We start from the raw sequence: 67320 nt of genomic DNA on the forward strand, positions 1-67320 counted from the left end.
ATCTCAGAGACTCTTGAGTGTTCTTAAATGTGTGGCTTGGTGTTTTACCAAATAGCAATCATTCTCTTGCAGTGAATGTGGTCGTGCACACCTGTAATCCCTGCGTTTGGTAGGAGAGGCTGGAGAATCAGGCATTCAAAGGCTGTTTCTTCTACAGACAGATAGAGTTCAAGACCAGCCTGCTTATACGAGTTCTTGACTGGGAAAAAAAAGACTAAACTAAAAGGTAAAACAAAGCCCCCTCCCCCCATTCTTCTCAAACATTCTTTTCTATCCAGTTCTTGCTTCCTCTTCCAGAGCTCAAGCACAGGTTCCCTGACATCTGACATGGCCTCCGGCTGCTTCCATACTTCCCTTGTCTGTCCATTTGCTCACTTATTTTGCAATGAACTGCTTTCAAGTGAATTACTCCTGTATGTTTTCCCTCTGCAGTTGGCTGGGAAGAAGCTCAACTGATATGTTCCCTGTGCTCGTAGAAGAAAAATCACAATCAGTTCTTGCTTCCCATTTGCTTGCTTTGTAGCGTTTCTATTTCTCCCTCAGGTAGCATGTATCTTAACCTACAGTACCCACGTTGGTTCACATGGCCGTAGCAGCTCTCTGTCAAACCCCTCATCAGAGTCTAGTAGCAAGGTCTGTCTCAAAGGCCACTTTTACTGCCTACGTTTGCTCTTCCATGAGGGCGTCCTTTCTACATATTTAAAAAAATTTAATTTAGACATTGCCTAAAAAGCAACATTAAAGATAAAGAGTAATTTTGTTTTGTCTCCTCCTCGAATTATTCCTAAAGAGTGAGGTTCTTTTTCTTTCCTTTAAAGTGACTGCAATTATTCCAGTTCTCCCCCACGCCTGCTGAACAGAGATAAGCCGCATTTCTTTAGGCTTTAACTCACTGGGAATTTGCCTAATATTCAAAAGATTCCTGTGTCCTTGGGGTGTTTGGCGTCCCCCCCCCCCCCCCCCCCCGTTTGCTTTGATTTACACTTCAGAGGAGGGTGTTACAGTTGCTGATAGCTCTGACTCACTGCCTTTAGCCATTGGGTCTAAGAACCCAAGTGCTACGAGGATTTGAAAGAACGGGAATCTCATCCACTTCCCAACCTTTCCTGCACTCTTGCTTCCTTGGCCATGCTGTGTGGGGAAAGTGTTTTATTTCCTAATCAGCAGAGTAATCTGCTTATCTAACACAACATCGCACAGGACTCCAGATTTAGTAGGTCTAAAATCTGAAAGTAGAGACTTTGAACTAGAATAAAACAGGAATATTTGAAATAAGAACAAATGTTTGCCTACACTCTGGGATTTCATCAATCACACTGGCTATGACCCCACACCAAGGACCAGGGATCTTCTAGAGGCAGCTCTGATCACAAGGGTGCTGACTGGTGCCATTGACAGAAGTGACCCGAAATGCTTTCCTAAGGCCATTCCTCATACTGTGGCCTGAAATGGGGTGTGCAAAGTGATGTCTACCAGCCAGGTGATAATGAGTGGAGCACCAGCAGGGGACAGCTCCACCCTGCTACCCACTGCAACCTGAACTCTCTCTTAGAGAAGAATGGCAGGATGAGTCAGGATAAAGCAAAGTTGGAGTTAATTAAGACAGATTCTAAGATGGTCTTATGCTCCAGGGCTAAAAGGAAAAAGTGCCGCACCCAAATGTGGGCGGAGCTTCTCAGAGAGCTATCTTCATAGCAGTTTTTGGAGGCCCCTTGGGTTACATCTCAAAGAGTTACTGAGAAATTTACATGAGTTGACAGGATGCCCCTGAGGTATTCAGGATAGGATTACAGCTAATAAGGTAAAAACCCTAAATCACATGAGTTGTGCAAGGCAGCTATGATCTAGTATTATTACTGTAAATAAAGTTTATAGTCCTGTTCGTGAGATTCCAGAAGATAGGGAGGAAAGGAGGAACAAGACCACACTTGAAGGTCACATACACTCAGTCCTAAGGCATGGGTAATTGCTGTTTTAACATTCTTATGTGGAATATTTCTGTATGAATGGAATATTGTCTCTAGGTAGGCAACCTCCAGAACAAATGTTAATTGTGCTGAATTCTTTACTTCTCAGCTGTCAAGAGGCTTCAACCTTCCACTTTGGAGTGAAGGGTTCTTTTCCTTTCATATTCCCTTAAGCCCTCCATCTTTCTCTATCCTGCCTCAAGACTAGGCAGAAGCTTGACCATCTTTTTTGAGTTAGCCTCAGAGCTAACATATGATTTCTGTCACTGTCAGAAGCTTGATTCCATGGGAGGGATGAATCATGGAAGGTACCACTCAATGGGAAAACTATTAATATTGCATTCATTATAGGATAGGACACTTACAGTGGGAGGTGCTGAAGTCATGTGACTCCTCTGCCTTTACAGTGTTTGGTCTTGACCCCTCCCCTTAAGTGTTCAAGACTCTTCTTTTCAGTAGGATGGGGAAACCTCTGCTGTTTCTTTCCCATCTTTGCCAGGATGGTTGATGTCAGACCGGTACCCTGCAGACTCTATCTGAATGGTTCCGGGTGAGGATTTCCCAATGGGAGGCATTGCAGGGATGTTCTTGGTGTGGAGTTGGTGTCCTCCTTTCCACTGTCCTGACCACATGACAGTGGATAAACAGGAAAGAGTCCTGCCGTGTTTCCCACAGTGGTGAGCACACCACTGCACACAGGTTCAATGTATGCACCTTCAATCCTTGTCTTTCTCTGCTATCACAATAGCAGGTAGCATGTTTCCACAGAGCCTATGAACTCTCTCAGATATCAGTGTCTACCTTCAAGGGACTTCAGAATTTCTAAATTCCTTCCTTATTCAGTGTCCAGGATTTTCAGGTGTGGTAGCTGTACCTTCTGTGTGACCTTAGAATTTCCTTCTAGCATTAAGCACCGCTCACTGCCTTAGTGATTCTCTGTGCTAAATTCTCCTTGTGAAAGACCCACAATGTGAGGACTCCCTCACGTTCTGACTCAGGAGAGGCGACACCCCAAAATCACCCACAAGAAACGATCTTGCTGCAACTTGCAAGAGGATTTTTATTCGAGAGCGTTCTCGGGCCCATGGTCATACACCACGCAGGGGTAGAGGACCATGGCGCGCTGAGTAGCTGAGTAAGGGGGTATTTAAAGGAAGAAACCACAATTCATGGAGGTGGGGAGGGCGTTGTTGGAAAATACCAAAAATACCAGTTAAGCCGGGCGTGGTGGCGCACGCCTTTAATCCCAGCACTCGGGAGGCAGAGGCAGGCGGATTTCTGAGTTCGAGGCCAGCCTGGTATACAAAGTGAGTTCCAGGACAGCCAGGGCTATATAGAGAAACCCTGTCTCGAAAAAACCAAAAAAAAAAAAAAAAAATACCAGTTAAGAGTCACAAGGAAGTATGAAGTCACAAGTGTCAGGTTATCTCTCAAGACAGTTTCTAAGAGCCCCTAACAATCTAAGAGCCCCTAAAGATAGCACATTTGCATTGCAGGTTCCAGTAATGGTCAGGGTGCCATTCTTTGAATTGAACCCAGGAAGCGGGTAGGTGGAGGAATGTCGCTATCTGTTTTATGACCAGTACCTGGAGCACTAAGCCACAAAGGCTACACTCCCAAGCCTGGGCCCAAAAGCCTCGAATTTTGTTTTTACTTTGCTATACTTTTTTAATACTTCTTCATTCCCCACTTCTTCTAGTTAATAGTTCTAATCTTAGAACTAGACACTATCTTCTCCCTGACATAGTTGATCCTTTAGGGCATGGTACTGTTATCTCAAAACTAAAAGCCACACTGCATTAATTCTTGTTTTAATAAAGGTGACTTGCCTATTTAACACACATGGACCTATAATTAAAAGCAGAAGCAAAATCAAAAGGGGTCCCATAAAGGTAGAAAGTAGGGTGGTCAAGAGTACAAGATAAGGGCCTTTCCACCAGAGTCTCAAGGTTTTCTGCGTGGAGATGTCTAGCAGGTCTTCTGGAGCAGGCCTTCTGGAGCTGCTTTTTTGCTCGCTGTCTCACTCACTGGAGCACCTTGAGCCTAGAGAACAAAGGCTGGGAAAGCAGCATGTCAGCACTATGTACAGAGGCTATTTTTACCAGTGGAGGGGGCCCCCTGTAGAGTAATTCATAAGGGGGTCAGTCTAAACTGTCCAGGGGTGTTTTTAACTCTGAAGAGCAAAGGGTAGGAGAGCTATCCAATCATTAGCGCCAGTCTCCGCTGTCAATTTGGTAAGGGTCTCTTAATGGTTTTATTTATTCTCTCTACCTGTCCTGAGCTTTGGGGCCTGCATGCACAATGTAACTTCTAACCGATCTCTAATATCTTGGCCAGTCCCTGATTTACCTGGGCAACAAAGGCAGGTCCATTACCTTGGGAAGATTTCTTTTAGAAATTCTACCTCATCATAGCACAGGCCTTGCAGCTTTTGGCTATTTCTTCTGTCAAGTCAGAGAGTCCTGTAACATAGTAGTGAAAGGACCTAACCACACCTTTGAATTTCTTGGCCCCCAGGCCAAGTCAAATACTGTCCATAACTTGATAGTGCTCAGGGGTGTATCTAAAGCTGGTCTCTCTGATGTCATAATAATCTTTAGGCTCCTTGACTGCCAGGATCATTGCTCCTTGAGTCACCTGTTTGGCAGTTAGATCTGCTATCTGATTTTCTTTAGCCACAGCATCTTAGGTCTTTCTCTGCAGATGTCAACAGCCCTCTTTGTCTGTATATTGCCCCGTACAGTGGCAAAAGCATACCTGCTGTCAGTGTAGACTTTTCTTTTGCCATTTATGGACCTTGTCTCAAAGTCACAAGTTCAGCTTTCTGGGCCGACGTCCCTTCAGGGAGGCTGCTGGCCTAGATCACTTGCTTTCTGTCCACCACCATACTGCTGTCCCCGCCTTCTGCTTACCTTTAACCTCGAGGCTACTGTCATCAGTGTACCAGCTCAAACCCTCAGGCCAAGGCTGATCTGATCCTTCAGATCATTTCAAGTACCAGTTTCTCAGCACAGTGATGAGTAGGTGCAGTCTCACGCAGTGGGACAGCAGGTGGAACGAAGCGAAGGTCACTCGTTCAGTCAACAAAAAGTTCTGATGTGTCACAGGAGTATTGGTAGTCATCCATCAGTCAGGGGGCTTTTGGATAATGCTTTCAAGAGCGTGGGATGCCATTACAGCTAGTTACTGTCCCAGAGTGAGCTTATCAGCATCCTTGACAAGCAGATTATGGCAGCAATAGCTTTCAGGCAAGAAAACCACCCGCTGGCAACAGGGTGTAACTTCTTGGATAGGTAAGCCACTGGCCTTTTTCAAAGTCCCAAAGTCTGAGAAAGGACTCCTCTGGTGACCCCTGATCTCTCTTCCACATAAAGAGTGAAAGGCTTGGCTAGGTCAGACAAAGGCTGGCCATCAGTAGGGCCTGTTTTATTTCTCTAAAGGCTTTCTGGCAATCCGGGATCCACAAAACACCTCCCCTTTCTTGGTTAGGGGGTACAACAGGGCAGCTAAGGTCGCCAACCCAGGTGTCTAGAGTCTGTAGAAGCCAGCAGTACCCAAGAATTTTCTTACTTGCCTTAGCGTAGTTAGCCACTACTTCCCGTCTCGAAGGGTGTATCTCAAGTAAGTAACTTCAGTTTGACATAGCTGAGCCTTTTTAGCTGAGGCTCGGTCTTCAGTTGCCCAGGTTTCCTGTCTAGATCCTGTCTTTTTCTTTCTCTCCTATTACTGTGGCCAAGATTCTAGTCAAATTTCTCTCTTGTCTACGATCCCTCCTGTTTTCTCTTTCTTCTGCCTCCCGCCTCTCTCTCTCTCTCACACACTTTCTCTGCCTCTTTCACTAATCACATAACTGTCTCCCTCTCATAATACACCTTCTAATCTCTGAAGTTTCTTTCTAGGTAAGATCAAAGGGAGTGAACTGCCTGAAGGCTTCCATAAGCCTTTCAAGGAACATTGAGGGAGGTTCAATCGGCCCCTGCATTACCTCTTACCTTAGCCAAATTAGTGGGCCTGTCTCGAGGCACCTTGGAGACCAGAGCCTGGCGTTAGATTTTCAAGCTCTCCTTACCTTCAGCCATGTCGCAGTCGCAACTGGGGCGAGTCAAAAGGAATCCCATGTAGATCTCATTTTGTAGCTGTGTAGACCGCCATTGGCTTCCGGGCCATTTTTCTAGCCTCTAACAGAATTCTCTCTCGCTCTTCGGTTGTTAAGAGCATCTGCAACAGCTGTTGATAATCATCTCAAGTAGGCTGATGAGAAAACATAAGGAACTCTACCAACCCTGTGAGGCGTTGGGGATCCTGAGAAAGGGGGTGGTTAGTTTTTCAGTTATAAATACCAACAGAGGAAAATGACCAGTACTGAAGGGTTTAAAGTTTGGGCGGGTCCACCAGAGTCCGCCCGGACTCTGTGCTCTGCAGTTCCATGTACCCGCAGCGGTCCGCCTCTCGACACCCCAAGGGGTTTAGGGTTCCCTCGGCAGCTGGGGTTGAGGCTGTGGATAAGGGGAAGGTTGTGGACTAGGCCACTCAGGAGGCTTCATACAACCACAATTTTGAGAAGCAAAACCAAATTTTAAACAATCTATTTTTTTTTAAATGAACTCTAAAAACATTACTTGCTATAAATTTTGGCTGCCTGTTCCTGCACACAAACACAAGAAGGTGTAGCCGCCAATATTTCAAAAAGACAATACCCTAAATCTTATCTTTTATAAATCGGATTTCTAGGATAAGAATTACATAGAATATTACTCAATTTAGGCGTATCTTTAGAGACCTGTTCCCATGGATTGTCTCATGCTGCATGTTGTAGTTCTAAATTACTCTAACCCAGAGTTAACAGTTAAGTCAACTTTCTGTTACCAATGTTACAAATTTTTAATCATAACTAATAACTTATGAGCCACTAATCTATAACCAAGACATATAAAAACATATTTATACTTTTGAAACTATTTAGAAACAAAAATGAAATGGCCGCATACATTTGCTCATTTAAACCAAACAAAATTCTTAAATTGGGCTCCAAAGACCAATTAATACTGTTTATTTTATTTTATTTTTTACCAAATTATCCCCAGATAGTCGGAGAGTACTGCTTTTCTCAAAACCCATTCTCTCACGTCTCAGGTGTAAACTATCTCTAGTCAGGGTATAAAGCACCTATGAGAATTACCTTTGCTTTTCTAGATTTTCACATAGCTCTAAACACATACACAAAAACACATAAAACAGAAACCAACAGATCCAGACACATTTGACCCTTTCTTGTCCTCTACAAGCAGGCAAAAGAATTAGACGATTTTGGAGGGGGAAGCTTCCGCTTCAACAGAACTCGGTCCCTCTGACCGATCCGGAGACGGCCAGGCGTCCCTGGCTCTCCTTACCTCCCAGGGCGTCCCCCAGGGCCACAGCCTGTGGTCCTCCTAGCACGTCTGCCGACCACAGTCCTCCGGTCCTTACAGCCCAAAAGGACAGCTGCAAATACCGACCGCGCGCGCATTTCAGACCCCATCACCCCATCGTCTACAAACACCAGCATCCATTTCTACCTAGACGACCAAAACCAGAGAAGCACACTTGTTCCTCACTCTGCCAGGTGTAAAACCAAGGCACGAGGTGGGACTCGAACCCACGATCTCGCAACCCGAAAACCAAGACACAAATTTCACTCTGCCAGGTGTAAAACCAAGGCACGAGGTGGGACTCGAACCCACGATCTCGCAACCCGAAAACCAAGACACAAATTTCACTCTGCCAGGTGTAAAACCAAGGCACGAAGTGGGACTCGAACCCACGATCTCGCAACCCGAAAACCAAGACACAAATTTAATAAACTCAGATGGATCCGAACTCAGACTTCGCCATGCTTCAGAAACATAGGACAAGACACAAACAACCCAACACAACAAGCACATGTTCCAATGTTCGTTTCAGAAAACAGACACTCAAAACAGAGACACCGGCCGGCACACACACAAGAGGGGATCCCCATACCTCCAAGTCGGTTCTCGGGTGTGAGGGGTGGTCGCGTTTCCCGGCCAATGCACCAAATGAAAGACCCACAACGTGAGGACTCCCTCACGTTCTGACTCAGGAGAGGCGACACCCCAAAATCACCCACAAGAAACGATCTTGCTGCAACTTGCAAGAGGATTTTTATTCGAGAGCATTCTCGGGCCCATGGTCATACACCACGCAGGGGTAGAGGACCATGGCGCGCTGAGTAGCTGAGTAAGGGGGTATTTAAAGGAAGAAACCACAATTCATGGAGGTGGGGAGGGCGTTGTTGGAAAATACCAAAAATACCAGTTAAGAGTCACAAGGAAGTATGAAGTCACAAGTGTCAGGTTATCTCTCAAGACAGTTTCTAAGAGCCCCTAACAATCTAAGAGCCCCTAAAGATAGCACATTTGCATTGCAGGTTCCAGTAATGGTCAGGGTGCCATTCTTTGAATTGAACCCAGGAAGCGGGTAGGTGGAGGAATGTCGCTATCTGTTTTATGACCAGTACCTGGAGCACTAAGCCACAAAGGCTACACTCCCAAGCCTGGGCCCAAAAGCCTCGAATTTTGTTTTTACTTTGCTATACTTTTTTAATACTTCTTCACTTGTGCTAATTAGTAATGTGGTTTCTGGCTTGGCATGAAGAAATTTGAGACAAACTCTGCTCAACAAATGCAATTTGCCGCTTGTATAATCATTTGTGTGAATGCCTCTTTTGTGAAATGGAAATGTTTGGCGAGCAAAGAGGGAAGCGAATCACTTAGTGTCTTGTACTGAACAATGTTGAGTAACTAAGCTAATTTACCACACACCCATAAGGCAGACAACAAGCTGCGAGGGATTCCGTTAATAATTACCGTTTGTGTCTTTGAACATACTTCCACGCACTTGTTTTCTTTGAAAAGCATCTATATAGTTCAGTTCTTTATTTAACTCTACAAATGTACAGTAAAAGACTACCATGAAAAATAAGGGATTCCCTCCTGCTCTGTTTTACAGGTCTTTCTGTGTGCTTCCTGTGTGCCTATGTTGCCTCCTCTAATAAAAGCCTTTCTTCATCTGTAGAGAATTTATAAGGCGCTGGAATATTTTGTGTGTTAGTATAAAAAAAGAGTTAGGCAATGCGGGGTCAGCTCAAATATGCACTGGAAAATTGGTCTTTAACGGAATAGTATCCAAAGCTGACAAAAAGAAGGCATTGGGATCATGATGCCAGATCCTTGCATTTAAGATCATTTTCTTTAGGTTTTAAATAAGATGCTGCTACTAAGTAGCAAAGCAGTGTCTCCTCTTAACACATTGGATGTTTTAACTTTCAGTCACCCTGAAAGAGGCAGAGAATGGAGGATTTTCCTTTTACACAGGACATATTTCATCTGCTTTTCTCCTCCCATTCCTTCTGACAGGGTTTCACTATGTAGCTCTGGCTGCCCTAGACCTCACGATGTGTAGACTCGGCTAGCCTTGAACTCATAGGGCTTTCTTAACGACTGACTTCAGGCAGTACTGTGAGTGTGCTTGAGCGTGAGACTAAAAGGTCGAATTCTGGAAGAGGAAGCATTTCTTCACAGCAGATGCTTCTACAGCAACTACAAGGTTCACTTAGTAATCAGAAGCATTCCCAACTGAGGTATGAAAGGTCCGTATAATACAGTATACGGATTAATATACTAAGCAGTTGAAAGCAAGTTTGTAAATAGTTTTATTTTGTTGACAAGATTTATTGTAATTTCTTTTTTTTATGTTGGTCATATGCCATACCCTGCATTTGGTAATCTAAACCATGAAGTGAATTAAAAGGAGTTTGTGTCCTTGTTTGGTAATAAGTAACACAAAAATCTCCCAAGCAACTAATATTGTATTAGAACACAGAGAGATTACTAACCAGTAAGAAATTCTGAGCAAAGAAAATCAAATTTGGAGTCACATGATCAGAAAGCACTGGAAAGTATAAAACATATCCTGACTCCAGAGCATCTATAAAGAAAATGACTTCATAATAAAATACTACTAAAGAGAATTTTGAAGAGGGTGAGGAAGGGAGGCCCTATATACCTGGAAGGCAAGGGTAGGACTCTAGAAAGCTGACATTAAAACTGCTTTATTAGAGCTGATCTATGTGTGTTGATAAGCTGCATATTCTACTTGGTCGGTTTTCATATCTTGTCATTTCATATGAATACATTCCCTAGCTATGATAAATTCCATACATCTATCTTGGAATATTCTTGGCTATTGTGGTTACTAACTTCATCTTCTGCCCAAACTTAAAGGAAACAGATTACACTTTAGTAGGAACCCAAGCCTATGTTACTAGAGCTAGGTTCCCTTCACATTCACCTGTTGCATAAATACTCCTCAAGGCTACAGGTTTTCTTTCCATCGGTTCTTAACCAACAGTAGTTAGCTGATTGCATGAAAAGTTTCAATTTTTTTCAATATTTCTTCAGAAAGCTTTAACCCCTCAGCACGGTGGCACACACCTATAGCCATGCTACTCACTCAGCCGTAGGACAGAAACAGTCTCTAGGCTGAGCTCAGACTCATGGCAAGACCCTATCTCAAAAAACAAAATGGCAAACAACTAGCATTGTTCACACATTAGTCAAAAGGCATTTCCTCTATTATTAGCTTTCAAAAATATTTCTGATGACTGCATAATATGAATGTACCAGCAAAGCTACCATCCCTCAAGTTAATCATTCATTTGGTGATTACTGATAAATATTTTTCAGATGATTTTCCATAACAAGCGTCAGTGTGTAAGGCTCAAGAGAGGCCAGTTCACTGGATCCTTGGACATAATGGGGTATTTCATTTGCAGACCTTTTAAGTTGGCAAGCAAATGACTTATTATTGTAAGTTGCTTAGATTTGCTTAGTGAAGTTTGCTGTTTAAAGGTTTATTCACCTACATTGATTTTATAGACCATTCACATCCTAAGACCTGACTTAACCGGTAATATAGTATTTGTTTTTCACAGAGGTTTCTGAGAGCACCTATGAGAAGTGCCCTGTCAAGCCTGCAGCTGTAATTCCTTAAGCTTTTTTTTTGTTTTGTTTTTTCTTTTGTTTGTTTGTTTTGAGACAGTGTTTCACAATGTAACTCTTGATGACCGGGAATTCTAGGAATTTGCAGACCTAAAAATCACAGAGGTCTGCCTGGTTCTGCCTCCTGACTGCTGGAGTTAAAGGCATGCACCATCATGTCCAGCCCATTTCTTAAGCTTAAATGAACAATTATCATGGTGTCACATGAAGTTTCAAGAAATAATACATAGGGGCTGGAGAGATGGGTCAGGGGACATGAGCTGGGTTCCTACTACCTACATCTGGTGACTTATAACCACCTGCAATTACAGCCTGTGTTGATCCAATGCCTTTTTTCTGGCCTCTATGGGCAGCTGTATGCATGCTCATGTGGGCGAGTGCACGCACACACATGCACACACACACACACACCTTTTTAAAAGATGTAATATAAAGTATTATTTATTATTATCACCATTATATCTTACATTACTTTCCCTCAATAGTAGTGTCTGACAAAGCCACAGGACAGTACTACAAACTCGGGCATGATGATATCCATAGAGCCCAAATACAGACTTTTTACCGTGGATCCACTTCTTATCCCCCTGGGAGCCCTTTGCTGTGCTTGTCATTTGTATCACTTTGCCTTTTTAAAAAGTTCCTGTAAGTGTAGTAGTTTAAAATGTAAGCTTTACAGACTTTAGCATCATTTTCTGCAGACTCATTCACTCAAGGTATGTTCATCAACACTGGGTAGTATCTACAGGCTGTGTACACCAGCTTCCTTAAGCACTTATAGTTCGATTTCCAAGGCTACATTATTATTATTGATTTCAGGTACTGGAAGAGAGGAGGAAAATGCAGTGACAATTTAGGAAACCATTAAGCCATTTCACTGGCATCCAATGAGCAGGCAGTCAGTTTGTGCACTTGAATACCAAAGAGTCAAGTTCACTAAGTGCTTAGACTGAAATCATGGCTGGCCTTGATGCTAAGAACCAACACAATGAGTAGTTGAAAGAATGTTTTCCTAGTACTACTGTTTTTTTTTTCCAATGTCACCATTTCACTCACACTAAAGTGGGTTAAAATGGTAATATATGGTATCAGTGAAGCATGTTATCCACAGAACTGGGCATTTATGAAATTATGCCTTAGATCCAGTTGGGTTGGAGACAGGGTTTCATTACATAGACATGGCTGGCCAGGATCTGGCTCTGTAGATCAGGCTGGCCTCCAACTCCCAGACATACTTCTGCCTTCTGCTTTTAAAGCTACCTGGCGTCTGAAAGGGGGTTTTAGGGTGGCATTTGAGAACATGGACCTTTACCCCAGCCTTGCTCTTTTTATTTTGGAGCTGTGTATTTGAATTAGAAATGGCTTGTTCTCCCGAAAACCCAAGACCTTTTGCTGATTTCTTTGGTTCTCCTCTTCTCCACCTGAAATTACTTTTAATTTAAAAATTAAAAAAATAAAAATACAGGGTCTCACACAGTCCAGGCTGACCTCCAACTTAATGTGTATCTAAGGTTGACTTTGAATTTATGACTCTGCTTCCATCTCTCAAGTGCTGTTGACTGCAGATTTTTCCACCACACTTCTACCAACCGAGCTACATGCCCAAGCTGGAACTTTTCGTTTTTAATAAAAGAAAATCCGCCTAGGAGTGCACAGTGTCTCTCCAGTCCGCTGGCAGTATAACGAGGATGAGCTGGCCCGCAAACGAGAATATTTGAAGAATTAAAAAAAAAACCAAAAACCAAAAAGCCTCTTAGTGTGTTCTAAGTAACGGCAGTGAGTCCCTCCTCTCTGCCTCTAGCTCTGGTGCCGTCCTGGAGCGCACTCGCTGGGTGACTTCCGACCCGCTGCTGCAGGAGGGGAGGCTCGTGCACTTTAGGTACAAAGTTCGAAGGCTAAGCTTGCGCTCGAGCATGCGCTGCATGATCCCCACTGCTTGACAGCGGGCGACGAAGGCGCCAGAAGTGGCGCAGAGAGAGAGCAGATCCCCGTCTAGGATCAGGGTTCAGCACACAGCACCTACAACCGAGAACAGCGCCTCCTGCCCGGCGCTGCCGGCCAAGCCGGAAGCCAGCGGAAATGACGCCCGCGCTAGCCGCCGGAAGCGGGAGCCGCCAGAAACGTGTCCAATGGGAGCCCGGGAGCGGCAGGGGGCGTGGCGGCGCGGGCCTCCCGCGGCTGCCGGGGCGGTGACGGGCGCGGTGTGGCCGGGCGGGTGGCGAGCGGGCCATGCGGACGGCTGGAGACCCGGGACCCCACGGCCCTGCGCTTGTCCCTCGCGCCGCGGTAGCCCGGAGCCCGCGGGCCTAGCGGCGGCCTTTGTTCCCGGTGTCGCCGTCTGCCGAGCTCCGGCCGGCGCGGATGCAGCTGCTCCGCCTGGGCTCGCGCTCGGGGCAGGAGGAGGAGCGGCGGCTCCGGGCGGCATGCGATGGGGAACTGCTGCTGGACGCAGTGCTTCGGGCTGCTCCGCCGGGAAGCGGGTCGGCTGCAGCGAGCGGGCGGAGGGTAAGCGGCAGCGCAGGCCCGGGATGCGCGGCCGGGGATCGGCGGTGGTGGTGGTGCCCGCCGCCCCCGTGCAGGCTCCCTGTCCCTGAGGACTTACCTCGGGAGGTACGGTCTCCTGTAAGCACCCGGCACTGCCGCCTGGACACACCCTGCTTTGACTTAACGCCAAAGCTTCTGTCTCTGTGTTTGGTCTTCCTTTTGGGCCTTGACAGAACAGGTGAAAATCTGGCCCCAAGGTTGATGCCCCAGGTGCATTTTAAATAGAAGTCACTTCTGCTCCAGGCTCTGGTGAACTCTTAGGTAAAGAGCTGCAGGATCGCAGTGCACACTGGCCATTGAAGCGACTGGTGCGGCTGTATGCAAATCTTTTCATAGCAATAACTTAGAATTTTGGAGAGGAATACCATGCTGTGATTGCTACCCTTATGCTCGATAATCTAACCAAAATGTCACTCATCAGCACGTCTCTTGTGAGGAAAGTGGGGTATGCTTCAGATTTTTCTATCCAATAGCAAAATTGTGTGATTACTGTTGCACCTTTATTTCCTAGAATAGTAGAAGAAGAAGAAGAAAAAAAAAAAAAACCGGGGCACATAGCATGTTGATTTTATTATTCCTAAGCATTTTTTGGAAATTAAAACCTAGAATAAAAAAATCTAAGCCAGCCAATCTAACTAAAGAACATATCTGTTTTGAACTTTCTTAAGCATGGTGCCAAATTTTCAGCCAATAGCTTTGTATCGGGAAGCTTTCAGCATACACAAACTGGAACCAAGTGATTTGTAATTGGAATCTTTGAGTCATGGGTGCATTATAAAATGATTCACTAGTCAAGTAGTGTGTCAAAGTAGCAAAGGTGTTACACTATGCATCCCTAGAATGGGAGGGGATGGACTTAAAACATTTCTACTTAGTTTGGTATTTTGATTTTCCTGATTTCTGTACTGTTACTTTGACAGCTGTTTTGCATTGTGATCCAAAATCATGTTATTCCAAGTACTGTGTGAGTGAACTCCTTTGTGAAGCTATGGAAAGGGGCTCATGGAAGAACTGGACATTACAACATCTTTGACTTTATTATCATTCCTTGGAAGGCTTAACAGTCAGACTCTGGGAGGGAGTGCTTTGAATTCTGCAGTCGACAATGTTTTTCTATTTGACTTTGGAGTACATTACCTGGGTTCTGTAAGAACCTTGGGTATTTTTTTTTTTTAACAGTGATTTTACAAATGATATCTTCATTACACACTATTCATTAAAATTGCGGGTTCTCCTGGCTCAGCCCAGGCTTGGCAGCATAGGGGAGGCTAGCAGGGTGAGATCACGTGAGGCATGTGATCCTTGTAGATATGTTGTAGTGCTTGATCCTGAGTCTGTACTTTGTCTTTGGCTGACACCTTGAGTGAGTCCTAGGGACTGTGGATGCTGATGTCTAAGACCATGTGATCTGTGTCAGTTCTGTTTCCTGTCATCTGTAAGCATAGACTTCAACAGCTCCCTTACTTGAATCTTCCCATAAACTTACCGTTTGGTATCAGTCTTAACAGTTCTAGCAGCTTCCCGGAAGCACGTGGTATTTATTAAACTGCCTTTCAGTTTAGTCGCTGTTAGTTGTTTTCCTTTAGGAGTGCGTCTGGGCAGTTAATGGGTACATGTTTAAGTGAAAAAATGGGCACTCACAAAAGTCTGCGTTGATTTTATGTCACTGTACTTATTAGGGCTAGAAAGAAATAGGACATCCTGGGTTCTGTTAGGCTCATTTACTCTGAACTCCACCACGGGTGCTTTGTGATTTGAGGCCTGATTTCTTAGCCTTGCGGATTTCCCAGGAGTCTCTCAAAATGAGATCACTTACTCTACGCTTTGTAATCTCAGCACTATAATTACCAAGTATACTTGAGTGTGCTCTAGTATTTTATATGTGAGGATAACTGATGACCAGTCCAAGCATCAACATAAGTGCTAAGGCATCTTGGAGACCTTACTACCAAGAAACAAAATACTGACATCCCGATGGGTTAGCCTTCTTCATTTGGAGGGTTCGTCTCCCAGCATGTTCTGGAGAACTCCGTGTGCTGGCCAGTTGTTTTCTCTGGACAATACTGGAACTCTGTGTGTGCTACCTTGCCTGGCTTATGCATTGCTGGGGCTCAAGTCTAAGGTGTCATACTGAGCTACATCCCCAGCCCTACAAATTATTTGTTCTTAGATGGGTTCTTAGGAACCTAGTTGTGTTGTATTTTAATTCCCATCTTTAGATTGTGGTACAATTGCCCATCCTTGCTTCAGGTGAGTTGTCGTGTTACTCACACGGGTGTGATGATGTTTGGGGTGCTCTGTCTGACAGGTTTCAGCCCCTTGGATTCTAGCAGCAGACTTGCTTCTAGGTGATAGTTCACAGAGATTAGCTTTTCTTTTCCTAGGGAAAATGGCTTTAGTGCTTGTCAATATTTAGCTACTTCCTATGTGCTGGGCAGTATTCTAAATACTATGTTACCTTATTTATTCCTTTGCACACCCCTGCCAAGTAATAACTGCTATTGAAATTTTAGTTCTCTATCCAAAATGCATGAAACTAATTTCTTATTTTAAATAGGATTTTGGAGTATTTCTATAGACAGCACTCTTAGACATGGACCCAAGTTAAAGCATAGAGCTGATTTGTGTTTCATACACATCGTGTGCACTTGACCGTGACTTTATAGAGTACGTTCAGTCTGCCTATGACTTTTCACTGTTTGCTTTGAGCAGCATAAGCATCTTACTCTTCTACCCAGGCTGGCCTCGAACTCTCCTGCAAGTTGAGTGTCCTGTGAAGTCAAGTATGGAGTTCCCACCTTGTAGCCTCTTGTTGGCTCACAGCAGCTTTCAGAGCATGGGGCATTTTGGATTTTGAACTTTCAGATTAATGGTGTTCAACTTGCTCATGTTGGAGACCGAAAGCCAAGGCTTGAAAGTTTAACTTGCCTGAGATAACAGAACTGGAATTGCAGTCAAAGTCCCTCTGAGACCAGAGCCCTTGTCTTTACCTGGGAAGAGCTCACAGCTCTTTATTTTCTTCTCTCAGCCTTTTCTTCCCTACCTCTGTTTTCAGAGGAAATGATTCTTCTTAATCATTTTTACTTTTGTTTCCTACATTCTCCATAGAAAGTCAGTCTGTCATCACCTTAGCTTTTGTCCTTCCCTCCAAATCCACGTTCCCAGGCCCTCTCAGGGTTACTTCTGTGTCCTTACAACCTCCACATCTGTGCTGGTTAGGTGTTTTGACACCTGAGAAGAGGAATTTCCTACATCAGATTGGTCTGTAGAGTCCTCACTTTAGTGCTGACCCTAGGATATCTCTAGGATAAAGGCCAAAATATGTATCCTTCTAGATAGCTGTATTTTTCCAGATTCTGCATTATGTATTTCTTCCTGTGTTTCCTTGTCTTGTCTCTGCTGTGTTCCTCCCTGAGTCTGTTTCTTTCTTGTCTTCACTTGAAAAACACCTACTTAGTCATCTTTTCCACTGGCAATTCAGGAATTACTTTCCACAGTTTTCCTGAAGCATCACCAGCCCTCTGGAAATCAGAGCTCGCAGCGCTGCTGAGCAGTCTGCTCTTCTGAGCTCCACTCCCTACGTAGCTTCTGAGTGCTTCCTCTGTCCTATCTGTGCTGATTCAGGCTTCTGTTGAATACCTAGTCAGTTAAGTTCCTAGGACATGGAGATGCAAGTATTTGTTGATTCTGTGGCTAGAGTTTCTTAAGTCAGTTAGGTCGCCTGGCTTTTGGTCTCTGGTCCTTCTGAAGGACCTTCTCCCATATTTGGGCATGGGCTGACCCTCCTCTCCAGAGTGATTAAAGTGCGGCCTTGCTTGTAACTCACCTTTGCATCTACCGCAGTTGACTGTAAGATTAGTTTTTATTGACTTTCATGTTCTAAATAAGTTGCTTTGCCCATTGTTCAGTAACTTAGGGAAGGAAGAAAATGAAGACTCACATAAGCAAAGAGGTCACATTTCACTCTCCAACAAGAAAAGGAGTGATGTCAGGTGCTGCACGCAATGTGAAAGGTGAATGGATGGGGGCTCAGGCCTGAGCTTCTCCCTCTCTGTTCCTAGGTTCCTCTAGAGCAGGCTCGTCTCAAAAGGCAGTGGCTCTGTTTGTTTGCCTGTTTAGCCTGTCTTTTCTGTCTTTGCCTCGACAGAGGGAAGGTATGTCTCCACTGTTCTTGCAAGGCATAAAATAATTTTCTGACTATCCCATCCAAAGCTCATCCCTCAGAGGCTCTGTTATAGTGGCCTTTTTAACTTGATGATTGCCAGTTCTGTACGGGCCTGTATAATACCTAACCACTAGAAAAACAGCACGTACCGTCCAATAGCTACAGTGGTAGATAAGAAATGATGTGTGTGGAAGGGTTGTCTCCAGTGGAAACTTAAGTGCCACGGTCTGCTGTGTGCACTTGTGACCCAGAAAAGCCAATGGTTTGAGTTCCAGTACCTGGGCATAAGATAGCCAGGGTGGCATCTCAGGCAGCGAGGCAGAGAACTGGACCTGTTCCCGTTGGTGTGACATACTGTGTTGACATCATCTTATCCCTTCAGAACCCTCCACTGAAATATTTGATGTCAGGTGGAAAACTGCCCTGTCGTCCTCTTTGTGATAGCCTTTGCCAGGCATGTGATTGATAGCCTGACCTGTCTTCCACTTGAGGGTGGGAGGATGTCTTGGGAGGCTTTTAATTTTTTGTAGACTTTGGAACCATTTACCTTGGTTGCTCATCACTTATTTATAATATCCAAGAAAATATGAAGGATTGTCTTACTGTGTTTTACCAGGTATAATATAAAACATGTGGAAAAAGAGCAATGCCAATGTAGTTTTGAGTTTTCATAGGTTTTTTTTTTTTATTATTACCATGCAGCATAACAGGGAAGCATTAAAAACTACATTTTCAGCCCGCTGTCAACAAGGTTTAGACTTACCTAGTATCTTTCTTGATAACAAGGTAGTAAGGTTGCAGGCATTTCCAACCACAGCCTCTTCTCTGCCACTCTCTACCTGTTGAACCACATTCACATTTTTAGTAGTGTAGTAAATAGGCAGGAATCTGTCTCAGGTTGTGACAACCCTCGAGGACACAGAGATGACTCTGGGCTTTGGAGCGTGCCAAGCTAAGGAGGGAAATACACTTGTGTCTTTTCTAGTTAGTCACTGTTTGCACACCTCGTGCCGTCGGCTTTTAGTTAACAGTGTCAGGTTTCTCTGTTACTTTTCCCCTTCCTTTTTCCTAGAGCATAGCCTGAGTTGGTGAAAGTGAAATGTACATATGATGTGACCCTGACTTACTTATTTTCTTTCTTTCTTTCTTTCTTTCTTTCTTTCTTTCTTTCTTTCTTTCTTTCTTTCTTTCTTTCTTTCTTTCTTTCTTTCGACAGGGTTTCTCTGTGTAGCCCTGACTGTCCTGGAACTCACTCTGTAAACCAGGCTGGCCACAAACTCAGAAGTCCGCCTGCCTCTGCCTGGCATTAAAGGCGTGCACCACCACTGCCTGGCAACCCTGATTTTCTTCACAGCTCATCCATGTGACCCTGCTGTGTTTCCTGAGGCCTCCGTAGCTTCTCACATCCCTGTATCTTACCCTTACATCTTTGGCTTACTATGTTTACTTTGTGTGGTAAACACACACACACACACACACACACACACACACACACACACACACTGTAGCACCATTCAATTCTGATCCTGCCTCCCGCATCTCATTGTCTAATCTCCTAGATCAGATTGTCCTTTATCTGCTAGGTATTTGCTTCTCTGCTTCTCCTGGGGACAGCACCCTAGTCCCAGCTCCCATGGCCTTATCTGCAGCCTCAGGTTGATTGCATGCATTATTCATGCCTTCACTCTGCCTCACCCCCTCCCCTCGAAGCTCCCTCAGACTCTTGTGGTTCCTGGCACTTGAAGCAAGCTTTTTATGGTGGCGTACCCAGCTAGATCTAAGGGAAGAATTTGTGTTCGTGTTCCTCAGTAACTACTTTAAATACAGTAAATATTAGTCATACACATTTGTTTTTTTCTCTCAGTGATTTTGAATAGTTGGTCCAAAACTCTCATTTTCCTACTTGATCACGCGCTCATTTCGCTTCCTGTGTAGCACTGCATGGTACTGCTACACCATCATTTACTATTACTGTAGTGATGGACATCTCTGTGACGTCAGGGGTGGTTGTGTTCTTTCTCTCTTTCTTTCTGTCACCGCTAACGGGCATTCCGATAATAGCCCCTTCTGCACCTGTACAAGAGAGGACCAGGAACGGAATTACCGAATGCTAGCTTATGCACACCTTCCTCAGTGCTACAGTATATTAAAGTTTTCCAAGTTCATGCCAGTTTATACTTTTACCAATAAGGGATTGTCATTGCTTCACTTTCTAAGAACTGCCAAAGTGCTTTTTTCCAACTTATTAATGTGCAGTGTTGGGTATTAGTACGAGAACTTCATTATAGCCCTATGGGCCTGTAGCAAATATAATGTGTATATATATTTTTAATTCCCTTAGTGATAGCAATGGAAATATAAGAAACTAGGTTAAGTAATAGGAGATATTAAAAACTGCAGTGGCTCTTCTTAAACCTCAGATGAATGGAGGACACTACTGTGGTCACGGGAGGACCTTGCCTCAGTGTTCACACTGGTAACCATAAATAAGGTGCAATAAAAACGAAATTGGTATCAGAGTTCGACTGGACAGGGTAATTCCATACATTGTGAAGAAGGTAATGACTCCGTCATAGGCCATAGCAGACACTAATAAAGCTGAAGTGTTGGCCCAGCACTAGACTGCAGGAGTCGGTAGAGCACAGTCACCTTCATTAACAAGGTGACTGCCTTCTACCACATTGGAAGAATCACTGCTCCACTGAAATAGTTACAAGGGTTGAGAAAACATTTGTTATTTTCTGTTTTTTTTTTTTTTTTTTTTTTTTTTTTTTTTGTCTACTTCAGAGACTCCTCCCTCCTCCAGCCCCTTCCCTGCTTTTTTCTTTCCCTAGTTCAACTACCCAGGGTGGGCAGCAGTGTCCAAGCAGGAGTAAGAATTTATTGTTCTGTTGAGTTTGCTGTGGGTGGGACCTACGTGCCTCCTGGTACTTACTTACTGTTGCCATCTTCTCGTGTTGTTTGCCAAAAAGTCATACCTCCAAGAACATGGACGACTCTGAACGTGGGAGATGTCTAATGGTCCTGATGTATTATCATCATAAATGAAACTAATTGGGAGTTGAGTAGCTTGGCCCTTACCTGCTTAATCCTACTGTTTGAAATCTGTATCAAAGAAACACCATCTCTTCCAAAAGAATTGAGTATCTGTTCTCACATTATACAAATATGAAGACAGGGACTAAAGCTTTCCCCTTGCATGATAGAAAAAAAATCAGATCTTCTATTCTGGTTTGCACTTTTTTTTCTTAAATAGATTCAGGAACTTTTGTACAGTCTGACCCACTTATTTTACAACAACAGTAGTTCTAGCCAGTAGGATGGCTGTTTGTAGATAGTAGTATGATTCAAATTATTAGACCAGGCTTTCTTTGAATGCCATTGGCTCTTTACTACCAGTGTCTGGTGAAAATGGTATGAAAGATGTGGTCATGTCTTATGTACAGAAGCACTTATGGGAATGGCATTACATATAAAGTGAGCATGTTTAGCCTCAAAGCTGCACACTTAGTACTGGATGTGTGGCAGCGTTTTCGGCTGTAGAACTGATGACTTAAATTAAACATAGAGGACAAATCAAAGGCGATCAGAACGTTTGTCATATCTAGTCATGCAGATATGCTACAGCGCTTAGTTACTGGAGGAGATATTTCAGTTACTTTTGTACTGTCTTTGGAATCCAGTTCAGTTTGACATTTTACAGCCCTCCAAATTCAGACTGGTTGCATTTCAAGTGCTAGTGGCTGTCGTACTGACAGTGGAGATCTCTCTAGGGTAACAGTAGCCATAGGAGTATTGAGGAAAGGAAGTTTCTCTGAGACACGTGCGAGAATTAGGTCAGTTCAGGGCCTATCCTGTGTACTTGGTGAATGGGAGTCTATTCCTTACCATGTCAATACCTCGATCTCTCTTGGCTTGGCTTATGTCACACATAACTGGAAATCAAGTCAGTGAAATTTCTTAAATTTAGGAAAGCAATTCTTGTACCTTTGTGAAGCGCGGGACTGAGAAAACCCGAGTAAAGCCAGCCCCACTGTCTTCTGCTTGTGATTAGTCTGGTTGACTTATTTATACATGGCAGTTTGTTTTAGGCAACTACATACATGGTTTCTCCACGCCCCAGGCGTTCACTGTTGGCTGTGTTTGTTCAGATATAAAGCATTAAGTTATGAATTCTTAGTTTAAGATGGAAAGTCAGCTGCTTGGAGCGTGTATAGTAATTGTCTTTTGGTAAGGCCATCCTTTGGCTTTGAAATGACCAATAATGTAGAAGGTGGTGTAGATGTGGAACAAAGGAACAGCATGCCAGTGTAACTGGTCTGCTAGGGACAGTTTGGTTTTAGTCTATTTCTAATTTACCAAAATTTAACTCACTCTCCTTCTGTCCTTCCACCCCAAGAACAGTTCCATTCTCCCATAGTAATTAGATATAAACTCCTTTAAAACTATAAGAATGTATGTGTTATATATACTCACTCTGTTCCAGTTATCAGTCATCTGCGCTCCTACCCCACCCATCCTTAAAGCACCTCACTAACCTGTTACCAGGGTTATCAGCATTCATGTACATGTTCAGGTCATAACAAGTTTAAGTATGGGAGGGGAAATGCTGACATTTGTGTCAGCATTGTGTATGACCAACATTCCTTAGGCGTAGAAAATAGATCATTTCTTGAGTTTGAAGCAAGCAAGAAAAGAACAAAAGTTTCCTGTAGTCTAGAATGGAGAACAAGCAGTTGCTCATAGCAGAGCTTTGAGACAAAGCGTGGATGGCCCGTAGGCTGGCTTCGTCTTCTCCTCATCTTGCCCTTTCATCTCCAGCTCTGGATCCCTCCCACAGGGGACTGTAGACTGACGTCTATGCCAGTGTTGCTGACTTAGCATTAAGTGATTCTTCCACAGACTCTCGCTTCACGTGGACGTTGATCTCCAGACTGCACAGCTGTTCCATTTCTAACCTTCCTCATCTCTGACAGTTCCATTTCTGAGTGCTGTCCTCTTAAGTGCTCCTGCCTCTCTTAGCACATTCTGGCAGTCTTCTCAGTTCTGTCTGTTACCACTGTGATCCTAGCCACTGCTGTTCTCCTTTGTGCCGCTACAGTGCTTGCTAGTTGGCCTCTTAAAGCAGCAGATCATCTCCAAAATCCCCTAGGGAAGTTCTTAATAGAACTGAAGGCTTCTGAGAACATGTGTAAGGAATGTGAAAGATGGTGGACTTAATTACTCCAGTGAAACAACGAAGCTGAGCCGTGGTTGTTAATGGCTGCTAGCAACCATGGTAAAGTGCTTTAACCATGGCTGGGTTAGGCGCCTGGGTGATCGACAAAAGCCTCACCCCGTACTCTGGGATAGAATTGTGAGGTAGAAAATAAAAAGTCAGGACAGCTCCAAGTGCTGCAGCCAGCAAGGATCTGGACCAGATCTTTTACCCTCAAACCCTCAGAGCTAGCTGAGCAGCGCCTCCACCACCAGGACCAGCTCTCCCAAGTGCTGTAACTGGTGAGGGTCAGGGTCAGCTGAGAGCCAAGGCTTTGAGTTGGCCCAGCCCAGCAGCTAGCCCATCTGTGAACTGCTGGGGCATGGGAAGGGACTGGTTCTGCAGGATTTCCATGACACAGGCAACATCAGGATAGTTGGAAGGAGTCCCAGCAGGATTCTAGTATTGATTCTATAGCAGAATCAGAGACCTCGAACCAGATCGCTGTCTCATTGCAGTGAACATTTGCAAGTAAAGATGTGTGGACAGAGGTATACTCTGAGGCACACTGCAGCTGCATAACTGTCCCATTTCTAACCACAGAGTTTTGTTTTTATTTATATTTATATTTATTTTATATTTGCTCTTTGGGGGAGGTTGCCAACGTGGAGGCCGATACACAGGGATGGGGAGATGAGTGGGGTGGGGTGTATGATGGGAAATCCACAAAGAATCAATAGAAGGTTTTTAAAGTCAGGATAGCTTTTATAGGAAATATGAAAAATACATGTCCCAAATTTGTTAGAATTTTAGCAGTCAGGAGTATGAAAGACTTGAATCTTGGAGTCCTTCCTTTGCTTAAGTGATGGGGTGTTTACTGAAGGGCACTTCTGTGAACTGACACACTGCCTGTGCACTAAGGAGACATCCTTTAGATGGTACTTAAAAGCAGTTGCCTTTCTTGGAGAACAGCTATAGTTTTTATATGGGTCATTGTTGGCAAAATAGAACTGATCAAATTGAATACCGTACATGTCTGTGGAGGCTCTAGGAGGCGCCAGCAGTGTCTAAATAAATAAAGATATCCATAATTCATTTTAAAATATACATACTCTGATATCTACTTGTTTTTTTTTTTTTTTTTTTTTTTGGTTTTTTCGAGACAGGGTTTCTCTGTATAGCCCTGGCTGTCCTGGAACTCACTTTGTAGACCAGGCTGGCCTCGAACTCAGAAATCCGCCTGCCTCTGCCTCCCAAGTGCTGGGATTAAAGGCGTGCGCCACCACGCCCGGCTATCTACTTGTTTTTAGAAAAACCCCATAGTAAAGCTTCTCTTTAAAAAAAAAAAAAAAAAAAAGATGCCTGAGTTTGCCAAATTGCATACTTACTTTAACCAATCAATATGCTCTTATTACCGTAGGAGTCAATAAATATTCTTTGTGAATAAGATTTCAGTCTTTTTTTTTTTTTTTAAGTGAAGCCCTACAGATCTCAGAAAAATATTATCTATGTTTGGTTTCCAGAGAACTCTGAACAAACTAAATGAAGTCTAAGGGTGTATAGTTTGTCCAGTCAGGCAGGCAAGAATATGATTGTGCTCACTGTAACAGTTGTGGCTAGAGAGGCCAGAGACATTTGACTTATAAGTCGTACAACCTAATGTAAGTGTACTGCCGTGGTAACTTCCCTGGTTTTGACTGTTTGGGATGTCTTACATTATCTTAGTATTGCTGGACTTTCTCTCATTATTTACTTACACTGCTTAGCAGGCCTAAACAAGAGTAACCAGAGCCAGATTGTTGAAGCAAGGGGGTAATGAAACAATTGAATACCAGAAGCAGGAATCCTGTCAGAACACAATCCTAGAATATTCAACTTGTTTCTGGTTTTGCTTGAAAAACTGAAGAGTAGAGACCCTATGTGTCTCTAGAGGGTAAAAGATACTGTGTTTGTATTGGAATATTCCACTAGGTTTTTGAAAAAGCCAATACAAAGGGAAGGCACAAAACAATGTATTACATTGGTGTGCTTGTCTGATCAAACTCCCCACCATATCTAGATTAAAGCAGGAGAAAGGGCTGACCTTGGCTCACTTTAACCCATGGCTGGGAAACATATGCCATTACATCACGGCAGTCCCGCTCTCTGCTGCTCTTCTTTCTTCCCTTTATTTTGTTCAGGACGCTGGTGCTTGGGATGGTGCCTGGGATGTCCTTTACACAGTCTCACCCAACCTAGAATCCCCTGAGAAGGGAGGCCCAAAAAGCTGTCTAGATTAGGTTAGTCCGGGTGTGCTTGTGAGGGGTGTTGTGGATCATGTAAGGCAGAAGGACCTGCACTGACTGTGCTCACATGCATTTCACCCCTGAGCTCTGAGAAGGAAAGGGAGAGGGAGACAGCACTGGCATGTACCCATGAGCTCACTGCTGTCTGCTTTCTCCGGGTGTGCTATGTGTAGCTGCTTCAAGTTCCTGCCACCCTGACGACGCCACAGTGATGGTCTTAACCTGAAACAGCGAGCGCATGAGCGCGCCCACCCCTGCTCCTTTGAGTGGCTTCTATATGTATGGTTGTCATATCACAGCAACAGGAAATGAAACTTAAAAACGAGGTTTCCTTCCATTAATTCTTTAGGGAAATGCTGTTACAGATCCCAGGTGCTTCTAAACCCAGTCAGTTGACAATAAAGATCAACTGTCACATCTGTCAGCTAAAAAACTGTCACAGGAAAAAATACCAACTCTAATTTCTTTGCTGTTTCTGTTAGTTGTGATAATGCATCATTTTCTTATTAACTCTTTAAGCCACCTCCATCAGACCTGCCCTGACTCCAGAGATCTCATGGTTCAGAGGCCTTTTCTGTCTAGTACACCTGACAAATCAGGGACTGAAGGAGCGCAGCGGTTCCTGTGCGGGGCTCTTCCCTTTAGCCATTTTGGCACCTGTAGTGGGAACTGCACCTGAGTGAGAGTCTTAAAGATGCCTAGTCCTCTCAGCAGCAGCAGGATTTGAATTGGTCATGTCTGAGATGGCCGTGGTGGTGCAGTAGAGCTTATGTTGTTGGTGCAGACTTGGTAAGGAAGGTGCTCTTTTAACTGCATCTAAGTTTCAGAGAGAGGTACAGAAATGAATGACCAAAGGAAAAGGACGTTTGCCCCACCTACCCCTTAGAAAGTTAGAGTGGGCATTTGTGAGCTCTTTCCTTCTTTCACAAGAAAAGACTTTAAAGCCCTCTATAAAACGCGTGGCCCATTATCTAGAGGCCTGGCGATGTTACGGAAGCTGGATTAGACTCACAGCAGCCCTCCTGTCTCAGCGTTTTAGGCAATAGTGTTACATGCAGGAGCTGCCGAGCTGCTCTGCTTCAGACATGAGCCTCTGTTATCCTTTCAGTGTTGTGATGTTTTACGTATATTGAAAACCTAAAGGACACAGTCATGTATATTATTGAGTATGGCCTTTTGGGTGCTTTTAAAGGGATTTCTGGTTTTTTGATTATTAATTATAAATAATAATGGATTTCATTGTTATTTTCATGCAGTACCTGTAAATTGATTATATTTACCTCCATTTTAACAAGATATTTTATTTGATACAATAAAATGAACTAAAAATTAAATTCACTGTATTTTGTTCTCTGTAATGTTTGTGTAAATTAACTTATAATTACAGTCTAAGTAAAAACATTAGTGCCAATAAAAAGATTGGTTAGCTATACTTAAGATGAAGTTTAAAAATCTGAACTATTTATATATATATATTCTTAGGTAATTTTGGTTTGTTTTTAGAAATACAAGGTACTCTGTATTGGAGAATTTACAGTTGTATGTTGTAGGAATATGTTTATGCCATAATTTTAATTCAATTTTAGATTTAGTTGTGATTTTTAACGTCTTATATTTTTTTCTCCCTAGGTCAAAGTATTTTAGGACATGCCCAAGAGGAGAACACTTGACCATAGAGGTGGGTCCTTGAGCACTGGGTGGGAGGGACCCAGAGCCCCCGAGGTCTTTGCTTTCTTCTTTACAGTTTACTTTATGCACGTGAGTGAGTGTACGTGCACATTCTAGCCCTGCACTTAGTGTGGACTAAATCGGAAAAAGTAACTCTCAGTTTCAATATTGTTGGTTGCTTTGGAGGCGGGCCTCATGAATGGTGGGTTAGACTCTGACTGACAGCCTCATCCCTCGTATTTGACTTTTCATTTGAAGACAGTGTCTCACTAGGTCATACAGGCTGGCCTTGAACTCACTGTGTCACCAGGGCTGTCTTAAGCTTGGCGTCATCCTGCCTCCACCTTCAGAGTAGCTGAGATTACAAATCTGAGCCATTAGGCATGGCTCAGTAATGTAGATTCTGATAGACAGAAAAATAATTTATATATATACATATATATATATGTGTAGAGAGAGAAAGAGGGAGAGAGAGAGAGAGAGAGACAGACAGACACATGCTTGGGTTGGCCATTTTGCTGACTAAGATATATCAAATGTGCTAATTATAAAAGGCACTCAACTTCTTAGGTCCCGTATGCATATAAAATTTATATTTTTAAGGCTAAAAGAGAGTAATGTTTCTTGTGAAATGTGTCTAGTCGTCAAACATCCCTCCTAATGGTTGTCTTTTTGTCCTTTCAGTTTGAGAACCTCGTGGAGAGTGATGAGGTAAGTGTCTGACTTGGTTTTTCTTACCACGGTTGTGGCGTTCCTTGGACCACTTTTTGCCTTGCTTTTCACTTCTCACCCATTCTGCAACAAAAAAACCTAAAAGCAGGGCCCACGCCCCATGCGGGAGGACAGCTCAGAGGCCCGTGCAGCCTGTGTTCTGAGGGAACCAGCACTGGCCTCAGAAGAACCTTCTGCCTTCCCTTCCCTTCCCAGCAGTCACCACCTTCTCCTCCTCCTCCGTCACAAGTGAGGCTTCTCAGTGGCACACCCCACCCCAGCAGCATCCTTCTCAGAACAGCCTGAGGCTTCCTGCTTCCCTAAGGTGCTTTCAGCGGTTGCCTTCTAGCTTTTTGCTAGCCCTCACTCTGCTGACCAGCCTCTGCTCTGCCCTGCTTGCCATGGTCAATTTACACACCATCCTGTTGTGTGACGCTACTTCCGACATGACTGTAGGCCATTTCGAATTTGATTCCTACAGCTAACTTAGTAATATATTTTAGCTGACAGATATGTGTAGTTGAAATGTATAAGAAATAGTCATAAGCCCAAATTAGTCTTCAAGTAATTATGGCTTGTTTTGAAAAAACCAGGGTAACAACTACTAAATTTTATTATTTTATAAGAGTAACTGAAACAGTTAGTTTCTTTTTCTTTTTTGTAGATGCTTTTCTTAGTTTTATTCACCGTGCGTATATTTGTTGAGCATCTGCCATGTGTGCGGTGCTCTGAGAGAGCTGAGGAAGGCAGTAGATCAGACCCTCTGCAGCCGGAATCACAGGCGGCTGTGAACTGCGTGACGTGGGTGCTGGGAACTAACCTCAGATCACTCCGCAGCAGCAGCACTGGTCACAACACTGAACTATTTCTCCAGCCCCAGTTCATACTGTAACTATAGTGTTTCCTTCAGGGTCCCGATGGATGCCATGAGTGGTCCTTCAGGGTCCCGATGGAAGGCATGAGCGGTCCTTCCTCCTAGCAAAACTAAGGTCAATCCCTGAAACCTCTGGTCGCAGCATCTTCATTGCCTGGTAGTTCATAGGCTTTTTTCATCGTTTGCTATAGAAAACTGTCCTTAGCGTAGACTGCTGACTTGCTGGCTTTGTGCTTATGTCAGCATAACCTACCCTACATCTGCTCTATACAAGGCACATCACACCTTTCTGTGGTCAGGAACACCAGAAAGCAGCTACAGGCCTTATTTTGGGTGCTGGTTTTAGTTTACGGCACAATCTCCACAGCTCAGGAATAATTTTAAGCAGTGAAACCACAAAACACAAGCAGCAATGGCAAAGGCTGCTCTTTGGTGTGAGAAGTGTGCCAGAGGGCACAGTGATACTGTTGTACCTTAGCTAGGAACACACATCCTTGGCCAACTCTTCAGGGACTCGCTATTCTCTGTACTCTCAAGTGGATAAAAGTCTAAAGGTACTGACTTCCAGGTGAGGGTTGCAAAAACCCTTCAATGGGCAGTAAAAAATTTAACCCTTTGAAATCTGAATAACAGAGATCAGCCACAAATGTGGAAGACACAGTGAGCGTGTGGTCTGGCATAGCCTAACTGTGAGAGTTTGTTTGCTACATAGCATGTGTCTGTTAAAAAATAATTAAGAAATAGCCAACAAATGTTTGTTCTATAATGGAGTTTTTGCCTTTGAAAAATAGTAAAGTTTTTGTTTGTCTCAAATCATTTTGATAATGAGATTCGTTTACTGTGACAGAAATAGGTAAGTAAAAAGTATTTTTGATTAAATGAAAATTGCTTTGGCTTGCCTTAAATAGTGAGTTCACCTAGTGAAAATTCTTTTACTTGTTTAATTTTTGTGCAGGGGGAGAGCCCAGGAAGCAGCCATAGGTAAGGTTTATCAAAAAAAAAACAAAACAAAACAAAAAAAAAACAAAAAAACAAAAAACAAATGTGTAAGTGTTGTGTGACAAAACTTCATGGGGAGATACAACCCACACACCTGCTCACGCCCATGACTCAAAGACAGCTGCATCAGCAAAGCCACCCAGACATAGGTGACAGCTCACAGGCTGGGATCATGGAGCACTGACAGCCTGCAGGCAGCTCTCCTTCAGGTGCCTCAGCTGGTCCACACCTTCTGTAGGCAGCTGATCTGGTCTCAGAGTCCTCTTTGCAGCAAGACTTACCTGAGAATGACTCTCAGTTTTTTCTACTCTGGCAGGGAGGGGTCTGGTGAATTTTGTTTGTTTCAGGGACTTCCTGAAGCCATTTTGAGCTGTTTACCTTCTTGCTTAAGGGGGCTTCTCTGCAGGATGGTTCAGAACTTAAACTACAGATGTGGGCTCTTCAGGGCCAGATTCCAGAATCTTACCATAGTCTTCAAGACACTGAACAGTTTATGTTTCAGAAACAAAACTTTCTTTTTACATAAAAGTAAGACAAATAATACATTCCCGGAACAATATTTTGAATATTTAAAAAATGATATATATTAATTTCTCAGATTTTTTCTTTTGGACCTAGGCTGTAAATCATTTAGTTTTCCCAAAGCCACTTAACACTGATAACTCTATTTCTTTTTATATTTGTTTTACCCCCTTTTTCTTCTTTTTGACATTCTAAAATATTCTTCAAATTAAGAAACCTTTTACAACTTCAGCAGTAACTAGAATCTTGGTAATATAATTTATTTATATAACCTTTTTATCTGCTATTAAAATTGCATAGACTGCATGAAAAAGAAGCATCTTACCTTGAACTCAAGAAAGTCCTGTGCTGGAGAGACGGCTCAGAGGTTAAGAGCACTGACTGCTCTTCCTGAGGATCCAGATTTGATTTTCAGCAGCCACGTAGTGTTTACAGCCATCCGTAACTCCAGTTCTAGGGAATCTAATACTTTCTTCTGGCCTCCCTAGACACTAGGTATACAAGTGGTACACATGGAGCCAGAACACCCATACACGTAAAAATGAATAAAAATTAAGTTCCTAGTGTCAGTGGAGTTGTTTCCTCTTTGGGGTATTTTGTCCTTGCATTGTTTACTTCAGTGACCCTTTATTGGGCAGTCCATGTGCAGGCACTGTGTTAGATACTGGACTTGAAAATCAAGTGAAAACTTGGTGTGATATTACACACCTGTAATGTCAGCACTGCAGCCGCAGGATCAGGTGAAGTAGGCACATGATAGACACATCTGGAGGACTGTCTGGCTGTGTGACACCCTTAAAGAAAAAGCAGACAAAGGCTGAGAAAATGGCTCAGTGGTTGAATGTTTGCCCAGCACTTGCAAAGTCCTGGTTTAGTCTCGTCACAGTGCTCTGGATCTCCTCCATCCCCCTCCTCCCACCCTTCCCCTCTCCCCAGTGTGTTTCTCTCCTCTGTGTGTGTGTGTGTGTGTGTGTGTGTGTGTGTGTGTGTGTGTAGAAGAAAGTATATCTTACTGAGAGAAAGATTACATTTCAAGATGAGGTAGCAATGAAAGCAGCCGTTAAAGGACACACTAGTAAACCTCGAGAATCCCTGCGACCCAAATGTGTCCAGGGAGTAGGTCCAAAGGGACTACTTTTAAATAGACAATCCCTGGGCTGATCTCTAAAGAGCTGGCTAACAAGTATTATTCAGGCAGAGAGACCTTCACACATAATCAAAGAATGTCCATACAGAGTGAGAGAATCCATTAGACGCCAGTGCTGGGAGACCGTAGATAATAACGTAAATGTAGCGAAGGTTATGAAGGCAGTAAAAGTCTAGGGTTTCTGTGCACCGGTTCCGACCAGACAAAGCTCTACCCCTGGCCGAGAAACTGTTTGCAGTTGATACCTGCTGGGAAGGGGAGAGCCAGCTTTCTCCAATGGAGTATTGCTGTTGGGTATACATCAACCGCAGTCCAGGGCAGCCCAAGCCCAGGGGGAGTTGGCCAACACAAAACACTCTCTGCCTTTTTTGTTAGCTTCTTCTTTTCTTTTGACTTTTTTCTTAATTGATTTTCTTTTCTTTTTCTTTCTTTTTCATTTTTGGTTTTTGCTTATTTATTTTTGGTTTTTGTTTATTGGTTTTCTTTTTAAGTAGCAGAGAAGAGAAATTGAATGGCGAAGGATCTGGGAGGCAATGAGGGAGGGGAAAGAATATGATCAAAATATATTGAATGAAAAAATTTTAAGTAAGCTTTTAAATAAGTGCTCCATAAGTTCTAGGGTATTTGTGTTCCTGCACTGACACATACATATACGTGTGTGTGTGTGTGTGTGAGTGTGTGTGCATGTGTGTGTGTGTGTGTGTGTGTGAGTGTGTGTGTGTGAGTGTGTGTGTGAGTGTGTGTGTGAGTGTGTGTGTGTGTGAGTGTGTGTGAGTGTGTGCGTGTGTGTGTGGTGTGTGAGTGTGTGTATCTCAGAGCTTTTGGTCTTTGTGAATGCTAGCCTTATTAACCTATATTGCTGTGCCCAGATGTAACTAGCTCAGTGGCAGGGCACTTACCTAGCATGCACCCAGGGTCAGTCCCCACCACCTCAGAGCAGGTCAGGTCACGTACCTGGATTGGGGGATAAGAGAGTAGGGTTCCTGGAGCATGGGGAAGACCCTGCACATAGTAAAAGGACTTTGAGAATGGTTAAGAAGTCATAGAGACAAAGACCCAGAGAGCGTAGGAAGGCAAAAGAGAGATGAGAAGGTCCAGATGCAGGCCATGCTAGAGGGGCTGCTCAGCCTGCTCATGACATGGAGTTCAGAAGGACCCAAGTTGTTTGTGCTGTTTAGCGGCAGAGACACTGCTGGTCACCAGTTTCTGGAGTGATGGCAGCTGATGTCTTCAGGGGCCTGAGGAATGAGCTGAAACAAGGGCACAGAGACAGGAAGCACACTGGGTAGGCCGGTGCTGGACTGCCTGCATTTACATCCCAGCTCTATCACATGCTTGTCTTAATCCTGTCCATCTCATTTCCCTCCCGTGTAATCTCTACCTGTACTTACATGGAGTGGCTGCACGCGTGAAGTACTGGAGATGCAGGCCATGGACTTGAAGGATCATAAGGGTAGTGATGACCTCAGGTAGGTCATCTTTAGGAAGGGAAGCAAGAATACGGTGAATTTAAGCACCGAAGTGGAAGTGAAATGAAGTTGCCCTTAAGGAAAAAGCTTGAATCAGAAACTTAAGGAAGCTACGGGGTAGTTAGTGCAGGTGGTCGCCTTGTGTAAGTTCCGAGACTGTTGCTGGAGCCTGAGGGCCAAATTATTGCTGCATTTTTTTCTAGCAGTCCACAGCAGAAGGGACTAAAAGTAGAAAGACTCGGGGCCCAGAGTGGGTGAGCAGAGTGACTGGTGTCATGGAAGAAACGTGGGAAGGTGTGTGGAATTCAGACCAGCTATGAGATGGTCATTTCCTGAGTGGAAGCCAGGAGATTGCTGTCTTTATTGGTTAGTGGGGGGAGGGGGAAGGGCCTCCTGGCAGGATGACTGGCAGGATCAGGTTCTGACTGAGCAGTGAGAAGAGAGTAGAGCATACTGAGGTTACACTCTGAGGTGAGGCCTTGGGGTACAGTAGCTGGGAAGCAGAGCCTGTGAAGAGCAGCAGCTCTGTAACGGGAAGCACAACACCTTAACTGACCGAAGGCCGTTGTTAGAGTGTCACGGAACAATCGAAGCTATATTCTGTTGTGTTCATATATTTTTGGCAGTAAATTTTCAGTATTCCCCTGACTTTTGGAATGTTTTATCTGGACCAGGTTCATCAGAAGGGGTTTTTGTTTTGTCTTGTTTGTTCCCTGTTCCCTCCCTCCCTGTGTTCTCTAGGCCACTTACTGAAGAAGAAATCGTTGACTTACAAGAGAGGCATTATGATTCTATTGCAGAAAAGCAGAAAGATGTGGATAGGAAAATCCAGAGGGAGGTAAGTGGCCTGCCCCACAGTTGAAGCCCACGTTGTGAACCCTGTTGACGGGCGGGCTCACCTACGTGTTGCCAACAGTCCTGACCTCTGTTTACATAAATACAGAAAAAAGTTATTTAAAGAGGAAAACGTATTCCAGCTTACTATAATTAATTTGATTTCATCTCATGTGATGTCACATGACAACTGTACAGTACTCTTTAAGTACAGTTCTCAGTTCACTAGTAGACGTGCCAAGCAAGAACAAATACTTTTCTGGGTCAGCACTCATGTCTAAGTTTTTGTGTGTCTTGGGTTTATTTGTTCTCAGTGAACCAAGAACCTTGAGCGGTCATAATTCTTACATAAATTTATGGAAATGGCCTGTAACCACGGCTTCACTAGCACTAAGTTAAAGACAACCACTTGCCCTTCATCCTGTCTTCTGAGCTGGGCGCAGTGCTGTGTACCTGCAGCTCCCAGCACTGGAGAGGCGCAGGCAGGAGCATGTGAGTCTGAGGCTAGCCCCGGGCACATAGCACGTTTAAGGACAGCCCAAACTATGTAGTGAGACTCTAGTTCAAAACACAGGTGCTGGGTTCAGTCCACAGTACCAAAAAGACTTTTTTTTTTTAAGTAAAAATAAAGAACAGTATGTTTACTACCATTTGGGATTTACAAATGTATTAATTTAATCTACACATTATAGCTAAAAAAGAGGTTAGTTAGTGCTAAATTTAAAATACAGTTTTAATCTAAGGTTACCTTAGATTTAAAATGCAGTAAGTTATCCCTAGGGTTTTGTGTATGCTATTATGGATGGTAAGAATGTAAATTAAAGAGTAGTTTTTGAATAACGAATACTAATAAAGTTGAGAAATGTGTATAGAAGTCAACTAAGTGGGAGGACAAGACTCCGGGAGAAGCAGGGGTGGGATTGACCTTGGATTCTAGACTTTTTGATCTGTGAGGGCCAGAGCCATTGTTGTCAGGTGGTAAGTACTAAAATGATGCCTGAAAATGACAGCCAGTGCATTTTCTACAGAATCCAATATGTCTTACATTTCATCTGGGATATTTTATAAAGGAATTTGAAGTGAGCAGCTACAGACATCCAATTTTGATACGTTTCGTAGATATGAGTTATTTTCAATGATTTATGTTTTGTTTTCGAATGAGAACAGCTGGTGTTGAGAGCAGCTAGACAGGTTCTGGTTTCTGTTAACCCTTATCGTTTTGTTCATGTACAGTTAGCCTTACAAGAGGAGAAGTTAAGACTAGAAGAGGAAGCTTTATACGCTGCCCAGCGTGAAGCAGCCAGGGCAGCAAGGCAGCGGAAGCTCCTGGAGGTGAGGGGGACAGACCCCAGCGCACAGCAGGGCTCCTTCTCTCCTTGTTTCCGCTGACCATTCCAAGTGGGGACCTCTCTCCTAGACTCAACCGCTCCTTGTTTAGTGGAGGATGGACTTATGCATATAGTCTCTGGAACCCAAAAGGCAAATTAATCCACCTTTATCTTCTAGAAGTAACATAAAATACTACTTGATACTACACTGTAAGCGTAGCTGTAGGTTAGAGGACCTGACTCTTGTTTAGCCTAGGGAGTACTGTGTTTACAGGACAGATATTTCAAAATTAGCTTCTAATATAATCTCTCAAGTATTTTAGTGTATGTTCATGAAGATTATTAAACAGTTTCTTAAATGGTAAGACTCTCACTCTTAAAGACAAGCCACCTGCTTTATGGCTCGCTAGGGGTCTTGTTTACTTCTCAACTTCTTATGTGTTTGAGACATTAAGTGACAGATTTACCATGACAAGGGAGTGTGGCATTTCCACATACTTACTAACTACCAGGAACAGATGTCTGTCTATAGGACTAAGTGTCAGAAACACTGCTGAGAAGGGTCTTAGTTTAAAGTTTACAGTCTTCGGAGAAGGTGGCATTTGAAACCCTACTTTAAGATGAGGAAGCTGAAGGGCAGATCTTGCTGCTGACACACAGGAGAGCCGGAGCTCAGGCGCAGTGGTGCTTAGTCATCAATCCCTGTGTGGCTTTGCCACCAGTATACAATGGTCCAGTGTCCAATAGTACAAAACTCCAGATTCAGATTATCTGAAAACTTCTGTCTTTGTGATTTCTATATGATCTCTCTCTCTCTCTCTCTCTCTCTCTCTCTCTCTCTCTCTCTCTCTCTCTCTCTCTCTCTCTCTCCCTCTCTCTCTCGCGGGGTGGGTTTCAGCAGATGCTTCACGGGGAAGTGCCTCTTTACAGTACATCCTAAGTAGTGGAAAACTTTAGAGTTCACTGTCACTTTCTATGAAACTAATTGTTGCTCTTAATATAGGCATTCTTGTTTACATTAATAAATCCTCTGTCTACCATGTCTTTGGTTAAAGCAGTGGTTCTCAGCCTGTGGGCCGAGACGCCTTTGGTGATCAAGTGACCCTTTTACAGGGGTCGCATATCAGATACCCTGCATATCAGACATTTACATTTCAGTTCATAGCAGCAGCAACATTACAGTTATGAAGTAGCAACAAAAATAATTTTATGGTTGAGGTCACCACAACACGAGGAACTGTATAAAGGGTCACAGCCTTAAGAAGGTTGAGAACCACTGGATTAAAGCACCCCATTTGATGTGTCAGTTTGGGTAATCTTTGTGTTCCTGTCCCCATGACTACATGCTTGCTTTGGGAATACATCATCTGCATGTCGTACATGAACCCAACTATGCAGACAGGCACTGGTTCGTTACTTTTCATAGCAACTGGGTCAGCTACGGCAGGACGGTGGCCATCTGTGATCAACAGGTGGAGAAGCAGAAACTAACACTCAGGCCAGGAATACACAGCCACCTTCAAAGCACAACTTGGACAGCTCTGCTGAGTCCAGTCGTAAAACCAAACCATTGCCATTAAAGTACCTGAGTCAGAGCAGCTTTCAGGCCCTTGGATTGCTCCTTATTCCAGCCAAAGAGAACTGCAGTGGGACCTAACGGTTGACTGCCTTATCTTCTAGTCAGGGAGTTCGTAGGAGTACTGAGAATGTTAGGGACACCAGCACATATACACCTGTTTACATCCACTTCACAACTCTGAATATTCTCGGCACTAAAACGACACACACTGATACGCTGAGAAAAATTCTGTCCTTAAATACGAGGATGTAGATGATGAAGGAATGATGAAGGAAAATTATTTCAGTGGAATAATGCTAACCTTTTGTTTTTAGAAACTAGACAAAGGAGGATGTTGGCATTGCATGGTATTTTTTAAGAGAGTAACTTGGCATCGAAATGACTTTGTATTGCATTGTGTTTCCGAAGCAGGAGAAGCAGAGAGTTGCTCAGCACTATCATTCCAGCAGTGGCGACTGTCCAAGGTAAAGAGCACGGCCTTTGCTCTGAAACAACACTGTGTGCCCCAAGGTGTTTGTAAACGTATTCGCATGCTCGAGGAGGCCCAGGTTCAATCCTTAGTGTCCTCCCCTGTGTGTGTGTGTGTGTGTGCGTGCCTGTGCACTCACTTGTATATACACATATACAGTTTCCTCTAAGACACTGTCCCAGAATACTGAGAGCATTGGGTCTTTTAAGCTATAAGTGATCATTTATTCAAATTGACTTTGATGCCTTTGTAAGAGTAATAGCATCATCATGTAGAAAGGGATGTGGTAACCAGGTTCCTGCAGGTAAGTTGACAATACCTTAGTCGTTTATCTTCCTTAATGGAGAACTTGATCTGCTTGTTAGTATAGGGTTATTGTACAGTTCAGCTCTGAGGCCTGGCCTTCACAATTTGTCAGTCTGTTTTCAGTTTCCTGATAGCATTAAGTAAAGTAAAACCCATTTCCTCCAGACAGACTATCCCGATTGTACAACAGGTACAACTTGGGAAAGTAGGCTTCAGTCCCGAAGCTCCACCATTGAAACAGGTGCTCGTTCGCTTGAATCTATTACTAATGCATTTTTAAAATTCACTTTTATTACAGTGCAGGACCAGAAGATGACTTTGAATCTTCCTTAAGAAACATAAAGTCACAGTATGAAGTGTTTCGGAGCAGTAGTAAGTCTTTAAAATATTCTCTGCACAGCATCAGTCACTTCTCACCACATTACGAACTATATTTCTCTGGAAAATTATAAGAATGTTAAGATTTAGAGAGAGAGACAGTTGTTCCCTAAAAAGAAAAAGAGAAAGTGCCTGTTGTGGTCAGAGTCGTGTGACATTTCGGTTCCCTTGGTGTGTGTTCCAGGACTCTCCTCTGACGCCACAGTGCTGACACCAAACACCGAGAGCAGCTGTGACCTGATGACCAAAACCAAATCAACGAGTGGAAATGACGACAGCACCTCCTTAGACCTAGAGTGGGAAGATGAAGAAGGTCTGTTGCCTCAGTTTCCCTGAGAGTCACAAATTCCTGTCTTAGTCCAAATGGTTTCTGCCTTACGTTTCATGGTATTTAAATTGACTATATGCGAGTCCATGTAAAATCATAATCAGACTTTTTTAAATGGAGTTTTACTAGCCTTAGGTGTCCAGGAACTTACTCTGTAGACCAGGCTAGCCTCAAACTCACAGAGATCCACCACCTCTACCTCCTGGGTACTGGGGTTAAAGGCATGCACTTCAATACCTAGCTAACAATTATTGTTTCTTAGAGAGAGAGAGAGAGAGAGAGAGAGAGAGAGAGAGAGAGTGAGTGAGTATGGGTGTGGGTGTGTATGCTTATGATGTGCACATCACAAGTGTAGAGGTCAGAGAACAAGTATGGGAGCATTGGTTCTCTCCTTGCACGACCTGGCGCCTAGAGATTAGGCTCCCTGGCAGCAAGCACCTTTACCAGTTCAGCCATCATACCAACCATGACTATTAATTTATTAGTAATTATAATCTCATAATCAGTTGTTTAGAAAATTACTTAAATTTTTATGTTTTTTGAGATTAAGAAAGCAAGTGTTAATTTAATTTTTTTTTTTTTTCTAACCTAACTCATGGAGTTTTCCACTTGAAGGATTTCTGCCTCCTGAGCAGTTTAAAGTCAGGTCAGCTACCGTGTGATTTACTATAAATGAACAATTTAATTCTTTAGGGTTTTTGTAGAACAGAGGATGTTCTGTAGATATAAGTTTGGATTTTAACTGGTTGGTCTTCCAAGCTGTGGTACTTACATAGCTACATAATCTCTCTCGGCAATGGTTGTTCGTCCCCAAGAGGGAAGAATAAAGGGTAATTTTTGCTGTTTCATCTAAGTGCTAATGTATTACTAAACTCTAAAGGATTTGGCCAGGGAGGGCACTGTAGCTCAAAGGGAGAGGGTTTGCCTACCACGTGCAAAGACCTGGGTTTGATTTTTTTTTTTAAGGTTTTTTTTTTAATAGTTTTTATTTTATTTTATTGTTGATATTTTTTATTTATTTATATGAGTACACTGTAGCTGTCTTCAGACACACCAGAAGAGAACATCGGATCCCATTACAGATGGTTGTGAGCCACCATGTGGTTGCTAGGAATTGAACTGAGGACCTCTGGAAGAACAGTCAGTGCTCTTAACTGCTGAGCTATCTCTCGAGCCCCCTGGGTTTGATCTTCAGCACACAAAAAAGAAATAATAAAAACCCTATGTGGGGGAAATGAAAATGGTTGGCATTAACTTTATAAAATGCCCAACACAGGGGATGGCATGCACACGTGCTCAGGATTGTAGCAAAAATATTGGCTTGTTTTCAACACCAACCCCATGTGAAAAATACACAGCGTCAAAAAGAGTTAGAGTACAGAACTTAAAGAGAACCAGTAAGCTTTAGGCAATCCATAGGATGTTTCAATGAAATAGATCTTAGATATCCTTCAATCATGCTAATTGGTTTTGTCAATTAAAAGACAGGGAACTTGAATAGCTTTGTGGCAGGCTACATTAGCTTGTTAAATCTTCCTGGTGTCCCCTTCTCCAGCTCATACGTACTTACTCCGTCATATGTGTGTGTGAATCATATTCATAGATAAGACTGTCCTGGTCATCACTCAGCTTATTAGCACAATTTTTCAACTAGGGTAGGCAAAGGAAAGAATCCACTGAAAACCTTTTTGCTCGATACACAATTGCAGCTTCCTTTAGAGAAATTTCAGTCCAAGGAAACAGGCCCATTCTATACAAATGCGTAGGCATATGAATTCTCAGACCACAGTTTCTCTGTGGTATAAATTGTGTGTGTGTGTGTGTGTGTGTGTGTGCACTATGTGTATGTGCACTGTGTGAGTATTGCATGTGTGTGGAGGCGGGGGTCAGCTTCAAGGGCTGTCTGTCTTGTCTCTGAGAACTTAGCTTACTGCTTAGGCTAGCTGGCCGGCAGAGCCCCTTGTCTCTGCCTCTTCAGCTCTCAGATTACAATTGCAGCCACACTAGGCCTTCTGCATGGCTACAGAGGTTCTCCTGTATGTGACAAGCAGTTTACCAACTGAGCCATCCGTTTCCTCAACCTTGGCTCATATTTTTATAGTGCCCTCATCTAGAAAAGTAATTTGCTTTATTGAGTTGGGTCTTTGTAATGTTTTCAGAAGTGACAGACAACAGTGGTAGAGATAAAATACTCTTTTTTCTTTCTGTCCCGTGAGATCTGGTTCTTTAAGGTCAGAAAATAAAGTTGATTGTGTCCCCTATTCCCTATAGCCTCTGCCCATCTGAGATTTTAGTTCTTTTACCAGTGCCAGTTTGTATTTAGAAGTCGCTGTCCTTTCTCCTCTCCATCTGTTCCAAGATTTTACTAACAGTTTATACTCAGTATTAAATCTAGAACTGTGAAACATCTGCACTCCATTGTAGTAGAGAACCAGCTGTCATGAGAACACAGACTTTGGGGCCAGACTGGAGAAATTAAAACTCTGCCTTGGTTAGAAGTAGCTGAGTGTGAGCCTGGCCCAGCCTGCAGGGAGCCCTGGGTTCCAGGCTGTGCTTCCTAGCTGTGTGACCGGGGGGCATGCACCTCTCTGCTGCAGTGTCTTGCACTCTAAATGGAGTCGATGATGGTGCTGCACTCAGCCTAGGGCTGGCTAATGTACTGGCAGTAAGTGCAGTGTGGCAGGGTCCTGGGAAAGCCTACGTCATCTCTCTAGTGCGGACTTCACCTTTCTCAGGAAACGCAACAGTCCTCTGCTGGGAAAGGACCTTGGCAGAGATAGCGGGTGGCCATATGAGACCTGGAGCAATGAACTCTGGACTCTGTTGTGTTTGATTTGTGGCCTTTCAGAAATTCTTTCTTATCAGGAGATCAGTGTTGCAAGTGCTTGTTTTTTTATCAAAGGCGTGATGTGTGGAGATCATGCCTCATATTTTTTCTGTTAAGGAAGCTGCCACAGGACTGACTCCACAGGTTATTCGAGACTATCAAGAACAATCGTATTATTAAGCTGGCAAGTTGTTGTTTCTTTGTCTGTTTTTCCAGATGGGGTTTCTCTGTGTAGCCTTGGATGTCCTGGAACTCTCTTTGTAGACAAGGCTGGCCTCGAGCTTAGAGACCCACCTGCCTCTGCCTCCTGGGTGCTGGGATCAAAGGCGTGTGTCAGTACCCCTGGCTTAGCTGGCTTTTAATACAACTTTTTATTCTTACTGGGATTTCTTTCAATGTTCTTGAAATGCTAGGAATGAACAGGATGCTGCCCATGAGGGAGCGCTCCAAGACAGAGGAAGACATCCTGCGGGCAGCACTGAAGTACAGCAGCAAGAAGGGCAGCAACCCCACGTCCGCCTCGGATGACTCCAACGGGCTGGAGTGGGAGAACGACTTTGTCAGTGCCGAGATGGACGACAACGGCAACTCTGAGTACTCCGGGTTTGTGAACCCCGTGTTAGAGCTCTCGGATTCTGCCATCAAGCAGTCTGATACCGACCAGCAGGTCCGATAGGATGAAACCGGGACCTTACTTACCAAGCGTTTAAAAACCAACTAGAATGTACAGGTGGCATGCCAAGGCTTTTTGTTAAGGCGGCAAAAAAAAAAAAAACATGTGACAAATGCTTGTTTTCCTAGAAGGAGCAGGAATGGAGGGACAGCTGAGTGCTTCAGTCAGGTATGATCTTAACATCTGCCTTCTTCGTCCCAGGACTGACTCAGTGAATCTGACATATCACACATTCATGCCTTTCTGTTCACCTCGCCAAGTTCTGCATCTTAAGTCTGTATTGGTTTTACTCTGATTGCTTTCCTAAGCCTATCTTATTATAGAACTAAATCTGAAAGTATTTTTTGTTACTTCTCAGCATATGTGCAGGCAGCATGAGGAGGGATGGGCGGGTTCCCCGGGAAGGCAGACCATTCCCAGCAGCGTCTCCCTGGTTACTCTTACCTCTCATGTCTACTTGGCGGCAGTAATTGGAGATGGCCCGAGCATCGTGCTGATATGCGGGCTTCCTTACACACTCGCGCACACGCGCGCGCGCGCACACACACACACACACACACACACACACACGCACACACGCATCCTAAGTCCTGCTTTACTCAATCTGAGCAAGAGATGACAGGATTAAAGATGCTTCCAGAGTTTGGACACTTTGAGTTGGTAATAATTAAAACTAATACATAAAAATACATATTTAACATTTTTACTTCCTTTCACGTGCCATTATATTGGCTTTGAATTGAGATTTTAAATTTTCACTTTCTTTTTTAAAAATTCTATATTTCCAGTGAATGATCTTTTAAAGATTTTTACACAGAACATATTCTGTGAATGATTTAAGAAAACACTAAAATACGGGTATTTCAAAGTACACACACTCCTTTCTGATGTGAAAGGTCCCATTGGCTGTACCGCCCTTTCCTTTGCCTTGTAGTGCAAGGCGCTCTGTGGCTGGAACAAATTATGTCGGCGTATTGACGACCTGTGTCTGAGTCTTAGAGAAGGCCAGGGCTGGGAAATGTGTCCTGACTGCAGTCCTTGGCTGGGCTGAGGACTGGCTGTCACTTTGGCAAGCACACTGTATTCTGTCTCCCTTGCTGTTCCTCTCTCTTCGGCAGCGATGGTGCATGCTTTCAACAGTCCAAGGACGGTCCAGGTAGAAATAGTAGAGTTCTTGCTGTCCGTGAAAACTTATGTGGGTGGCCCTTTCGATATCTGAACTGCTATACAATGACATCTGTAATTTTGTCATTTTTAAATCTCATACAAACAAATATACTTTGATATGTAAATATGCATTAGGTTATGCTATTATTTATATCTATCTCAAGATTTAAATTGTAGGTGTGTCATGGAAATAATTTAAAGGTACTCTATATTCACATTGCCTGTGTTAATGCTTTTTAAGGTTTATATTACATCAGATGTATATTTTTGGTTTGGCATAAGCTACTGTTGTAATTTTCTTGGCTTTTTGTTCATAAAGAATTTTCTGAAGGAATGGTAACTTCTCAAGGATTGTGAATAAACATTTTTACATTTAATGATATTTGCATCATTGCTTCATAATGGTGCAGGTGGTATGACTCTTGGTGTTAATTATTTCCTTAAACCAGCTATGAAGATAAGAAGACACGAAAGAAATGCTTTTAATTAGGGTAGGGGATGCGGTTTTGCCAGCTGTTCTCTGTAACAGGCAGGGACTGGGGGTTCTGGGAGAACTGGCAGCTAGTCTCTGCTTTGCTGCGTTAATGGCACCTCAGCCTTTTGTCCCAGTCTTGAGACCTAACATCGCTCTTTTTCCCCTCACCCTGTGTGTACATTTTGTGTGTCCTTTGGTCTTGGTTGGATCTTTCTCACTGTAGACCTGCACAAGGGTGATCCCTGATAACCATACAGCAGAGTCACTGTCAGGCTGTCTTGGAATCTCCTGTGCTGATGAAATTCATAGAGAACGCTTCAGTTTTGCCTAAGGCAGATTCTTAGAACAAGGGCAAAAAGCAGCCCCATTCTTTGCCAGAGTTTCACAAGAACTGTCTCTAGCCCAGGTGCTAATACTGTTCGCCTCTGATGCTGCTTAAGCTGGGGCCTCCACAGCCCCCAGTGCACTCAACACTACTCAGTCAAGCTTCTGCCTAGATGGCCCGGCTCAACAGCATTCACTTTCCTAATCCACATCCCTCCAAAACGCAGTGTGGTTAGGCGGCCCTAGCAATCCCCACTCCATGGTTCCAACTTCTGTCTTAGTTACTTTTCTATTCCTGTGAAGAGACACCAGGACCAAGGCAATTTATACAAGAAAAAGTACATTAGGGGTTCACGTACCACAGAGAACTTAGATCTCATTTAAACGTGAGACAGAGCACTGTGACAGGCTCTTGAAAGGTCAAGGCCACTCCCCAGTGACACACCTCTTCTCACAAGGCTAATCCCAATCCTTCCAAACAGCTCTACCAACTGGGAACCAGATATTCTAGCCTATGAGCCTGTGGAGGCCACTACCACAAACTTAATTCGTTAAAAAAAAACAGTCACAGACCAGTTAGGCCAGTTACACAGTGATAGGGCCAGGTTACAAATCTGTATGAACTTTCCACAGGTCAGGAGGCGTCTCCTCTTGGGAGGCAGTGTTCTGGGTCTCAATGGGAGAGCCTAGTAGACCGTGTTGTAGGCAATGAGAAGATGTCCCGAGTTCTTGAGGCAGGAAAAAAAAATGTTTCAAAAAGGAAAAAACTGAGGCACTGAAGCATCATGGGTGAGGGGAAACCTTAGGATGTTAGGGGAGTGTTCAGTGTGATTCATCGACGATTTACAGGCCAAGGTTAAGAGCAAAAGAGAAAGGGTTTTATGTGAAATAGGATGCTCCTGACATTTTGTCAGAAGCTTAGGCCAAATAGTGATCAGATTTGCATTTCTGAACGTTGGCCTAGCTGTTCAATAGGGCCCAGCTCACACGAAGGCAAGCACAGATGCATACTACCCTCAGTGGGTGGGTGGGTGGAGTGGGGCTTAAGTTTACAATAGCCATAGAGAGTCAGAGCCAGTGTAGAGGGAGAATCTCAAGGGTTTCCTGTTGGATTTGGATATAAGGATTTTAAAAAGCAAGGGCTGAATCAGAAAATCCACCCCGTGTGTACGTTCCACATAGGCAGGACTCAACGCTGAAGCAGATCTTGACAGAAAGCCTTTGGGATCTCTCGTGGGATGTGGGAGAGTGGTCAGTCAGCCCTTAGAGGAACTGTCAGACCATACATTATCTGCCCCTCATCCAAATCACTCCAGTGAAGCATAGAACTGACGTCACCCCATTCAGATACAGAGCTGATGTCACCCCATTCAGATGCAGAGACGATCCGCTTCTGTCACCCGTCATTTGGCCTCCTTGGTTCAGTGGCATCTTACGAGCATCCCTGAGAATGACTCCAACTGCTTTGCTTTGTGCAAATAATAAATGTGTGGGTAAACCTATGGTTATTTGGCAGGCAGCCTGGCAGCTGCGGCTTTCTACCTGACGACAATAACATTTTGCTTCTGATTGACTTAATCAGAGCAGTGGTAAGAACAGATTCGGTGAAGGGAACATTTTGTTGGGAAACTTAAATATTGGGAGTATCAAAAGGTGTTTGTGTTATGTCTGCCACTCAAGGAAGAGGTGTGGCTCTAAGTTTTAGGAATCTTGGTAGATATATCCTTGTCTCGTTGCTGCCATTAAATACCCTAACAAAAGCAACTTGAGGGCAAAGGGGCTTATTCTGGTTCATGGTCAAGTGTGCAGTCCATAGCAAGAACCTCTTGATTACAAGAGGTTTGAGGTAGAAGGATACATTGTGCCCACAGACAGGAAGCAGAGAATCGAGTCAGCAAATCCTTAGCTAGCTTTCTCCTGTTTATGTAGTCCAAGACCCCATCCCCTCCAACAGTACCATCCACAGGTAGGGTGTGGATTCCCTCCCCTATCTAGATGATCCCTTGTGGGCGTGCCCCAAGGTCTATCTCCTTGGTGATTCTAGCTCCTGTCTAATTGACATTAACCATAACAGTGAGTGAGAGGTATTTTAAGTCATAGTAGATGACTTCCCCCAGGGAAATATAAGCAGAGAAGCCAGCCCAGCCTCTCTTGGTGTGTGTGTGTGTGGGGGGGGGGGTTAAAAGGCACCTTGAAATGCAGATAGAGTTTGAGAACGGGTCACTGGCATCAGGGGATGGGAGTCCTTAGAGAACAGCAAGACTGACCGATGATGTGTGTTAGGCAAATGAAGGGGGTGGTGAAGAAGAAAGAAGAGCGTAGATATTTATTTACAAAGTTTTCCTCTCAGAGAAGTGGGGTAGCTGGAGGGGGCTGAGGGGTGATGTGAGGGATCGTACAGAAGATTCTCCAGTTTACCTCTAAAATGACGTAAATTGAAATTGTACTTTTGTATTCCAGCCGAGGACAGACTTCACGTTTTCCTTTAGAAACAGGTACACCACTCATAGTTTATTAACAAACATCTAACAAGCTAGTCTAGTGAGGACTGGAGAGATGATGGCTCAATGGTTAAGACACTGGCTGCTTTTCCTGAGAACCCAGATTCAATTCCCAGCACCCACATGGCAGCTCACAACTGTCTGCAACCCCAGTTCTAAGGAATCCCACACTCTCACATAGACAAACAAGCAGGCAAAACCCATCAATGCACATAAAAAATATATTTTAAAAGGAAGCCTGTTTTCTTTTAGAAGATACATTGAATACAATATTTTGCTATCTTTGTTTACTTAGTATCTCCTATTAGTAATTTGATTGCAGAGAGAAAAAAAATGGAGTTCTGTGAAAGAACCAACTTCAGCAAAATGATACTTAACATCCTTAAAAAAAACTTTAAAGGAGAAATGAGATGCAATTTGAAAATTATTGTTATGAGCTCTTTGTTAAAAATGATACATTTCTTTGAAGACCCTTTCCCTGACTCCTAGACATAGTAACATCTAAGTCACCCAGTTCTGAGGATTCTACCAGCTTGCCTGGCTGATTAGAACTTAATGATGGGGGAAGTTAGAATGTTGCAGAGCTAAATTCTCTTGTGTTCTTTGTAGCCCCTTTGAAAGCCTCCGTTACCCACAGTTCTGCCTCACCTACCATTCTTAGGGCCATCAGAACCTTTGAAATATGTTCTTAGCGGATTAGTTTTGCCAGTCCAGAAGGTAAGACTATAGCCCCACCACCTACTAAGCCCCACTAATTTTTTTGTTCTTTGACTGATTAAAAAATAAAATCTCATGTACCCACATCTATGAAACATCTTTTTGGGCAATCCTGGGATATGGTTACTCAAATTTGGCTCAGGAATAAACTTCTCTCTTCTTCCCTTTTAGTTCCATGGGAGAGAGAACTGTTTTAACACAGAGAGCATTAAATAAGAGGCCCAGTTGCTTGGTGCTACTCCTTACATAATGGAGCCAGTGAAGAGGGACTGCACGCCACACCTCAGGCTGAGCTTCATTCAGAGGTCCCGCGTGGGAGGCACTGCCTTAATCCTTAGTTTCAAAAAAAAGGAAAATGAAACTAAAGCGTCAGGATCCATGGGAAATGAAGATAAACCCTGGCAGCATGATTCACAGCCCACATTGAACATCACGCTTCCTCTAGGAACTGGGTCAGCCTTGTTTGTGAGGGTTTGGGAAACCTGGGCTTTGTTTTGTTTCATTTACTTAACGGGGATTTAAAACTTGTTTTAAAATAGCCCAGTGATGTTTTTTAACACAGCTACCTTCTGTGGATAATTCCTGGGTAGAAACTGCCTGTAGAAACTTCAGTGCCTTTAGAATTGAGAATGTTGTAGGTCCAGAAACTAATTGCAATTTATCTTAGGCTATTTTTTTTAAGCTCATTACATAGTGATTGTTTGCTCCCCTCTATGTTAGAACCTAACATCCTGACTACAGGCAACACCTTTTGGAGTCTATTAACAGCACCCTAATTCCCCACTAACCAAAAGTCATCGAACCACAACTGAGGGTTACAGCCGAGGTTTTCCACAGTGCTGCAGTGACCCAGTTAATGTCCACACCAGTGCATTTGAAAACCATCTTGATTTATGACTTTTCTTGTTCTGTTTCTATAAAAACTTCATGAAACTGCTTCCAGGTCAATGCATGGAATTTAGGATAACTTAAATCCATGTTTCCAGGCTATGGTCACTCATACTTGGCTCCAGAATAAAACTGTTTTCCATCCCGTTTGAATTACGATTTCTGTGTGTGTGTGTGTGTGTGTGTGTGTGTGTGTGTGTGAGAGAGAGAGAGAGAGAGAGAGAGAGAGAGAGAGAGAGAGAGAGAGAGAGCGCACTTCTGAGCCAAACTCATCATCAGAGCATCTGTGCCCTCCTACAAAAGATCATCCCAGCTAGACTTGTTGACTGAGGACTTCCTTCAGTGGAAGAAGGGCTGGGGAGGGTCTTGGGACCCTCACCCAAATGTCTACCCCTTCCTCCTAACCAGTTGTATGCAATGCCCTTAAGTGCCTTTGGCTTCAGGGAGAGTTAGACTACATAAGTAGAGAAGGACAGGGGACAAGGGGACCATCTACATGGTCATAGGGGAGTCTATAGAGGAGTCCATGGAAATAAAATCCATGCGAGGTTGAGCAGACCTTCCTCTTGGTGTGGCTCCTTCAGGGCTACACGTGCTCCTGCCTGTAACTTCTCACCCACTCTGTCCTATCTGGAAGCACGACAACCTCAGGGCCTCCCAGAGTGAACTCCAATGCTTTATGGTTGGACTTCAGGAGGAGGGGCAAATGTCTTCCTCAGGGAAGGAATTTGAGAGGCAGGCATCATAAAAAGACCTAAAGATGGCTTCTGTTGTCAAAGCTTACAACCACCTCACCTCAGAAGTTTCCTGTGTTGCTATGACTTCGTCTTTGGAGCCGTGACACATTGCTGATTCTGGCCGCAAGGCCAGAATACTCCAGTTCCTTGGTGGCTTTGCATCAAGAAGAAAATGAGACCAGCAACAGAGCTGACCCAGTTTTGCCATTTGCTTCCCCACAGCCCCTGATCTTAAACCCAGTACTTGACAGGTGAGTTGCAGGCAGAGAAATAGTTTCCTATCGACAGAATAGCAGAGCGATGAGTAACTGGATTCTGGAACAACTCAGACCAGCTAGAAACTCGCTGAATGCCAACCACGCTTTCCACAGCTGTCTCCTTAGTCACCACTTGCAATGGACGGTCCCAATCACAGTCCACCACCTATTACATTCCCAAGTAACAATCACAGAAGTAGACGAATACTAAGTAGGAGAACAATGGAACCATTAGATAACGTAGAGTTAGCAGCTACTCACACTATCAACAGCACCTCCTAACAGTATGGTTATGGCTAGTATGGTTAACAGGTAGATATTATCTACACATGTAAATTACATGTTTAAAGTACAGCTTGTGGGGAACACACCGCCTCCTATACCTACTGAAACAAATACTCATGTTAGAGCCTCTGCCTCTCAGTCAGGCATACTTAGAAGTTTTTAGAAAGTGATTATAGACATTATATGTGCAAGGAGATAACTGGCTCTCAAGAGTTGGCCTCTGACTTCCACCCCTCATGTGTAACTTTTCACAGACATAAATCTTTTTTAAAAGTGTTTGTAACTTTATGGCAGGACCTGGAGAGATGACTCACCAGTTAAGAGGCCTTTGACAACTGTTTTTGCAGAAGACCCAAGTTTGGTTCCAAGCACTCATATTTGGGAGCTTACAACTTCTTATAACTGTAGCACACACACACACACACACACACACACACACACACACACACACACAGAGGCACACTTACACACTTAATTTTTAAAAATAAAAAATGTAAAACTCATATATGCCAGATGAGTTCGCTTTCCACAGTGGATTGTATAGCCATGTCATGAAGCTACAGATCCAAAAAAAGAATGCCAGTGGATGTAGCAATGACTGTTACAACACGTAACGAGTTGACATGCCCACTCCCAGAGGCAGAGTCCCCTAAGACCTGTGTTGAGATTTTCATTTAGCTTCATAGTATGTGGCACTAAACACTATTTTTTCTTTTGTTCTCGTTTCCACTCTGCTATGGAGATTTATTTGTAATTGTTAGAGAATGCCCCGCCCCCTTTGATTGCCCCCCACCTATATGGTCACCCCACTTCTGGCAAGGGTTGGGAAGAGTTGTTTTATAATGTGACTGTGTTATCTTCAGAGAGTTGGTTGGAGGAGACTTGGGCATCTCATTCAAGCTTACTCTTTCCAAGACCTGAACCAGGAAGGTCAGGTTCTCTGAGTGATTAATACACAAGAATCTTGGGAGTTCCTGGTGGCCACGTGCAACCATGTGGGTGGAGAATGGGGCCACCACACATCTAGGAATGAGCCTGGGCGATGCAATCTCACTGTGAGCCTGCAGCGTTCCTTCCTATTGTTCTGTGCGACACTGAGTTTCCCGTTAATAATCCCCTCTGTGCTTGCATAGCTCAGAAGAGGTTTTGTTATTTGTAATCAGAATGCTCTCCTACGCCTCTTGCACTCCCAGGCAGCCTTTGCCCAAGATGGTTCACACTGCAAGCACTTCTAACAAGCTTGGTGATCTAGTTTGCAAATTTGCATCAGAAGAGAAGTTATGAGGCTCAAGGAGGGTAGTGTCGTGGAAGCCATTGGTTGACAGTGGCAAGAAATGACAGTGCATTGGTTGGCGGGTCCAATGAGAAGGACCCTCAGAGGTGTGTCATTGGAGGTCCCTCATTGGAGTGTCTGGTTCCCAGTTGGTAGACTAGGAAGGATTAGGAAATGTTGTCTTGTTGGAGGAGATACATCACTGAGGGGAGAGGCTTTGAGATTTCAAAAACCCAAGCCAGTCCAAGTCTCCCTCTCTCCCCTTTCAACCTTTGGATCAGGATGTGAACTCCCAGCTGCTGCTCCAGGGCCATGACTGCTTGCTTGCCATCCTACTATGATGGTCATGGATTCACCCTCTTAAACTGTGGGCAAGTTCTCCAATTAAGTGTTTCCTTTTATAAGTAGCCTTGATTCTGATTGTCTCTCCACAGTGACAGAATAACTAAGACAAAAACCTTACGTAAGAGGGAGTATGTTTGTTTTCTCTTTTCTACTGTAACAAATTGCTGTAATTTGCAACAAAGTTTTGTGGGTGGAAGTCAACGGCAGGAGTCACTGGGCTAAAGAGTCCTTGGGATTTCGATTCTTGCTAAGGTTTCCATGCCAGGTTTCCATGCCTTTTCCAGCACATAGACATCTGTGCACATTTTCTGTCTCCAAGATGTTGCTGCTTTGGTTCATGACCTCCTTCCTCCCAGTGCAAAGCCTATACTAGTCTGCCAAGTCCGTGTCACACTGCAACCTTCTGGTACTATTGTTTCCCCCTCCTCCTTTTAAGGATCCCATTATTACCTGAGTTGATCTCTTTCACTTGAGATCATCAAATGAGCAACCTTAATTCTATCTGCAGCATTCATTTGTCCTTGCTATGTCATGACATACCCACAGGTAGCACATGGACACCTGGACACCTGCTGGGCAGAAGGTACAGGCGGGACTTACCATTTCCTGGAAGAAGGGGAGATGCGAGGGAGGAGAGAGGGGAGAACCAGGCAATCATGTGAGGTCTTGTAAGGAGCTGTGGGCTGTGGCCACTCCTATACGTGGGTGGTCAGAGATGTTTAGCAGGGACTAGTTTCAACTGACCGACTAAAGTTAGAGCAGGTAGGAGGAACAGAGCTAAGAGTAATGATAAGGGCATGCTTTTCCAAGTGGGAGAGAGTAGTGCCCAGCAATTGTGCCAAGAAGGCAAGCACAAAAGGAACAACTGTGTGTGTGTGTGTGTGTGTGTGTGTGTGTGTGTGTGTGTGTCTTTTATCCATGGATTCAAGGGAAGCTGGGAGGGGGCTGGTAGTTCAGTCTGATTCCCAGAGCATAGGTAGGACAATGAAAAGCTACACACAACAGCTTACCACAGGAGTCAGCAGGAAAACGAGGCAAGAAATGAAATACTCACCTGGACACTTAGCACATAGATATAAAGGGGTGCCTATAGCAGCAATCCCTGCTGAGGCAGCAGCTGCTGTCTTATTTTATAGGCAAAGGGTGACTGACTGGTGATCTGCTGCAAGAGGCATACTGCAGATAACATTCACATGGTACTAGGCCAAAGAGTTTATTAGAAATAATTTCAAAGGGCTGTTGCAGAAATACAGTTACATTAAGCTAGGCACAGCATTCAGGGGGCCGGTGTATGAGGATCACGAGTTCCAAGCCAGCCTGAGCTTCAAAGCAAGCTATTGTTGGAAAAAAACAAAAACAAAAACAAAAATAAAATATGAATGTGGCTAACTTCCCCCACCTGACCTCCTCCCCCACCCAAAATCCTGTACCTGTTACAGCATGAAATTTCATTTACGGAGGAAGCTATACAGGGTGCCTTACTTCCTAGTAATGTTAGAATTTATCTTAACTTAATGGCTGTCATCCTCTTTTACATAATGTTCACTAACATTTCATCTTAATCTAGCCAAAATGAAATGAATGAGAATCTTTTAAATAAATACAACTTTATGTGAAACTAAAAGTTTAGAAATAATTAAGCATTTAATATAAATATTCACAGGTACTGACTTCTATAGGGCAGCCTAAGAATACGTGTTTTCCTTTAAGAATACGTGTTTTCCTTTAAGAATACGTGTTTTCCTTTAAGAAGTTCCAAAGAAGCAGCTAAGGAACTGGGCTCCGGCTTTATCATATGCAAAGAGGCTGTTAAAAGTTTTGATTTCTGCCATTTTTAAATCTGTAAGATACATAAAATTCACCTTCAATATCGTAAGAAAACCATCTTTATCTCAGTGTTCTTTAAATGTTAGTTGTAGGTCCTACATATAGGAAAGCGACACTACAGTTCCACAGAAAGAAAATCAAGGAGCTATTTCTCAAGTCTTTCCATAACGAAGCCACGGTGACTCAGTGACTCGGCACTCTAGAACTTATTCCAGGACTGTGGTTCTACAAGCGCTAGCATGCCACAGACACCAGCGAACCATCTGCCCGAGCTCTAAACTTGAAAAACAAAGGCTGCTACGAAATGATGTGACCGGGCCAAGAGATGGCTGCCACCAAGACAAAGCCTGGGGATAGCATCATGCAGAAAAGCAACAAGGGTGACCTCATTACCCAGAAGACGTGTCTGATGCACCAACCCTTACAGATGTACACTTAATTCTTTGTAGAGCCGAAACTCAAACAGTTGACTAAGTTGATGATTAACACAGTCTAGAGACTTCCGAATGCTATTACCAAAACGAAAGTCAGCATGAGGACAGCCCTGCTGCGCTACACTCACAAACTCGGAAGTAGGATGTCTCTTGACATCCGACCCATGTGTCCTCATCCTTTAATGTGTCTCCGGTTGGACCCTCTTCACAGTTCGTTTTCATCCATTTCTGAAGGAGAACTTCTGTGGGTGAAGTATGAAGAATACACCCCATCCTCTGGTATGGGACTCTGTGTTGGCCAGTTGTTTTCTTGCAAGAGAGGTCTTGAAGACATGATAAATTGAGTCTCAAAAGATTCCACCGACTCTCCGTCTTCCTTCTGCAACAGGAACTGATATTCTCCGAACCTGAGCATACACTTGTAAGGCAGGTCCATTTTATTGAGGTAGCCGAGCTCCTGGTTATCTACCATCAAACTGGTCTTCTTGCTCATGTTTTTAATTTCAAACGAGAGAACGGAGCTGTTGAACTGTTTAAACGGCTGTAAAACAAACTGAACTCGGGACACCTGTTTGTCCTGAAACGTATACTGGCACATGTTGGAATTCCGTCCAAATTTCACCACTTCAATGGAAGGAAACTTCTCTTTGCTGCAAAACCTTATTGATTTAAATATCCCACTTTGCTGGCCAGGATGGTAAATGGTCATCTGGAGACAAGTGACCGTCTCCTCTGTATCAGCGTCTTCAAAGGTGGACATGACGCTCCCTGGCCTGCAATGGTCAAAGCATCCAGTTAGTTCAGCCTGTACTGCCCTCTATAAGAGTGTGCTCAAAATGTGGTAGGGGATCCTATAGTAAGAACAATACTAGCCCTTTCCTCTTGCTTTGTTTCATTTCTCCTTTGCCCAGTCTTATAATGTGGGTGGTTATGAGATTGCTCACAGTACAGTGGTTTAGGGGAAGCAGAGGGAAGTCTCTCTCCTTTCTCATTTAAATAGTGATGTAAACAAAAAAAATATGATGGTTGTAATTAAAAAATAAAATCAGGTATGTCGTGGTGGGAAGTTAAGGCAGAAAGATCGTTAGTTCAAGCCCAGCCTGGACTACCTAGTGAGACTACTAAAGAACAAATTGGTTTGGGTTTTAATATCCTCAGAGGAGTTATGCACAAATAAAACCTACAGTCTATTAATTCTATTATAACACGATTAACTATAAATTGTGAACTCTTTTTAAAAGAAGAAACTTAAAGGTTATAAACAGAGGGCTGGGGAGATGCTGCAGCTGTTAAGAGGTTGCTCTTCCAGAGGAAGAGCCTGCTGAGATTCCTAGCACCTACATGGTGGCTCACAACCTTCTGTAATTCCATTTCCGGGGAATGTGATGCTCTCTTCTGGCCTCCTTGGGTATTGCATACACATGGTGCACAGACATACACACAAGCAAAACATCCATATGCACAAAAAATAAAAATATAAAGTAAAAAATTTTTTAAATGATAAAATTAAAAATAATTGCAACCCTATCACCTTATATCATTAAATTAAATCCATTTATATCAAATTAAGTCTTGAATTTCTAGTAGTTTTGCTTTGACATTACGTTTTTAACAGCTTCCGAGAGGCCACTCACTACCATAGCCTTTGCTGGTACCAGAACCCACCTAGACTTCACTATACACCGGAGCACTATAGTACAAGTGGGAAGGGATGCTATTTACAGGATTACAACAGAAAAGAAAATTTCATTTCTTAAAATTTCCTGAAGCTATCTTGATACAGAACTACCATTTTAAAGAAAAACTAACAGTTTTAAAACCACATGCACATATCACTTAAAAGTTCAAAAAACATTTAGAAACAAATCTCTCAATTCCAATCTTTTATCTTTCTGCTCTAGAATGAACCACTCACTATAAAGCTGCCTTTAACTTTATAAACATGTTCTCCACACAAGCATAATTACGTGAATATGCACACATGTACGTGTACACACACACACACACACACACACAGAGACACACACACACACTTCTCTACAGAGAGTAATTTCTCTCATACAAATAGAAATACATTATATTCCACTCTGGACCTTGATTGCTCCAAGACTATCCGTGGTTGTTTGTTTGTTTGTTTGTTTGTTGCCATAGCCATATACCACCTTCCACCGAGTGTGGTGAAGGCAGCACTCATTAGCTGCTGACTGTCCACTGCGACCTCTGAATGACCCTCACTTGTTTGTGTAGTTGGATTCTATCTGCTTATGTTGATTTAGGGCTTGGAAAGCAAAAATCTTCAATAACTATTTTGAAATGGCATTTTAAGTTTACGTGCATTGGTGTTTTACCTGAATATCAGGGGATCAGATTCCCTGTAAATGGAATTACAGACAGATGTGAGCTGCCATGTGGGTGCTGGGAATTGAACCCAGGTCCTCTGAAAAAAGCCACCAGTGGTCTTAACCACTGAGTCATATCTCCAGCCCCCATCAATGAGGTTTTATAATTAAGTGAAATTTATATTGGTACTGGGTTTTTTTGTTTGTTTATAACAAAGCAAAAATAGGTTAATATTAAAGTCCCATCTATCTTAGACACTGATATCAAAACTATCATGGTTTGAAAACAAAAGCCGCAACTGTTTTCCCGATCCTTCTACATCCCAGCCTTGTACTCTATTGTTTTTCTTGACAGGGTCTGTGGTGATTTGAATGGGAATGGTCCCATAGACTCCGATGTTTCAATATTTGGTCTCCAGTTGGTGGAATTGAATAGAACTGGTTAGAGGGCGTGGCCTTGTTAGAAGAGGTCTAGAGATGGAGGGTTTTGAGGTTTCAAAAGCTTACTCTGTTCCCAGTTAATCCTCACCGCTTGGCGGCTGTGCTTCAGTGTGAGGTGCCACGACAAGCACCCTCACCTGCTGCCATGGTCCTCACGATGAAGGCATGGACTCTATCCCTCTGATAGTGCAATCCCCGGATAAACTCTGTCTAGTATATGGAAGCCTAGGTCATGGAGTCACATCCCAGCAATAGAAATGAACTAAGACCGAGTCTCAGTATCTAGGCCACTTCGTTCTTCCCCCTCATACCCAGGGCTGTCTGCTTTTCAGACATATTTTTCTCTCTTTTACAAAGTTGTGCTGCTAAAACCAAGCTGCATGTATTTATCCCATAAATGACAGTCAAGCAAAATGTCTTTCGTTAACTTAGACATTAATCTTTAAATTTTTTTTTTTCGAGACAGGGTTTCTCTGTATAGCCCTGGCTGTCCCCTAACTCACTTTGTAGACCAGGCTGGCCTCAACATGAACTCAGAAATCCGCCTGCCTCTGCCTCCAGAGTGCTAGGATTAAAGGCGTGCGCCACCACTCCCGGCTAATCTTTAATTTTAATTTTATATCCCTATCTCTTGGACTTTATTGCAGCACACTGAACAAGGTAAGAGATCCTCCAGTGTAAGTTAGAAATAAATAAATAAAAGCCAGCAAAAGGAACCCTCACAGTCTTGGGCCAAACATGGCAAAAACAATGGAAACAAAAGCCAGCAAGAACTAACTACCATGCAGTGGGTGGAACTGACTAAACCAGTTTATGCTGTCACTTGAATACACTTTCATTATGATAATCAAGTCTCATGATTCAAGAAGCCAACAGCATGAATGAGAGTAATTACGCTAAGTTATGCAATGATACAACTAGCAACTTATTAAAAATTATTTGTTGTTTTGAATCTTGGGAGACATCCACTTTCCATCTATATTCCCAGTTTGTTTAAAAGATGTATACGGGCGTGGTAGCACACGCTTTAGTCCCAGCACTCAAGAGGAAGAGGCAGACGGATTTCTGAGTTCGAGGCCAGCCTGGTCTACAAAGAGAGTTCCAGGACAACTAGGGCTATACAGAGAAACCCTGTCTCAAAAGACCAAAAAAAAAAAAAAAAAAAAAAAAAAAAAAAGATGTATACAATAAAACTGAAAGTAAGAATGTCAGGATAAAATGAGGAACTTGGAAGATGGCTTGGTTGGTAAAGCATTTGCCTTGCCAGTTGGAAGACTGTGCCTAGATCCCTGCCGAGTTGCGCTCCCAGCCCCCAGCAGATGCTTTCCTGTGTGTGAGACCCTGGGTTCACTCTTGCTCAAAGGTCTTTCTCTGGGGCAGAGAGAAGGATTAGAGGGTAATGGTGCGTTTGCACAAGGCTGGCAATCGGAGTTAGTCTCTGGAGCCTACATAAAAACTGAGAAAGCTAGCGGGGCATGGTGGCGCATGCCTTTAATCCCAGCACTCAGGAGGCAGAGGCAGGCGGATTTCTGAATTCAAGGCCAGCCTGGTCTACAAAGTGAGTTCCAGGACAGCCAGGGCTACACAGAGAAACCCTGTCTCGGAAAAAAAAAAAAAAAAAAAAAAAAAAAAAAAAAAAAGAACCACTATTCCAGTCTGAGTGTCCGAGTGTCCGAGGTGAGTCCCTGTGATTCTTGAGTCTATGTTATGTGTTACTCCACTCTAGGCTGAGAAACTCATTCACCTCCCAGGAGGATGAAATGGCCACAAACTCTGACAGAAGAGTTTCTGCTTATGGTGCCTTTCCTGTATCAAGCACGGTGCTGGGTTCTTTGCTTGTGCCATCTCAGCTTATCTTCAGAATAGCTCCATGAACGACCGACCCCTTTATAGGTGAGAGAGATGGAGCTAGGTAGAATGTAAAGAGTGGGTTCCGCTCCAAAACAAGGTGCCAAGGCCAGGGTCCAGACCCCAAGGCACTGTCTCTTAGCACTCCACGAACTGCCTCCCTTCCAGGGTTCACAGTTATACTTTGCAAACTATAGAAGAGAAGAGGGGCTCAGACGCATGTGCTGCAGCCAGCGAGCTGTGAACCTGGACCCCACAGCACTGTTAAGGAGGGAAGTGTGGCTGCCTGCACAGCCTCCTAAGAGGATGTGAACCAAAGCATTGGCTACTCCTGCATAGGAGCCCAGGCCTACCATTCGCTGGCAACTCTGCTGGTTGGTTGGAGAGTGGAGACGGCAGATAACTAATCTCTTAACTTCCAGAGCCCCAGGACCTTCTACAACTTAGTAGCTTGAACCCTTGGCACTTCAGTATTCAGTAGAACACAGAAACGAATAATTAACATAACAAATTTAAGACTAGGAGTTATTTTTTGTTTGTTTGTTTGGTTGGTTGGTTGGTTTTTAAGCCACTGGTGTGTAGAGGCTCAACGGAAGTTTTTTTTTGTTTTGTTTTGTTTTTTAATTCTGCTAGTTTTAAATACCAAATACACAGAAGGCCAACAGACTGCAGTAGTGACAATGTTTGTCTTAGGAAGGGGAACCAAGGGCCAGGGGAAGAGAGATTTCTCAGGGCACACCGTGCATCTTTGGAATTTGACACCAGGTACAGGAAGATCTGTTCAAATATCTAACAATTTTTTTTTCTTTACAAAACCCATAAACCATCATATTTTTGTGGAATAAAATAGAATTAGCGATAGTAAAGTATCATTTGGCAATGCGTGTGTTACACAGTATATTACTCTGCTATCTGACATCACAAAGTTGTCAAACATGAACATCTGAGGAACAGTAGTAATCTGTTAACAAAGAAACTATTATAGAACAAGGAAAGAAAGGAAATGAAAAGCAACAGACAGGAGCCAAAGGCCTGGCTCTTCAACCCTCCTACACACACACACACACACACACACACACACACACACACACACACACACACTTCCTCCACCCCCCACCCCCTTTTCTACAGGCTTAACCCTTTGCGTGCTGAATACCAAGATGCACACACTCACCTGAGAGCCTTCCAGTGGCCACAGCTAGATCAGGACTCCTGAGCCTTGTCTCCTCTCCTGGGAGAAAAAAAAGAGGGGTCTGTGTCGGTGTGTTAGGTACACCGCAGCACTGACACCCCAGCTGCACACCCGGGACAAGCTGCTCCTAACTGACCCCTGTGTCCTGCGAAACTAGTGAAGGACTACCGGGCTTTGTTTTTGCACAAGGCTGATTGGCTGCAAATACCACAGATGAGAAGCTGTGCAGTGATGTTTTTACTAAAATGAGCCAGGTGTCCAAACGGTTTAAAGGGAAGTTTGCACGGCTCCCCTGGGTAGGGGTCACGCATGCCATCAAGGTTTCTCACGTTTTTTAGAATTTGCTGTAAATGGAGGTTCCTCTGAGTCGATATGCTAGTGACCCTCTGTTCCTGCTCTTAGTCTCTAAGAGATGGTGATTACAAGAAGGGAGATTTTATTTTTGCAAAAAGCTTCTCTTCTTGACAAACACCCAACACCGAGCTGGCAGAAGGGGAAGAGAAACTTGGAAGAAACAAAAGATAATTTTACTCTCTTGCCCAACTCCCTCAGTTGCCATGGCCCCACGAGGTGTCTTAGAAGACATCTGTCCGCGAATTTTACACCAAAGCAGACCTGCTCTGCCGACTCAGCAGCCTTTCTGGTTCCCAATCTTTCAGAAAGAGTGGGGGCAACCAAGTACGGAGAGGAGAGCGTCAGGCAAGCTCAGCGCTTTCCAGCATTGGCGATTCTCGCTCTGCCCACCCTCCACTTCTTATCCCCACCCCTGCCCCACTCCCCTCCCTGGCCCCGGACCCCCCACGGAGCCTCTCCCAGCAACCGGATGCGAATCCTCCCGGAAAATTGGAAAATCCCGGATCGCAACGACGCCGGGCTTTCCTGTGACCCGGCTGCGGCCGGGAGGTGGGTCTGGAAGAGGCTTGTGCACCCGGTACTGGGATATTTCCGAAGTTCAATAACAGCATGTGACGGCGGGGGACCGGGGTGTCGGCTAGTGAGCCAGAATGCACAAGCGGCATCCTTCTAGTTTCCGATTGGATGAAAAGTTTGCAAGAATAGGAGAGAAAAGACACACACACACCGCTCCCCTCCCCCAGTATTGTTCGGTTCCTCCCTTATTTTATAAAGATCACGTATTTCATAAACTTAAGATCGCGCTGGCTATATATTTTTTTCAACCTTTCCTTAGTATATAGTGACTGCCTGTAAACCATGCCATGGAGAGAGCGAGAGCGAGAGCGAGAGAGGGAGAGAGCGAGGGAGGGAGAGAGAGAGAGAGAGAGAGAGAGAGAGAGAGAGAGAGAGAGAGAGAGAGAGAGAGAGAGAGAGAGAGAGAGAGAGAGAGAAGCAGGCAAGCGACAGTCCCCACTCTCAAGCTAAACAGGTGACCAATAGGTACCTGGGGACTTGGAGGTCCTTAAGCCTTGCGGAGCCTTCTGGTAGAAGCCTGGGGGAGGGAGGGGGTGGTGGGGGACCGTCGCTGCCAGCGCCGCGGGAGCTCGCGGAACCCGCGGGTCGCTGGTCCTCCCACGCCACCGAGCCTCCCACGGGCGCGCCAAGAGCGGCCTCGCGCGAGTGACCTCGGCAAAGCCCTTGCCGGGAGGAAAGCCCGGCAGAGCCAGGCAAGAGGCTGCCGCCGCCGTCCAGCCCTTTTCCACAGGAAGCCCTGCCCCCTGTCGCCTCTCTGAGGTCTCCTGACTGACCGGGTTTGAGTCGCCGGGCACCCGGGGCGACCGCACCTTCTCCAACAAAAGGCAGCTCTAGATGGCAATGTGATCCGGGAGCTGGGCTTTGAGAAGGAGGGAACTGGGTCGGTTCCAGATTAATAGCTGCTGTGGGGTGGTGGACCAGCAGGCAGTTGGAGGACTCGTTGGGGACCCTAAGGATGCGCTCTTGCTCTCAGGCCTTGGGAGGCAGTGGCTACTCTCTGCTTAACCCGAGGCGTGGGGAGCGGATGAGAGTCCAGCCGTAGCCAGACAGGATTGGAACCTGCCACCCTGCACACAAGTCGTCCAGAAGCCTCCTCACCTGTCACTTCCGGCTAACTATCCTTTCTTCGCCCAACACCTAGTGCTGAGAGTGGTGACAGGGGCAACGGCCTCGTGGGGGTCCTTCAGAGGACCGACTGGATACCCGGACACTAATTTCCGAATTTCGAGGAGGTTGGGATGGAAATACAGAAGGCAGCTGTGGAGAGAGGTAGGAGAGGGATTCTGTTTAGGGAGAAGAGCGATGGTGAGCAGAGCGAAGAGAACCAGAGTGACTGTAGAAGTTGCCAAGGATGTTCTAGTTGTCCGTCCCGTCGTCCCCTCTGCTTGGGAACCTGCATAGCAATTCCCACAGTCTTTTCATGGAAACTGTTTATTTGTCTGGACTCTGTCCTTAATGTCAGGGGAGGTAGGTCTTTTTCTGGGACAATAAAATGATGTGGCTTCTGCACTGTTGCCAGTCTACTGGAGGGCTTTTTTTTTTTCCCCCAATTCTGCTGGGAAGCCTCAGCTGGGAAAGGACTTAAGTGCATTTAAGTGAGGCAGATTCCAGTAAGGGATGTAATTTCGTTGGTTAATGATCAACGTTTATTATTCCTTCTTGGAAGAAGAGACAGCCACAGAATCTTCTTTCGATTGAGTTGTATCAAAGCAGGTGCAAGATAAGACATTGCCAAGTGATTGTGCCAAATAAACCCAGGCAATAAAGTAACGTAAAAATCGGAGTTTCTGCTCTCGGATATCTTTCTTGTTAACGGTTTTCTTTTTAGACAAAGTTTTGTCATGTAGCTCAGGCTAGCTTCCAAGTCAAGACCCTTCTGCCTCCTGTGAATCCTAGCGTCATGATTGTGCTCCATCTGAACTCTTTAATCTTCAAAGTTGAGTTGAAGAACATGTGAAAAAAAATGTGAAGAGTAAGGGAATAATAAAGCGGTGGATATGGTCAAAGTGCATTAATACAAGTAGAGAAATAACATAGAAACCTTTACTTTATACTATTAATATCTAAGTAGGGGCTATTAACAACACTGACAGAAGATACAGGTTAAAATTCAGGATGCTAGAGGGCATGCTCTTTATTTTCCAGAACTGTCAGGCATGATTGATCCCAAAAGAGACTCTAAGTAAGCATGCAGGTCCACATTAGAATCTAATCTCGGTCACAATTGCTTGACCCTGACAACTAGTTAAAAAATAATGGATCTTAAAACCGAAGATGAGCGTGTGGTCAGCAAGAATCAGGCAGGAGTGTGCACCTGAGAGAGAGTTCTTCTGCTTCCAGGCCTGAGGGATACTTGGCTGGCGCTGCAGTTACTGGCCTTGGCTTATCTCAGTTCAGATAGCTACAGTATCGATCTAGTAATCTCCGCTAGCTACACTTCTGGACAAAGACAGAAGGCCCAGAGTAAGTAGTCTGAAGCCTCGACTTGGGCAAAAGCCAAACAGAAATGGGCCCTCTTGTTTCTGTAGCTTCAGTTTGTGGAGGCTTCTGAAGCCCCCAGAAGACATGCAGGAAATAAATGGTCTTAAGCCTCTCATTCCTAAATTGGGCTGTCTTTTCTAATTATACCTTATTGTTGTCCATTCCTATGAGACCAGTGAAAGCAGGTTTTTTGTTTTTGTTTTTTTGTTTTTTGTTTTTCTATGAAAATACCTTTTATTCTCCGGTTCAGTTGTCATCTGGAGGCTTACTGCCTCAGTCTGTAACTTAGGCCTTGTTCTGAATGCTTCTAGCCTCTCTACAATCTTATCTAGGTCTAGAGTGTGTGAAAGCAGTTTTTAAATGAGATTATTTCACAAAGCTGCTGCTTCTTCTTCTTCTTCTTCTTCTTCTTCTTCTTCTTCTTCTTCTTCTTCTTCTTCTTCTTCTTCTTCTTCTTCTTCTTCTTCTTCTTCAAAGCCAAATCTTAGGCAGCCCCATTAGTTAGCTTTGAGAACTGCAGGACCCAGCATGTGCTGCTCTGACAAATAAGCTGAAAAAGGGAAGCAGAAAGAACATGATTAAAACATCCTGCATCAGAGAAACAAAACAAAACAACAACAACAAAACCACCCTTCATCAAAGTGTCAAGAATATATTTTTTTAATCTGCTAAGAACATGACTGTTAGAATTCATATTGGGTTTCTTCTTTTTCTTCCTCCACCTTCTCCTTTTCCTCCTTCTTTCTCCCCTCCCCCTTCTTCATCTCCTATAGTTCCCTTAAAGGAAAAAACAGAACAGAAAACCCCTCTCCCTTTATAGCCCAGCTTGGTCTCAAATTCATGTTCTTCCTGCCACAGACTACCCAGTGCTACTGTGCCCAGTTCTGTGGTTTCCTTTTTTGAAAAGGGACCAAGAGTTCATCTTTTTTTTTTTTTTTTTTCGTTTTGGTTGTCAGCCATTTCTCCAGCCCACAAATCCATCTTTCCGTCAAGATGACCTCCAGGAATGAGACTTTTTGCACTAGGAGCTGCTCATGGCTGCCAGTGTCTCCTTTCTAGTGGCTTTACTGAAGACCTCAACTGGCTTTTACCCTTAGCCTCCCTTGACTGAGCCAAAGGCTCTGGGTGGTGTGGGTTCATAGGAAGTACCCGGAAACTGAGCTGAGCTCTTTATGGCAGTGGATACTCCATGAGCTAAGCCTGAATTGTTTACTAAGTCAAAACCAGCAGCATCATATATGTTCTCCATACAAAAAGAAGGATTTCCCCATCATAATGTTGAGTGACTTAGTATTTAATGTGAAAATAATATCAAATGCCCATAACTAAGTACATTTCTATTAATCCTTCAACAATTTGAAATACACAAATTCTACTCCTGTTTTTAAAATATGTAAAAGTTTGTCAAATCTCTCCTATTGCATTGATATTGTCACTGGATCTGCACCCCACCCCCATCATGGTGTCCAATCCCCAGGGTATGGTATGGGCTGCACATAATTTCTCATTACCACACTTAGTTATGTGGCAGCTTCAGCCAGGTGGTTCTGATTTTGGTGTCAAGAACATAAGAAAGGGGTTGTAGAATCTCCCTCTGCAGCTAAGGAAAGCCACTGAGGCCAGCTGTGTGTTGGGGTGTCCTGAATAGAAGCCCAGAGAGGTCGTTGTGAAAAGCCATGAAGGTGAAGCCTGGATTTGTGTTCAAAAACCCAAGGGTGTTGTAGATGCCAGAATTGTGAGAAACCTGCTGAGAAGAGCTGCAAACTCAGTGTGGGGCCAGCCTGAAAGAGAGAGGGGGGGCAGGGAGGATGTGGGTGAAAGAGCACTTGGATATCAGACACTGAGATGCAGAGTTTGGCGTTTACCCTGCTAGTTTTCAGTCTTGCTTTGGTCCAGTCTTTCCTCACTACGCTCTTTGTCCATGCTTTTTGGATGGTGACATGTATCATGTGCCATTGTATGTTAGAAGTCTGTGGTCTGCTTTTTTATTTTGATTTCACAGGTAGTTTACGGTTTTTCTCCTTGTGTCTCCCATGAGACTTTGAAACCGTCTTAAAGCTGTTACACACTATGAGGACTTTTGAAGTTGAACTGAAAACAGTTTTGCGTTATAATATGGCCCCAGGCCTATGGGGGCCAGGGGGCAGAATGTGGTGGTTTGAATAAGAACGGCTCCCATAGCTCATGTATTTGAGTGCTTGGTCATCAGAGAGTGGCACTACTTGAGAAGGATTAGAAGGTGTGGCCCTGGAGTAGATGTGGCCTTGTTGAAGCAGGTATGTCACTGTGGGTGTTGAAGGAAGTATGTCACTGTGGGTGTGCTTTGGGATCTCAGAAGCCCAAGTCGGTCTCTCTCTTCCTGCTGCCTCTAAATCTAGATGGAGAATTTTCAACTACTTCTCCAGGAACATGTCTGCCTGTGCGTCACCAGGCTCCTTACCATGTTAATGGACTAGACCTTGGAAACTATAAACTTGGAAACTAGCCCCAGTTAAATGCTTTCTTTTATGAGAATTGCTGTGGTCAGAGTGTGTCGTCACAGCAACAGAGCACTGGCTAAGAGTTATTTGAAGCTCAGGCCACGTTTTCATGGAAATATTTCTTCTTTTTTTCTTTCTTATTTTGACAGCATCTCTACATTTTCTACGTAATCCTACATTCACTATGTAGACCAGGTTGGCCTCAAACTCCCAGAGATCAGCCTGCCTCTGACCCCCGAGTGCTGGGATTCAAGGCATGCTTAACCATGCTCAGCTATGAAAGGAATCTCAAATAGCTTTCAGGTATTTTCTCCACTCCACAATTTTCCCTATTTCCCTTAAGTAACAGAGGACGATTGGTTCTAGTAATACCACATAGGAAAGACGAGGAGGGGTTGCTTGGCCCTCGCTGGCCTTGAAATATCTGGTACCTGCTTTCTCTTCAAGGAAGCACCACCCCACACAGTCATCTGACTTCCTTGTCCACACAGTACCTCAGATTGAGTGTAATTCGGTTCAGGAGTGCCTTGCTCCTAGCCGGGGATTCTGCCTTTTGACAGTGTGCAGAGCACCCTAGTAATTCATCTGGCTCTTTTTTTACCCCATTAATCTCATCTCCTTTTTCCACGAAGACAGAAAAACCAGTGACCAGAATAAGATGTCACCATTGTAACTGGGCTTCTAATTATTCATTTTTGATTCACCCAAAGGCAATCAAACCTGCTAGGCTGGACCGAACCAGCTGAATTCTTAAAAGGTGCCAGACATGAGCTTCTGCCAGCCAGGGTGCTCTCCTGTCCTTGTCTGTTTTCCTCTCTATCATCCTCTACTGACCCCTCCTACTCATTGCCACTGTGACCCAAACTATCCCTACTTGCCCCACCTACAGGCAAGCCTAGGGTCAGGGCATGACCTTAACGGAATCTTTGTCACCTTGTTGAAGTCTTTAACCAATCTGCCTTTGAAGAGGAACTAAATATAATGTGGCTGGTTTTGTTTTATTTGAGGTACATGATTTTGTTGTTGCTGTTGTTTTTCTTCTGCCATTTTGGACATTCTTTCCCAAATTCTTTGTAGATCAGATTCCTCCTTCTTTTCATAAATTCTGTTTTAGGTCGAGTTCAGTAGTAATGGCTTGTTAGACATGTGCCAAGTGCTGGATTTGATTCCCAGCACGAAGAGGTGAAGGAAAAGAACAAGGAGTAGGAGAAGGAGAGGAGGAGGAGGAGGAGGGAAAAGAGGAAGGAGAAGAGGAGGGGAGGAGGGAGAGGAGGGAGAGAAGGAGGGGAGGAAGGGAGGAGGGAGAAGAGGAGAATGAAAAAGATCAAAATCATCTAAGTCCGAGTATTCTATTTATATTACTAAGTGTCTTCTTCTGTCCACTCCTACCCTCTGCTCGTCTCTACCTATAGTTTGCTTTTTTCCCCCAATTACCTTTACATCATTTATTCCCAGTTTTCATATCTCTCATCCAGGCCTGTTTATTTCCTCTCTTATCAAGACTAAGCTCCGCCATCAGTTATGTCTAGACTACCAGAATAGCTTGGAAATTCCGTTTCTAATCCTACCATAATCCACAATCCGAACTTCCTACTGTAATTTTTCTTTCTTAAATGTATGACTTTATTGTCATATACCTGACGGTTTTCCAAGACCTGCCATTGTGCGGTGGGCAGAAGTGCGTGCTGGTGATGAAGCACAAAGCACCCACTGCCTGTGCAGACTCCTGCCCACATACCCAGCTAACTCTTGGTCCCTTCCTCCTCCACCCACCTGCCACCATGGGGCTTTGAGGTCATGACTTGTGTGCACTACCAGCACCCACAGTGCCAAGGCAGCACTTGGCACAAACCAGACACTTCAAATCATGTTTACACAAACAAATAAGTGATAGGCGTTGGCTTCAGCATTTTATATTCAAAACAATAAAACCTAGATAATCAGAATCAATACAGTAGGGCAGGCCGTTTTTCTAAGTGTACCACTTGAGTGTATGCCTCAGACATTTACAGTAAGTGAAGTTTTTGTTTATAAATTTCTACATGGGACTGTTATCTTGGGAAACTTTCTGGAACTCAATGTTGTGATTAAAAATGAAACATCACATCTCATGTTTCTATGGCTCTAGGAATTTTTGCCAGGAATGCTTATCACAGACATACGTGGCTATTGTCCAGACTCTATGAAGATGACTCACATACTGCTTTCTTCTCAATGTCTTTTCATATTTCTATGTATCCATAGCCTTCTTTTTGTGTGTGTGTGTGTGTATACTTTACTTATATTTATTTTTTTTTTAAATTTTTAATATTTTTATTACATATTTTCCTCAATTACATTTCCAATGCTATCCCAAAAGTCCCCCATAGCGCCCCCCACTTCCTTACCCACCCATTCCCATTCTTTTGGCCCTGGCATTCCCCTATATTGGGGCATATAAAGTTTGCAAGTCCAATGGGCCTCTCTTTCCATTGATGGCCGACTAGGCCATCTTTCGATACATATGCAGCTAGAGACAAGAGCTCCGGGGTTCTGGTTAGTACATCATGTTGTTCCAACAATAGGGTTGCAGATCCCTTTAGCTCCTTGGGTACTTTCTCTAGCTTCTCCATTGGGAGCCCTGTGATACATCCAATAGCTGACTGTGAGCATCCACTCCTGTGTTTGCTAGGCCCCTGCATAGTCTCACAAGAGACAGCTATCTTTGGGTCCTTTCAGCAAAATCTTGCTAGTGTATGCAATGGTGTCCGCGTTTAGAAGCTGATTATGGGATGGATCCCTGGATATGGCAGTCTCTAGATGGTCCATCCTTTCATCACAGCTCCAAGCTTTGTCTCTGTAACTCCTTCCATGGGTGTTTTGTTCCCAATTCTAAGAAGGGGCACAGTGTCCACATTTTGGTCTTCATTCTTCTTGAGTTTCATGCGTTTAGCAAATTGTATCTTAAATCTTGGATATCCTAAGTTTTGGGCTAATATCCACTTATCAGTGAATACATATTGTGTGAGTTCCTTTGTGATTGTGTTACCTCACTCAAGATGATGCCCTCC

General features: G+C 43.9%; 2 protein-coding genes across 12 annotated transcripts; one reads left to right on the top strand and one right to left on the bottom strand.

Annotated features, from left to right (window-relative positions):
* Positions 1-13189: 13189 nt before the first annotated feature.
* Ap1ar (adaptor related protein complex 1 associated regulatory protein) lies at positions 13190-42873 on the top strand. Of its 6 annotated transcripts, none has more exons than XM_021159018.3 (10): positions 13190-13531; positions 26847-26895; positions 27570-27596; positions 29426-29451; positions 33349-33445; positions 34675-34773; positions 36757-36812; positions 37422-37495; positions 37686-37814; positions 41070-42873. In XM_021159018.3, the coding sequence occupies exons 1-10, from the start codon at positions 13455-13457 to the stop codon at positions 41330-41332; spliced, it is 897 nt and encodes a 298-aa protein (XP_021014677.1). In that variant the 5' UTR covers positions 13190-13454; the 3' UTR covers positions 41333-42873. The 6 variants fall into 6 exon arrangements, with proteins under 6 accessions (XP_021014677.1, XP_021014678.1, XP_029331181.1 ...); XM_021159019.3 differs by having other exon boundaries at positions 36760-36812; XM_029475321.2 differs by lacking the exon at positions 34675-34773.
* An 8622-nt stretch (positions 42874-51495) lies between these two features.
* Positions 51496-60714, bottom strand: Tifa (TRAF interacting protein with forkhead associated domain). Of its 6 annotated transcripts, XM_085835534.1 has the most exons (4): positions 59200-59366; positions 58709-58784; positions 58362-58418; positions 51496-53332 (listed from the first exon to the last, which is right to left on the bottom strand). In XM_085835534.1, exon 4 carries the CDS (start codon positions 53317-53319, stop codon positions 52765-52767), a length of 555 nt encoding a protein of 184 aa, XP_085691660.1. In that variant the 5' UTR covers positions 53320-53332; positions 58362-58418; positions 58709-58784; positions 59200-59366; the 3' UTR covers positions 51496-52764. The 6 variants fall into 6 exon arrangements, with proteins under 6 accessions (XP_085691660.1, XP_021013754.1, XP_021013756.1 ...); XM_021158095.3 differs by lacking the exons at positions 58709-58784; positions 59200-59366 and adding an exon at positions 60408-60714; XM_021158097.3 differs by lacking the exons at positions 58709-58784; positions 59200-59366 and adding an exon at positions 60083-60104.
* Between the last annotated feature and the right edge of the window lie 6606 nt (positions 60715-67320).

This window comes from Mus caroli, unplaced genomic scaffold, assembly GCF_978045245.1.
Source record: "Mus caroli unplaced genomic scaffold, Mus_caroli_1 scaffold_3, whole genome shotgun sequence".
NCBI lineage: Eukaryota > Metazoa > Chordata > Mammalia > Rodentia > Muridae > Mus > Mus caroli.

Coding starts and splice junctions, on each gene's coding strand:
- Ap1ar (XM_021159018.3), top strand. CDS start 13,455: ATGGGGAACTGCTGCTGGACGCAGTGCTTCGGGCTGCTCCGCCGGGAA. Junction 37,496..37,685: donor TGAAGTGTTTCGGAGCAGTA/GTAAGTCTTTAA, acceptor TGTGTGTTCCAG/GACTCTCCTCTGACGCCACA. Junction 37,815..41,069: donor AGAGTGGGAAGATGAAGAAG/GTCTGTTGCCTC, acceptor TTGAAATGCTAG/GAATGAACAGGATGCTGCCC.
- Tifa (XM_021158095.3), bottom strand. CDS start 53,319: ATGTCCACCTTTGAAGACGCTGATACAGAGGAGACGGTCACTTGTCTC.